This window comes from Bufo gargarizans, chromosome 2, assembly GCF_014858855.1.
Source record: "Bufo gargarizans isolate SCDJY-AF-19 chromosome 2, ASM1485885v1, whole genome shotgun sequence".
NCBI lineage: Eukaryota > Metazoa > Chordata > Amphibia > Anura > Bufonidae > Bufo > Bufo gargarizans.
The window spans coordinates 274,439,027-274,511,115 of record NC_058081.1 but is presented as its reverse complement, the minus strand read 5'-3'; positions in this window follow the sequence as shown (position 1 = coordinate 274,511,115).

Genomic DNA, 72,089 nt, shown 5'->3' with positions numbered 1-72,089 from the left:
CAGTCAGACAGATGCTTGTGAACAGAAAGAGGCACAGAAAGCACACAGCAAGCGGGCAGTATGCTCAACACAGCAACCCGCCAACACAGCATACAATGGTACACCCAAAAGTATCTGCGGCCAGTACAGAGAGGCGAATGTTCGCTTACATACCGACACATGGCCCTAGATACACATCCACACGTATTCAGCAACCAGCCCACACAGCATACAATGGAAAATGTGAACAGATTTCGTAGCAACCGGTTACTTTACAATGCCAGTGCAAAGCAGCATTACATACTTACCTTGCAGTCTTACATTTCTTGCCCCACCTGTAAACATGGACATATTTTTCTCTGTGCTAGCATTGCCTTTAATTGTTTCTAAACTTCTCTGATGTGAGGGGAAGCAATACAATATTGGAATCAATAAAATTCTTTATCTATAGGAAGACTACATTATGGATTGTTCTTATTTGTCAACTATGAGAAACTACTAATCGCTTTTCTAGAAAAAAAAAATATCTTGACTGCTTGCTATATACTGTATAATGTGAGACGCATGTTCAGACAGCACAGACAAGATACATTTCATGTGGTTTATTTTCTACACATATACTGCTTGAAGTTATATGCTACATTGAATCAACTTAAAAAAGGTATATTTTAACAAAATAAAGTACATTGCATAGTACACTATGGAATTTTCCAGGGATTAAAATCTCTGGCATAAGTCTTTTCCACTCCCCATCACTCTTTGGGGACATTTATCAAGACTGGTGTTCCTATATGCCAGTCTTAATCCACTGTGCACTGGAGTGAAATGAGCCTAATTTATTAAGAGGTAGATTAAATTGGGCATATCTCTGGCACTCTGTGCACCAGAAACCAAAATCTACACCATCTGGCATAAGTTATTGTAAATCCAATGGGTTTCAGTAGGCTCCATCCCTCCCACTAACCCCTGTTCCTTTTCTTACCACTTTTCTAAAAAAGCTCAAAGTTGCAAATTATGGCACAAATATGGTGCACCATAATTTGCAACTTTTTAATGCCACAATAGTGGCCCTCAGTGGTGGATTATAATTGGGGTGTTTTGGTCTGTAGCTCCGGGCCCGGCATAGCTGGGGGGCCCAACGCCGACCCAAGCGCTCACAAACTATGGCGGGGCACGGGAGTGCATAGTTCCCTGCCCCCGATCACCGCTATAGGCTTCAGGTAGTAAAATCCTAACGCAGGCAGGCCTGATGACATCATCGCGTGCCTGTGCCCCGACGCAGCACACTGACGTGAGTGCGCAGCGCGCCTTCCTACCATCTACAAGTGAGCGCCGACTGGGACAAAGTATTATTATTTTATTTTATTTTTTTGTGTGCCAACTTTGGGGGACATTACTGGGAGGTACAGGAAAATGGGGGGCAAACTACTACATGGGGAGCAAACTACTACGTGGGGGCAAATTACTAGTGTGGGGGAGATTAATACTGTGGGGGCAGTGTGGGGGAAAATTACTACCATGGGGGGAATAATACTGTGGGGGCAGTGTGGAGAAATTAATACTATAAGGGTAGTGTGGGGGATGTTGCTATTGGGTAGGAATAGAGTTCAGCTGACACCTGGATGTTCGGGTTCGACCGAACCTCACAAAAAGGTTCGAATTTGGGACCTGAACTTGAACCCAAACCCCATTGAAGTCAATGGGAACCCGAACCTTGTAGCACTAAAATGCCTTTAAAAAAGTCATGGAAGGGGCTAAAGGGCTGCAAAAGGCAGCAAAATGTGGTTAAGAGCATGGCAAGTGCTCTTCAAACAAATATGGATAGGGAAATAACTGTAAAAAAATAAATAAAAAATCTTGATCTAGGAGAAGGAGGTCCATATGGAGTAGGAGGTTGAGGAGGCTGTGGATGTGGCAGTGTAGGTGGAAGTGGAGGAGGTAGCCAACACAGTTTTTTTTTTGTTTTTTTTATAAAAATAATTTATTTTGTTAAAATTTGGGTAGACCGCAAAACATTGGGAAATATAAAAAATAAAACAAAGAGAAATTGTGCTGTAGTATAACAATGGCTGGGTGAGGCCGGTAAACATGTCTATTTTGCACAATGTATGGACAAGTCCTGTGGGATCCCTGCCTGGTTCATTTTAATGAACGTGAGCTTGTTCACAGTGGCTGTGGACAGGCGGCTGCACTTCTCTTTGATAACCCCCTCCTGCCATGCTAAACAAATGTTCAGACAATACACTGGCTGCAGGGCAGGTCAGCACCTCCAAGGAGTAAAGGGCAGGCTCAGGCCATGTGCCCAATTTGGAGACCCAGAAGTTTAAGGGGGCAGACCCATCAGTCAGTACGTGTAGGTGTGTGCACACATAATGCTCAACCATGTCGCACGTCCCCGTGACAGCCTTGATCCAATTGGATATCTTCCCTATCAACTTTCGATGTTCTTTTATGCACCTACCATGGTGATCACGGGTAACAGGGAATCATGTTTCCATGTCGGAGTGGGAGCCTGAGAAAGGGATACCACATCCAAGGGAGGTGTCACACCCGCAGGGGGTGGGGTAGTGACCACTGAACTCCACCCTAACCCCCGTCACTGCCTATTTGCCTCACAAGTCCTAGCAAAAACGGACAACTGGTGGACAAACCCTTAGCTAGGATAGTGCAGGGAAGACAAACAACACATAAACAGAAAGGTCAAACAAGCCGCGTAAAAACCAAGAGAGCAAAAATGGTACCGGAGGAGCAAGCAGAGAATCGTCAGGACAAGCCGAAGTAAACCAGGAGAGCACGCCAAGACCAGAGAATGAGACGGGCAGGAAATTGGAAGCCAAGCAGGAACAAACAAACCAGGTGAGTATCATGCAGGAAGGACCTCAATAACAGGCAATCTGTGGCCAGAAGATTGTCTGTTTAAATAGAGCGCTGGTGGAGTCATGTGACGTGGCCAGCGTCACATGACTCCTGAGTTCTATTGCGGTTGTCATGGGAACGGGTGACGCCAGGCGCACTAATGACACGAGTGCGCCCCCGGAAATGTGGGACAAATAATTGAAGTAGAATATTCTAAGTAAAGGAGGGGGCGCGCGGCAATTACTCACTCCGGACTCGGGGAGGTAGTGACGATAAATAACAATACAGGACTCTTAAGATGCCCTGTTATTGGAATGATTAATAAAAACTTACAGGGAATGTCACTGGGGTATGTTAGATTTAGAAACGTTAGACAGGAGAGGCCCTGCTGCCGCTTTGTTGACTCTACATAACTTCTGCCTGATCGCAGGTCCCTGTGATGTCCACGATCCAATTGGATATCTCCTCTATCAACTTTTAATGTTCTTTTATGCGCCTACCATGGTGATCACGGGTAACGGGGAATCAGGGTTCCATGCCGGAGAGGGGGCCTGAGAAAGAGAGACCACATCCAAGGGCGGTCAATAGCTTAAATGTGATTGAGCGGAAATCTGGGACAAGTTGTTAAAGCGGAAGGATCGAATGAAAGGAGGGGGCACAAGTCAATTAAAGATGAATTTTAGAAATGTAAGTCTCTGTCACCTATGCAGAGCAGGGGTTTGTATATGGCAAAAATGGTAAAATGTCACCTAAAAATGAGGTCCCTGTCACCTATGCAGAGCAGGGGTTTGTTCATGGCAAAACTGGGTTCATGTCACCCACCAATTGAACAGACGATTTTACAAAAATTTGTTTCCTGTCACCTATGCAGAGCAGGGGTTTGTATATGGCAAAAATGGTAAAATGTCACCTGAGACTGTAACAGACGATTTTTTGAAATTTAGGTCCCTGTCACCTATGCAGAGCAGGGGTTTATTCATGGCAAAAATTTTAAAATGTCAACCAAGAATTTTTACAGATGCTTTTGCACCCTGCTCCCTCTTTTGCTGTGCTGGTGCCTCTGTACGATGACCGCCTCTTCCTCCAAACTGCACATGTCACTCGCATGACCTTCCCCCACACTGCTCCATATAGTAATTTTACCCACACTGCCCCATATAGTAATTTCCCCCACACTGCTCCATATAGCAATTTCACCCACACTGCTCCATACAGTAATTTTTTACACACTGCCTCCCATGTAGTAATTCCCTCCACAAAGTAATTTGCCCCCACACTGCCCCCATCAAGTAATAACCCCCCACACTGCCCCCATTAGATAATTTGCCCTGACACTGCCATCCATTAAGTAATTTGCCCCCACACTGCCCTTCATTAGGTAATTTGCCCCCCACACTGCCCCAACAAGTAATAACCCCCCACACTGCCCCCATTAGATAATTTGCCCCGACACTGCCATCCATTAAGTAATTTGCCCCCTACACTGCCCCTACAGTATTAATTTCTCCACACTGCCCTAACAGTATTAATTCCCCCCCATGGTAGTAATTTTCCCCCACAGCATTAATTGTCCCCCACACTGCCCCCACAGTATTAATTTCCCCCACACTAGTAATTTGCCCCCACGGAGTAGTTTGCCCCCCACTGTCCCTTAAGTAATCTCCCCCAAAGTTGGCACACAAAATAAAAATAAAATAAAAGCTAATACAGTTACTTACCTGTGTCCCAGTCGGTGCTCACTTGTAGACGGTGCAGGTGCGCTGCGCACACACGTCAGTGTGCTGCGACGGGCACAGGCGCTGCGTGATGATGTGGTCATGCCTACCTGCGCCGGGATTTTACTACCTGCATAGGCTTCAGGCCGGTGATCGGCGGTGGGCCATGGAACTATGCGCTCCCGTGCCCAACCATAGTTTGTGGGCGTTTGGGTCAGTGTTGGGTCCCCCCAGCGATACCGGGCCTGGGGCTACAGACCCAAACGCCCCAATTATAATCCACCACTGGTCACCCACCAATGGAACAGACGATTTTTAAAAATTTCGGTCCCTGTCAACTGTGCAGAGCAGGGGTTTATTCACGGAAAAACTGGGTTCATGTCATCCACCAGTTGAACAGACGATTTTACAAAAATTAGTTCCCTGTCACCTATGCAGAGCAGGGGTTTGTATTTGGCAAAAATGGTAAAATGTCACCTAAAAATGTAACAGACGATTTTTTGAAATTTAGGTCCCTGTCACCTATGCAGAGCAGGGGTTTATTCATGGCAAAAATGGTAAAATGTCACCCAAGAATGTAACAGATGCTTTTGCACCCTGCTCCCTCTTTTGCTGTGCTGGTGCCTCTGTGCGATGACCGCCTCTTCCTCCAAACTGCACATGTCACTCGCATGACCTTGATTCCATGTGGGGTCTAGTACCGCATCATCCTCCACAACATCTTTCACCAACTCTTTACCCCTGCCCTCCTTGTCGGTCTGCAGACAGCAGAAAGCCGCAGCAGTTGGCACCTGTGTTTCGTCATCATCAGAGACGTGCTGCGGTGGTCTTCCCATGTCCTCATCCTGAAACATAAGTGGTCGGGCATCAGTGCACTCAATCTCTTCCACTTCTGGTGCAGGGCTATGTGGATGGCCCACGGAAACCCTGCCAGCATAAGAGACTGCTCCATGACTTGGGGCTCAGACTGCTTGCCTGATTTGCAAGGGGGTGAGGTGAAAGACTGATGGCCATGGGCTACAGGTGCCAACTCTGATCTTTTAGCAGGAGACTGGGTGGGAGACAATGTGAAGGAACTGGAGGCACTGTCAGCCACCCAATCTACTATCGCCTGTACTTGTTCTGGCCTCACCATTTGTAGAGCCGCATTAGGCCGACCAAATAACGCTGAAGGTTCTGTCGCCTACTCGCACCTGAGGAAGGTGTTTCACTTGTGCGTGTAGCTAGCACAGATCGACCATGTCCTCTCCCTGCAACAGGAGCTGCACCAACACCAGCAGCACCACGACCGGGGCCACGTCCCTTATTTGACGCTCTCCTCATTCTTTGCGTTCACCAACCAAACATAAGATGGTTTATGTCAGGTGACTATGTAACCGCCAATAGTCAACAATTAAGTTCACTGACAGTAAGGCAGTGATGGTGTCATAAAGAGGAAACATTTCTTGAGGTCACACAACAGTGTGACAGGCGAATTTTATACAATTACTTCACGGTCACAATTTGTTCTTATTTGTCAACATACAATGTAACAGCAGTATTGACTGGTTGTATTGGACTGTCACAAATGCAGCAAAGGCCCCAAATGTAGTGTCTAGGACAAAATGTTTTTGTTTTTAAACCAGAATATAACTGCAGTATTTAACGCTTGTATTGGACTGTCACAAATGCAGCAAAGGCCCCAAATGTAGTATCTAGGAAAAAAATGTTTTTTTTTTTAAACCAGAATATAACTGCAGTATTTAACGCTTGTATTGGACTGTCACAAATGCAGCAAAGGCCCCAAATGTATTATCTTGCACAAAATCAGTGTTTTTTTAAAACCAGACTATAACTGCAGTATTTAACGCTTGTATTGGACTGTCACAAATGCAGCAAAGGCCCCAAATGTAGTATCTAGGACAAAATGGGTGGTTTTTTTTAAACCAGAATATAACAGTGGTATTTAACGCTTGTATTGTACTGTTAGAAATGCAGCAAAGGCCCCAAATGTAGTGTCTTGCACAAAATGGCTGTTTTTTGAAAACCAGAATATAACTGCAGTATTTAATACTTGTATTGGACTGTCACAAATGCAGCAAAGGCCCCAGATGTATTATCTTGCACAAATGGGTGTTTTAAAAAAAACTGAATATAACTGAAATATTTAAAGCTTGTATTGGACTGTCACAAATGCAGCAAAGGCCCCAAATGTAGGGTCTTGTACAAAATGGGTATTTTTTTAAAACCAGAATATAACAGCGGTATTTAACGTTTAACTTTTTAGCCAAAAAATAATAATTTGTCCCCACAGGATTTAACTGATGGATTTACTTGGATTGTACTTTACATAAAAAATGTGAATATGTCACCCCCTGGGCCCTGAACTCACAGACCGATTCCCTATATTATTTTGCCTTCCTCTGGCACATATAGCGCTGCCCATAATTATTCATACCCCTGGCAAATTTTGACTTAAAGTTACTTTTATTCAACCAGCAAGTAATTTTTTTATGGGAAATGACATAGGTGTCTCCCAAAAGATAATGTACAAGAGGGCATTATTGTGAAAAAAAAAAAAAACATTTCTCAGCTTTTATTTACATTTGAGCAAAAGGTGTCCAGTCCAAAATTATTCATACCCTTCTCAATAATCAATAGAAAAGCCTTTATTGGCTATTACAGCAATCAAACATTTTCTATAATTGCAGACCAGCTTTTTGCATGTCTCCACAGGTATTTTTGCCCATTCATCTTTAGCAATGAGCTCCAAATCTTTCAGGTTGGAGGGTCTTCTTGCCATCACCCTGATCTTTAGCTCCCTCCACAGATTCTTCATTGGATTCAAGACTAGACTCTGGCTGGGTCACTCCAAACCGTTAATGTTGTTGTCTGCTAACCATTTCTTCACCACTTTTGCTGTGTGTTTTGGGTTATTGTCATGCTGAAATGTCCACTGGTGCCCAAGGCCAAGTTTCTCTGCAGACTGCCTGATGTTGTCGTTGAGAATCCTCATGTAGTGCTCTTTTTTCATGGTGCTGTTTACTGTGATTAGGTTCCCTGGTCCATTGGCTGAGAAACACCCTCAAAGCATTAGGTTCCCACCACCATGTTTGACAGTGGGGATGGTGTTCTTTGGGTTGAAGGCTTCTCCTTTTTTACGCCAAATGAAGTAAACATCATTGTGACCAAACAATTCAATTTTTGTTTCATCTGACTATAACACAGAAGACCAGAAGTCTTCTTCTTTGTCCAGATGAGCTTTTGCAAAGGCCAAGCGAGCTTTTGTGTGCCTTATCTGGAGAAGTGGCGTCCTCCTTGGTCTGCATCCGTGGACCCAGCAGTGTGCAGTGTCCGTTGGATTGTCTGCCTTGAGACATTGCCACCAGCAGAGCCCAGATTCACCAGGATGGCCTTGGTGGTGATCCTTGGATTCTTTTTCACCTCTCTAACTATCCTCCTGGCCAGCACAGGTGTCACTTTTGGCTTCCGACCACGTCCTCTGAGATTTTCCACAGTGCGGAACATCTTGTATTTTTTGCTCAAATATAAATAAAAGCTGAGAAATGTTTTTTTTTCCCACTATAATGCCTCTTGTACATCGTCTTATTATCTTTTGGGAGACACCTATGTCATTTCCCGTCAAAAAATTACTTGCTGGCTGAATAAAAGTAACTTTAAGTCAAAATTTGCCAGGGGTATGAATAATTATGGGCAGCACTGTATGCAGTGCAGGTGCACTTGAAAAATAGGTATATGTTGCCCACTGAACTAAAAGAACTGGGTTAAATTATTGTCCCTGGCACATATGCAGTGCTGGTGCACTGAACTTGCACAAAATGGCCGCCGAACACCTACCTAACTAACAGACGGATAAAAGTTATTTTTCTGTGTCACTGGGTTCAGGGCAGGGTAAAAAAATGTTGCACGGCACCCACAAAACAAAATCACTGTAGATCGCAGAGTTAACAACATGTTCTGAGAACAGATAGATTATTTCCTATTCTCTCCCTCACAGCAGCAGCATCCTCTAGTGACGTGCAGCGCTATGTGACTCTAGCTTATATAGAGGCTGGGTCACATGCTGCACTGGCCAATCACAGCCATGCCATTAGTAGGCATGGCTGTGATGGCTTCTAAGGGCACACGAGTTAAACGCTTGTTGGTTGGCTGCCCTGCAGCCTTTCAAAAAGCGCAGTTAAATCGCCAAACACCGAATTCGAACCCGAACTTTTACTGAAAAGTTTGGGTCCGGGGTCCAAAAATCCTAAAGTTCGGTAGGAACCCGAACTGTTCGCTCAACCCTAGGGAGGAACTATGGGGGCATTTCTATAACAAGGACATATTCTACCTGGAGCACAATATAGGATGTTATTATTACTGGGGGCACTCTAGGCAACATTATAATTGCTGTAGATACTATAGGGACATTTGGGGTCATTTATCAAACTGGTGTAATGTAGAACTGGCTTAGTTGCCCATAGCAACCAGATTCCACTTTTAATTTTAGACAGCTCCTTTTGAAAATTAAAGGTGGAATCTGATTAGTTGCTATGGGGAGTTCCAGACTTAGACCTTTTTGCCACAAAAAGCAACAGACAGACCATGAAGTTTTGCTCCCTGTCCAGACGGGAACAGCCATTATGGGTGGATGCACTTTCCCAAGCATGGCCCCAATCCCTTCTTCATGCCTTTCCTCCCTTCAGTTTGATCCTAAAAGCACTGATGAAATTAGAGGAGGAAAGGGCCAGGGTAATATTCATTGCTCCCTTCTGGCCGCGAAGATCGCAGTTTCCCCTTCTACTCAGACTGTCAGCAGGAATATTCTGGACTCTCCCGTCAACACCAGACCTTCTCCACCAAGGGCCGGTACATCATCTCAAAACAAGCCAGCTAAATTTGATGGCCTGGAGACGGAACGCCTAACCTTAAAAAAAGAAGGGCTTATCAGACACTGTAATCTCCACAATAATGTTAAGTCGAAAGCCCATAAAATCAAAGATCTACTTAAGGACCTGGAACACCTTTCTTTCCTTCTCTGGTAATGTAGCTTCCCCAGAAATTCCACAGATTCTACATTTTTTTTACGACACTTAAAGTACAGGTATCAGCCTTAGGCCTCATGCAAAAACGGGGTCCGTAGGTCCATGATCCGTGACCGTTTTTTCATCCGTGGGTCTTCCTTGTTTTTTGGAGGATCCACGGACATGAAAAATGAAAAAAAAATCTAAGTCAAGTTTGCCATTGAAATGATAGGATAAAAACGGACACGGATCACGGACACGGATCACGGACACGGATGACAATCTTGTGTGCATCCGTGATTTTCACGGACCCATTGACTTGAATGGGTCCGTGAACCGTTGGCCGTGAAAAAAATAGGACAGGTCATATTTTTTTCACGGCCAGGAAAAACGGATCACGGATGCGGCTGCCAAACGGTGCAGTTTCCGATTTTTCCACGGACCCATTGAAAGTCAATGGGTCCGCAAAAAAAAACGGAAAACGGCACAACGGCCACGGGTGCACACAACGGTCGTGTGCAGGAGGCCTATAGTGCATTTCTGGACATTAAGCTAGCAGGTGGATAAGGTAAGTTAAATTTAATTTATTTTTATTTTTTTACCCCTCCATTCCTAATTTACTTAGCATTCTGTATTAAGAATACTATTATTTTCCCTTATAACCATGTTATAAGGGAAAATAATAAAATCTACACAACACGGTCCTAACCCAAACTTTTGTGAAAAAGTGCGGGTTCGGGTCTGGGTGCCAAACATTCCGCTTCTTCTCACACGCGTGCAAAACACATTAAAACGCTTTGCATTCATGCGGAAAAGTTGCGCATTTTCCCGCGACGCACCTGCATCCTATCCAGCTCTCACACGCGACGCCCATGTGAAAGAGGCCTAACTGTTTCTAAAAGAACCATTTGTGGATTTCCTGTCTGCCCCCTTTGTCAATAGTTGCAGTTTTAGTCATTTAAAGTAGTTTTCCCATCTTAGACATTTATGACACGTCAAGAGTTGAACAGGCTGCCACATCCAACTGGAGAATTAATGGAAATGAGGCAGCAATTCTGCCCATTCAGGTCTACAGAAGTTAGAGAAAATAGCTGTTTCTATATTGCCCATAGACTCTGCTGGGATGCAACCGCCACTAAGCCTCAAAAAGCCCTTTTAATTAAAAATATATAACTATATACAAAGTCAGTCAAAATACAGAATATGAATTTTTTGCCAGGAAAAAGAAACACTATGCAACAATTTTTCCACATTGTTCAACTAGAATAATTCCCCCAAATCAGCCCAGAGTTACTGATTACCACACCACTACATCCATTTCCTAGATAAGGGGTAGTGATTAAGGAAAAGTACAAGTCTGACATTAATTGAACATAATGTAGACAGCTTCCTTTTAAAAGAATGTTAGTCACACAATTACGTTTTTTTCCACTATACTTAGTTTGACCTGAATGCAACTTTTTGGGAGAACTACAATCCTTCCCGCTGTCAGCGTATATGAACAATCGACAATTAAACTTTGAACATTTATGGAAATTTCAGTTCATTTGAGGTAATCCTTTTTATAACGCCCAAATGGCAACTAGAAGAATGAAATAAAGAGTTAACCCCTATTCTGTAAATTCTCTATACTGTATTCTGCTGCATGGTATATGTACAATAACTGAATGATGTGCCAATCCTCTAGATTGCCCTGATGACAGAGCTTCAATCATAATGTGGTATGCATTTAATAGGGCCTCAGGCAGCAGGTGTGTTTGGTGAAAGGTTATCTGGAAAGAAATTCTTTCAATGTGGAAGAATTCTTTATTCCCAGCTTAGTTTACAGACTATTAGCTGTTCTGAAAGGGAATTGCGGATGTCTCAGTAGTATGGAGATGTATACACTAGAGATGAGCAAATTGATTCATAAGAAAAATAATCAATTTGTCTTATCAACCAGGTTTCTGCTTCTGGGTAGCAGCGCCGGAACGGTTACTGCTCCAGGAGCAGAAGCAGAGCCTCTATGCTTGCACTACTATTCTCACCAGTAGCGCAGGTGCAAGATTGTCAGGGCTGGCAGAGTTGTCCGGCCAAGTGACAGAGGAACATCCTCAGCTTGAGACAAATTAATTCTTACGAATTAATATGCTCATCTCTAGTGATGGTCAGTTCGCAGTGTTCGCCAGCGAACACATGCGGGCTGACATCTTGACTCAGCCGTCCGGCGATGCACAGGTAAGCCCTTACCTGTGCCTGTGCTGGGAGCTGGTCTAAAATCAAATGCGGTCACCGGGAGCAGGCAGTTCCGAGTACAACCGCCGGGGGCCTTCATCGGGCTGTTCTCGGAACTGCCTGCTCCCGGTGAACGCATTTGATTTTAGACTGGCTCCCGACACAGGTAAGGGCTCACCTGTGCATCGCCAGATGGGTGAGTCAAGATGGCAGCCCGCATGTGTTCGTTGGCGAACACTGCGAACTGACGATCACTACTCATCTCTAATATAGGCTTGAAGTGTTGAAATTGTGTTATTAAAATTATTAGTATTACATTAATTGAAAAGGATAACCCCAAAACCTGGAGTTGGTACATTGTTGTTGTGACACAATGACTTAATTCTGGATGGATAGATAACTTTGCTAATCAAAATAGATTTTGGGATCGGACGGGGATCAAAAGTAACATTTCCTTTAAGTTGATAAAACTACAGCACCTTGGATTATGTAATCTATCTGAATGCCTGAATTCTCCTGAAAAGGGATCTTGCTAAGACGCCCCTCACATATATCAGTTGGGTCCGTCCAGCTACTTTAAGATGGTAGCTGGACACAACTGATATATGTGCATAGCAATGTAGTGCATAGATCCAGCATCTATACATTGAAAGCGCCGGACAGGAAAATGCTGCATGCAGCGTTTTTCTGTCCAGCGCTGTTTGACATCAGGCTTCATCAGTGATGTGCCGGATGAATATGAAAACTATGGGTTCAGTTCTAGCTTCAGTTCCCCTCCGGTGTTTTCTACTTTACGCTTTCGTTTTTTTTTTCCTTCCTTTGAATGGTGCCATATTTCAACAATAAATACTTACATACTAAATAATAAACACAAACCTCATATGGATGGAAAGGCTGCGGTCTTTATTAAAATCTTGGGGGTTACATAAATCAACCAACTTTAAATCCAATATAAATACCATTCTGAATAAATAATAAAGTCCATTACTGAAATAATTTAAGTCCACCCAGATTTCTTAAGGACTAACCCCCCCAAAATAAAACAAAGACCGCGACAAAATTGCAGGGAGGGCGGGCGGGACAAGCTTCTTCTCTGCTCTTGACACGGCGACTGCACTCCGCAGGTAAAATGCCTCAATAAATAGGTGAGTTTCCCACCTCTCCTCACTGCTAACCAATCCAGCCGCTAGTTAAAAATAGAAACAAGGCCCAGCAACCGGACAGCAACAGAATTTATCCAATAGTAACGCTGACCATTGAGCCAACTGACCAATCCTGAAGCTGCCCAGCAACACACCGGCTCACTTAACCTGAGGAGAAATAATAACAGGAGACAAAGAAGGGGGGGGGGGGTAGAAAACACCACAGACCAAAACCATATGTTTCAATGGCACCATGAGGTGCAAAGCCCATTCAGGCCATGCCCCTATCAGGATATCTGGCTTTCACTGTGTTAAAGACCCATAACTGGGGCTCCATAGTTATTTTGCATATTACTGTTTCCCAGGGAGCCTTGCACTTTGGATTGCTGTGTTGAGGCTCTGCAGTGTTTTCTGTAGCTGGTCTCCCTAAGATCAGCTATTGTTTTGTTTGACTTTACACTGGAGGGGAACTGAATCGGATCGCCAGATATATGTGTATCTGGTCTAAGTAGACTAGTATACTTTTGTTTTCTTCACTAGGATTTTTTGAGTACGGCACCCTTACGGGTACCCCCCTTGAGGTCTGGGGGGCATCCCGGTTCCACACTCCCTGCAAAACCCCTTGGGCTCTCCCTCCAGGGAAAGCCCAGCCTAGGAGTTGAAGCTCCGTGCCGACACCTTGGGTGGCAGACAGACTTGGCGTACCCTCGGCTTAAGCCTTCGGCTGAGGGTTGCCTGGGCGTACCCCTGGCTTCAGCTGGGGGTTGCCTGTTTTGACTCAGTCCCTTGCAGGAGCCTTCTGGCCTGGAGGTACTGGGAAAGGTTAATGGGGGGCCCTTCTTCTTTGGAAGAGGGCCTGCGATGGACCGTACCTAGTGCACATTTTGTGTCTGGCATGCTGCACGATTTTGTTGCACAGGTGTAGAGAGCTCCTCGGGCTTTAAAAAAAAAAGTATACACTGGTGTGGACTTTGTGGGGATTGATAAACCTTTCGGACTGATTTGAGTCATTCAGAATGTTGACTTAAAGAGAATCTGTCACCAGGAAATGGTTTTGTGGGAAAAGATTCAGTAAAGCCTGTAAGTTATACATTTTCTGAGCTCATTAGCCAAGTGGGTCGTCTTTACAGTGGCTAACAGCATTTCTATATACACAATAAGATGGCTCACTCAGCTATTCAGCTCAGAAAAAGCAGAGATTTAAATATATAAATGACAAGTTTTGACTCTTTTCCCACAAAACTATATAAATCTGCTCAGCTCCTCCTGCTCTATAACATGCTGCCTGCAGATTACTCTGCATTTCATGGTGACAGGTTCCCTTTAATGCGTTACTGATATGTGACAAAGTTGCAGGTGATGGTTGTGCTCACAGTGAGTTTTATAGTAGGTTAGTGACACTGACAAGTGAAGTCTATAGAGACAAAAAGATCCAACATGTGAGGCCTTATAGCACTTCCAAATGCCAAATTGCTCAATAATACTGATTTATATACAATGCCCATGATTAGAGATTAGGGAAGTTCTCTAAAATTCGCTTCAGCTTTTTAGATAATAATAAAAAATATATAATTGTACTTACCTCATCCATTTGATCACGAAGAGGTCCTGCTGCGGCCATCTTGCTTCAAGATCCAGCCTCTGCCGGATCTCAAAACCGGAATTAACAACGCAGCTGTGAAATGGGATCCATCCAGTTCAGTCGCTTTGACAAGAAGAACTGCACTGCAGGTGCATCTGGTGAGACTGATGATGGGGGCAGTGGCATAACTAGGGTCTATATGGTAAATTGCTATGGATTGTGCTGCAGATTTTCCTCAGATTTTATCCTGTACTTTATCCTACTGCTATTTTCATTTGGAATTTTTTTAACTATGTGTACAGTAGATTAGGTTTTTGAAAGCCCCTACCCATATGTATTGTATTGTACATTGCTGTGGATTTAGGGATGTGAAATCTGTACTGGAAAACTGTGGTAAATCTGAACATGGTCCTTGAATTCATGTTCGTCTTTCTCTACATCTCTTACATCCCGCAAAACGGACAAGAATAGGACATGCCTCATAATTTTTTGCGGAACCATTGAAATGAATGGTTCTGTATACGGACCATATACAGAATCAAAATACGGCCCATATACAGAACGCAAAAAAACGTTTGTGTGCATGAGCCCTAACACATACTGCTAAAACTAAGACTTTTGACAGGCTGGTAGTTTAGTGTACAATAATATAGTGATAGGTTCTCTTTAACCCGTATAGGACCCGCGCTGTACATGTATGGTGCAGATGTCGTGACTTAAGGACCAGCTCCGTACATGTACAGTGCTGTGATCGGGCAGGAGATGCGCCCGCCCAATCCGCGGCAGGGGTCTGGCAGTCACTTCAGACCTGAACTGGTCCATTAAAAAGTGGGTTTTGGAAATTTTCTGAAAACTTTCAAGATTTGCTTCTAAACTTCTAAGCCTAACGTCCCCCAAAAATAAAATGGCATTCCCAAAATGATCCAAACATGTAGTAGACATATGGGTAATGTGAAGTAATTACTATTTTTGGAGGCATTACTATGTATTATAAATTATTGCTAATTTTTCAATTTTTTTGTAAATTTGGCATTTTTTTTTATAAATAAAAAGAAAAAAAATTCACTCCATTTTACCACTGTCATGAAGTACAATATGTGACAAGAAAACAATCTCAGAATCGCTTGGATAAGTAAAAGCATTTTAAAGTTATCACCACATAAAGTGACACATAAAGTGATGCAAAAAATTGCCTGGTCCTTAAGGTGAAAAATGGCAGGGTCCTGAAGAGGTTAAATCCATGTAACGGATTGAAAATACCTCCTGTCCTTTTCTTTAATGAAGTGTGATCTCTCTCTTTATTCCCAGGGTCTGCTCCCCACACACCTGCTCTAAAAACCCAACAGCCAGCATCCATGGGTGCACAGCCATGGCACATAGTCATGTCATACTTCATACAGAACTCAAGGGCAGAACTCAAGGGCCACCCATCATCACTACCAATTGAACCGTATTGCTGTGCAGGGCAGTGCTGCGTATGTGAGAATGCTGCGGCTTGTCAAGCGTTGTGTCATGCAGAAACATGTCCCCCCACCCCCTGCCCTTCACAGCCTAGTCATGGTTGGAACCCCTTGTAACCACAGTCATTATGCTACAGATTTTTTGCTATACTGTGCCAAACTGAAATTTTGGATGACTACTTTATATTATGCTTCAGACCTTCCTTTGCAGGTGTAACGGACTGTTTCAGCAGACAAGGGGTTAAAATCCATTTAGGCGATATGCCCCTTTCTGAGAGACAGGCACAGCTACTGCAGAACACCAACCTCCCGAACTGGATACAAAATAGCACTCCAAACTGGAACCTCGCGAATAGCTGCCGGCAGACGAACAGGAAAAGCGTACCGTCAGCTTACACTCCTGGCAATCAGTCTCTAACAGCATATAGGGAATCCCCCCAATAACGAGACAAGGCTCCGTCTTGAAGGTCAGCAGTGGTCTGAAGTGCTGGCACACCCAGCCTGGTTTTTATTACAGTTTTGCAAATACAGAACAGATACAACACATCCCCACAATGCATCAAGTGAGGCCGGACTAAAAGCGGAGCTAAGGGGAGGCCAGCATGACGCTGGTTTGGTTGGCGAGGAGTCAGGCGGTGGAAGGGTTAATTAGGTTTGCAGCCGGGAGATGGAGGGGTTGCCGGGGTAACAGAAGGGGGTGTGGTGAGGGGTATATATAGTATGGGGGGAGAGGGGTTCGGGGTGCCATTTTGTTTGGGCGGTTTAGCCAACTCCCACCCACCCGCCCTTATTTGCAGGGCATCGGGGGGACGGTATTTTTTAAAGTTATAAAAAAAAAATAATAAAAAAAAAGAATAAAAGCATGGAGATAGTGAGCGAGGGTTGATGAATGGTGGCATGGAGATGGTGTGGTATTGTCGCGGCAGTCGTGGCGGTGGGAGGTCCTAGAAGTTGGTGGATATGGTGTTAGTGGAGAATGGGAGGGCCCCCACGGGTGGGGCTGGACTCTCATCGGTTATCAGGAATCGAGGATTAGGCGCCCATCACCTGGTGCCTCCGAGCTGGCGTTCATCGGCTGGGGGCAAGATGGAGTTGCCATTTGGTTTGGTAATTTATCTTATGTGGGCTTCTAGGACTTCCCTCGTCATTTACTTGGTATTGGAGTTAATGTTAAATTATTCATGTGCTGTTATGTTATGTAATAAAACGGCTGCTGTGGCCGAATTTAATCCGATTCTTGAGTCTGACTCTGATTTGGTAAACGGGGGGTTGGTAAGAGGGGTAAGGATAGGAAGACCCGAGCAGTCTAACCAATACCCTAGTCATGGTTTCCTCCTCTCTGTCCCAGAGACAACCGAAGGCAATCCAATTATCTCTCAGGACAAAGGGGAGATCGCCAATACACATGTGGAGACAACAGGACAGACATCACCATTTAAACACACAATGGCACAATGGGACAATAGAACCACACCCAGCATATTCCTCCCAAGCTGACAAGTTACACTTATTATAAGTTGTTATAACTTTGTGAGGTTACATTGTCCATACATATAACTTACATCAATTTAAACAGTATAACTTGGGGGACAAACCTATCCAAAATTCACTTGAATAGGGTCAGTGGTTCAAAAGTTAGCATGGGCCATAATCCTGAGGCAAGAGGCTTTTAAACAGTCCCCTCCAAAACACCGTGGCGAGGTTGGTTTCGCCACAGCAGGATTTACTCTGCATTAAAGGGGTTGTCTCACTTCTTTAGCAAATACCATTTATTATGTAGAGGAAGTTAATAAAAGGCACTTAATGTATTGTTGTTATCTATATAGCTTCCTTTGCTGGCAGTATTTATTTTTCCATCACATTATACAATGCTCGTTTCCATGGTTACGACTACCTTGCAATCCATCAGCAGTGGCTGTGGTTATACACTATAGGAAAAAGCACTAAGTTATGTGCACTCCCATGGTCCCGACCACTTTGGAGGCTAGCGCTTTTTCCTATAATGTGCAACCACGACCACCACTGATGGATTGCAGGGTGTTCGTGACCATAGAAACGAGCAGTGTATAATGTGATGGAAAAATGAATCAATCTAGCAGAGGAAGCAATATGGATAATAACAAGACATTAGTAAAAATGCCACTTGCTGAAGTTTAAATGCTACAATGTGTGCCTCTATCTCTACTATCAGGACCAACAGATGTAATTGCATACAGTTATATTACATATATACATTGGTATCACTATTTAAATACAGTATCATAAATTTAGAACTACAAAAGTTTTCTTAAGTAAACATTAACAAAAAAAGATTTCATATTTCCATATATATAAAAGACTACATTACCATAACAAAATGAAGGAACTGCACATTATAAAGCCAAACTGAGAATTTGATTTCTTTCCAAGTATTTATTAAATTAGAAAACTATTAAATTCTAAAACCCAACCCTTTGGCTTATGATCAGAAACCCCATCTGCTAAAAGCCACTAGAACTTGTTACTTGTTTACAACAAAAGAAGAAGCCAGGCAGATGCTGGAAGAAGACCACCTGTAGTGAAAAGTGGACATAGATGATTATGAAGTGCTTTTCCTGGAGTAAGATGTAAACACAGTCCCATTTATCTAGGTGCAAAAGGAATACAAATCTGCCTCAAGGCTCTTCTGAACTCTTGCAGTAAATGTAGCAGCACATTTTTATAGAAGACATTATAAGGTTCCCCAGGAAAGACGCTCTCTTAGCCTAAATGCACACAAACGTATTTTGTTTCCACGTCCGTTCCTTATTTTTTTTATGCTGATAGGATGCGGACCCATTCATTTTTATGGAGCCGTTGAAAATACGGATAGTCAACCGTTTGTTTTCCGTGTCCGTTGTCCGTGGTTCCATTACACAAAAAAAGTAAAGCATGTCCTATTCTTGTCCACAATAAACGGTTTGCAGACCAATTCAAGTCAATGGGTCCACAAAAAATACGGTTTACAAACGGAAGTCATCCGTGGATGGTTGCTATGAAAACCCTGTCCAAGGCCTGTGAACTTGTACACAAAGTTTAAACTGGTTTTGGCCAGAGTTTGGACATTATACTACACTGCAGAGTGTTTGCCAAGTGCTCTTGCAAAAATGCTCCGTTGGGATGTCGAAAAGCTTATTACGCTTGTCCAGGAACGCCCAGAGCTCTGGGACACCAGGACCAATGTCTACCACAACAGAATAAAAAAAGATGGGTCCTGGAATAAAGCCTTGAGAATGGGACAGAGCAGACAGCAGAGGTCGTGCAGATTTAGGTTAGTGCAAGCTATGTGGTTTTGTGTCCTTGCCCTTGTGTCCCGCCCCTGTGTTCTCCATAATTTATTTTGCAAGTAGTCACATGAGGTAATATTCGTGTCCCTTTTGTGGACATGCTTCTGGTTTGGCCTGTGCATGTTTGTCATTCATTATGTGTTTTCAAATGTGTGAAGACAAACATGTTTTCATGCATGTCCTGACCTTTGCTCCAGCACCCAGTAGTGATGTCTACACAGCGTGCGCCCTTAAGGCCTCTTTCACACGGGCGTCAGTTTTTTTGCCCGGATAAGAGCCGGGTGCGTTGCGGGAAAATGCGCGATTTTCCCGCGCAAGTGCAAAACATTGTCATGCGTTTGGTACCCAAACCCGAACTTCTTCATAGAAGTTCGGGCTTGGGATTGATGTTCTGAAGATTGTATTATTTTCCCTTATAACATGGTTATAAGGGAAAATAATAGCATTCTGAATACAGAATGCTTAGTATAATAGTGCTGGAGGGGTTAAAAATAATAAAAAAGTTAACTCACCTTCTCCTCTTGTTCGCGTAGTTCCCGGTCTGTTCTTTAGCTGTGGGATAAATGACCTGAGGTGATGTCAGATCACATGCTCCAATCACATGGTCCATCACCATGGTGATGGAGCATGTGATCTGACATCACCACAGGTCCTTCAGCCCACAGCTAAAGAACAGACCGGCATCTACGCGAACAAGAGGAGAAGGTGAGTTAAACTTTTTTATTATTTTTAACCCTTCCAGCACTATTATACTAAGCATTCTGTATTCAGAATGCTATTATTTTCCCTTATAACCATGTTATAAGGGAAAATAATACAGTGAATAGACTGTCACCTAGAACCCATGCGTAAAAATCGCACCGCATCCACACTTGCTTGCGGATGCATGCGATTTTCACGCAACCCCATTCATTTCTATAGGGCCTGCGTTACGTGAAAAACGCACAAAGAGGAGCATGCTGCGATTTTCACGCAACGCACAAGTGATGCGTGAAAATCACCGCTCGTGTGCACAGCCCCATAGAAATGAATGGGTCAGGATTCAGTGCGGGTGCAGTGCGTTCACCGCACGCATCGCACCCGCACGAAAACTCGCCCGTGTGAAAGGGGCCTTACAGTTTTGTACACATGTGGGCCAATTAGAATTGATATGGCAACATTTGTCCCCTTTCCAAACATATTATATTGTTAAAGGCCTAGTCACTAGTGATCAGCGACAGGAGACATATTTGAATTTGTGATATTTCGCGAATATTTTGAAGAATATTCATCATATATTCACAAATTCGTATATTCTTTATATTCTACGTTCTTTTTTTTTTACATGAAAATCTGCAAGATAATGATCGCGTAATATTGCGCGCTTAATACAGGCGTGGGTCAAAAACTAATATATAGCACTATAGAATATAGTGCAATATATTTGTTTTTAGAATATTTCGTCATTTTTTCCATCTGAACACATGATTCCTCCCTGCTTCTTGCTTGTGGACCAATGAGTCATTGGCCCACAAGCAATTTAAGCAATGAGGAATCATGACTTCAGATGGAAAAAAATTACGAATATTCGTCATTACCAATATATAGCGCTATATTCTAAATATTCGAGAATTCTCAAAGTGCTGATATTCAAGATTAAAATTCCCTATTTGAATATTCGCGCTCAACACTACTAGTCACAATATTCACCTCCTTCATCCATTTCTTACACATTAGTATCCAGTGCTCAACATCAGTACAACAATGTACTGTCTGACATTGCCCGGGTGTGTATTTTCATAGTCATTTGATTTTAATGTACGTTTTGAAACGCTGCTGTTAGCCAGACCTAGGCCGAAATGTTGGAAAGGACATTGTTTTGCTGCTGTGGAGTTTAGCCTGGTGAGGTGACAGTGTAAGCCGCGACCATAGTAATACCTGCTAAACGATGTGGAAATGCATTAGCTGTGTATACAGACTGGGATATGCCTGGGCCGTGTAGTTACAGTGGGCGGCCCATGGACATCTGTGACTGATATGTAGGCTGCGGCCTGTTAGTGAGCTATGCCTTACTGTACTATGTGCTGTTTATTATCCCCTTTTTAGTATGTTTTTCAAGCTATTTTCGTTTAGGGTCAATATTTGATGTTACTTTGAATGTGTATTTTTATTTTTAGACAGAACTTTTATAATGTATTGTTTAGACAGAACTTATATAATGTATTGTTCAGACAGAACTTATATAATGTATTGTTCAGACAGAACTTATATAATGTATTGTTTGAAATGTTTTCACAGTCAAAAAATTAAAACAAGATGGAACAGTTGCAGAGACCAGTTCCATCAGGAAATAACAGAGAAGAGGCGCAGTGGTGAAGGTGGATCCCGCAAAAGGCCATACATGTATACCGAACAGTTATGGTTCCTTAAACCAGTTATGGATTTGAGGCTGTAAGTTTTGTTAATAAATTATAAAGCATGTTTGTAACTGTATGTCATTGCTATTTGTATATGTAAAGACCTTTCATCCGGATTTGGTCTGAAATATATGATGGCTGTGGCCTACCCATCTGATTATATTCTTTTTAACAGATGATGGGTGCACAGTTTGGTTTTGTGCTGACTTCTAGTTGATGCTTGCCAGTTATTTTTTATGTTGGCTTCCAACCCACCTGAGTCAAAATCCCCAAAATCACTGTTTAGCAAAGTATGCCAAGCAATGTTTTTTGCCCTATCCCTTTATATACAGTCATGTGAAAAAATTAGGACACCCTTTGAAAGCATGTGGTTTTTTGTAACATTTTTAATAAAAGGTTATTTCATCTCCGTTTCAACAATACAGAGAGATTAAAGTAATCCAACTAAACAAAGAAAACTGAAGAAAAGTCTTTTCAAGATCTTCTGTAAATGTCATTCTACAAAAATGCCTATTCTAACTGAGGAAAAAGATAGGACACCCTCACATGTATTCCCTCTTAAATTGGCTCAGATCTCACACAGGTATATCACACCAGGTGCACATAATTAGTAGATCGTTACTCTGCATGTTGAATGAGGCTTGCCCTATTTAAACCTCAGACATTTAGTTTGGTGTGCTCCTGACTGTTGAAGTGAGAGTGAGCACCATGGTGAGAGCAAAAGAGCTGTCAGAGGACTTCAGAAAAAAGATTGTAGCAGCCTATGAGTCTGGGAAGGGATTTAAAAAGATCTCAAAAGATTTTGAAATCAGCCATTCCACTGTCCGGAAGATAGTCTACAAGTGGAGGGCTTTCAAAACAACTGCCAACATGCCCAGGACTGGTCGCCCCAGCAAGTTCACCCCAAGAGCAGACCGCAAGATGCTAAAAGAGGTCTCCAAAAACCCTAAAGTGTCATCTCGAGAACTACAGCAGGCTCTGGCTACTGTTGATGTAGAAGTACATGCCTCTACAATCAGAAAGAGACTGTACAAGTTTAACTTGCATGGGAGGTGTGCAAGGAGGAAACCTTTGCTTTCCAAGAGAAACATCGAGGCCAGACTGACATTTGCCAGAGATAAAGTTGACAAAGACCAGGACTTCTGGAATAATGTTCTTTGGACAGATGAGTCCAAAATTGAATTATTTGGACACAACAGCAGAGGACATGTTTGGCGTAAACCAAACACAGCATTCCAAGAAAAGAACCTCATACCAACTGTGAAGCATGGAGGTGGAAGTGTCATGGTTTGGGGCTGCTTTGCTGCAGCAGGACCTGGTCAGCTCACCATCATAGAATCCACGATGAATTCTACTGTGTATCAGAAGGTGCTTGAAGAACATGTGAGACCATCAGTTAGAAAATTAAAGCTGAAGCGGAACTGGACCATGCAACATGACAATGACCCAAAACATACTAGTAAATCAACCAAAGATTGGCTGAAAAAGAAGAAATGGAGAGTCCTGGAATGGCCAAGTCAAAGTCCAGATTTGAATCCCATTGAGATGCTGTGGGGTGACTTGAAAAGGGCTGTACGTGCAAGAAACCCCTCAAACATCTCACAGCTGAAAAAGTTCTGCATTGAGGAGTGGGGTAAAATTTCCTCAGACCGATGTCGAAGACTGGTAGATGGCTACAAGAACCGTCTCACTGCAGTTATTTCAGCCAAAGGAGGTAACACTCGCTATTAGGGGCAAGGGTGTCCTATCTTTTTCCTCAGTTAGAATAGGCATTTTTGTAGAATGACATTTACAGAAGATCTTGAAAAGACTTTTCTTCAGTTTTCTTTGTTTAGTTGGATTACTTTAATCTCTCTGTATTGTTGAAACGGAGATGAAATAACCTTTTATTAAAAATGTTACAAAAAACCACATGCTTTCAAAGGGTGTCCTAATTTTTTCACATGACTGTATACAGACTGACCAAATTTTCACACTTGGTTAGCTCAGGAATGTGTTGACATTTTTAAAACTTGGACAGCTCTAAAGACCCATTAACCTATATAATGTTCTTAGGCTATTTGAACAATATTCAAAGCAACAGTCCGCCAATTGCTTGATTATGTAATGTGCCAACAAATGTTTAGGGCGAACATTTGTAACCCTTGTTGGTTCTGTGCCGGCTCACCTTATATTTAGGACATGCAGCACTATTTTGCTAAGAATTGCATTATATTCAGAATGTTAGTTGTGGCTAATGTCCTATATATTTTTTATCTGATTTGCCCTACAGTACTGTGGACAGCCTGGATGATTCGGAGGCAGAGGAATCTCAGCTTTCCAATCTTGGAGGTGCTTAAACTCCAGCTGTCCTCTCGCCAGCGTCCACTCCAACCCAGACCACGGCTGAAGATCCACAACCCTAGGCAAGGGAAATGTCAAGACCTGCAGAAGGGAGCCCAGCACCAGCCCAATGACCACAGATGAGGCGAAGGAGGGGTGGCACTCAGCCTTCTTTGGGGCTAGCTACTCGGGAAATAATGGATTCACAATTTATTGACTACCTAGCCCGGAAGAGGGATGCTGTTCAGGAGCAAATAATGATGAGGGGGTGGCACCATTGCTAGGGCATGTGCCTCCAGAGAGGCAGAGTAGTTGCATGTCATCTATAGCAAGTGTCCTAGGGATGTATGCCTCCCCATACCAAGGGGACATACATTCCCTAATAGATACAGTGCGACGCTAGGTGATCTTGGCCCCAAATCAAATACCCACCACCTATCCACCTTGCCACACATACGACACCGCGGATCTGCAAAACACAACCCCCCTTTTCCCAGGCAAATTATCCAGCCCATTACACATCAGGGGCCCCGGATCAGGGGAATGTTCAGCATGAACCCTCTTATGGGGCAACCAGTTTTACCAGGGATTTGTTAAATTTGTGAAAAACTTTTTTATTTTTTATTTATGTATTCTGTAACATTACTGACATGGTTTGTCTTTATTTGTTTGATTGAGGTTTATAGGATAAGTAAAAAACATAGTTTAACCTTCTCAGGACCGCCGCACGCAGGATTGCGTCCTGGCGGCGGCCCTGTTGTTCCTCCTTGACGCGCCGATGCGTCCTCTCGCGAGAGGCGAGATTTCCTGTGAACGCTTGCACACAGGATCGTGCGTTCACAGGATCGGACGGTTAACCAGTGGATCTACAGCCTGCCAGCAGCGAATCATTTTTTACCCTTGAAAGATATATCAGACGCTGTTTTGTTAACAGCGTCTGATATACCTGCTACCTGGTCCTCTTGTGGTCCCTTTTGCTTGGATCGACCACCAGAGGACACAGGCAGCTCTGTAATAAGTAGCACCTAGCACCACACTTCACTACACTACACCCCCCCTCCTGTCACTTATTAACCCCTTTTTAACCCCTGATCACCCCCCTGTCATTGATCACCCCCCTGTAAGGCTCCATTCAGACATCCGTATGTGTTTTGCGGATCCGCGGGCCCGTGGATCCACGGATCCGCAAAACACGACACCGCGGATCTGCAAAACACGGACACCGGCAATGTGAATTCCGCATTTTGCGGATCCGCACATTGCCAGAACTATGTAGAAAATGCCTTTTCTTGTCCGCAAGTTGCGGACAAGAATAGAACATGTTTTATAGGCTCTACAAAAAACGCAGTGTTCGCCCGATCAAGCCTAATCTTGTGCGCACACTTGCGTTCAGTCCGCCCACCGCAGTGACCGAATTTTTTTTTTCCTGATCACTGCAAAAACACCGTAAAATCGCTGCAGCGCTATAAAGATCACTTTTGAGGGGAATGGCGAGTTCATAGATTTTTTTTGGGCACAAGTTAGCAGAATTTATTTATTTTTTAATTTTTTTTACAAAGTCTCATATTCCACTAACTTGTGACAAAAAATAAAATCTCACATGAACTCACCATACCCCTCACGGAATCCAAATGCGTATTTTTTTTTAGACATTTATATTCCAGACTTCTTCTCACGCTTTAGGGCCCCTAAAATGCCAAGGCAGTATAAATACCCCATAAGTGACCCCATTTTGGAAAGAAGACACCCCAAGGTATTCCGTGAGTGGCATGGCGAGTTCCTAGAATATATATTTTTTTTGGCACAAGTTAGCGGAAAATGTTTTTTTTTTTCTCTTACAAAATCATTTTCCGCTAACTTGTGCCAAAAAATATATATTCTAGGAACTAGCCACTCAGGAGAAGTAGGGCAATGTGTTTTGTATTTTTACATATACCCATACTGTGTGTGAGAAATATCTCTGTAAATGACAACTTTTAAAAACATTTTATACAAAGTTGTCAATTTACAGAGATATTTCTCTCACCCAGCATGGGTATATGTAAAAATACACCCCAAAACACATTGCCCTACTTCTCCTGAGTACGGCGATACCACATGTGTGACACTTTTTTGGCCGAAAGTCCAATGAGTACCTTTAGGCTTTACAGGGTTGCTCACAATTTAGCCCCGCCCAAAATGCCAGAACAGTAAACACACCCCACAAATGACCCCATTTCGGAAAGTAGACACCCCAAGGTATTCGCTGAGGGGCATATTGAGTCCATGAAAGATTGAACTTTTTGTCCCAAGTTAGCAGAAAGGGAGACTTTGTGAGAAAAAACCCCAAAAAATCAATTTCCGCTAACTTGTGCCAAAAAAATAAAATTCTATGAACTCGCCATGCCCCTCACGGAATACCTTGGGGTGTCTTCTTTCCAAAATGGGGTCACATGTGTGGTATTTACACTGCCCTGGCATTTTAGGGGCCCTAAAGTGTGAGAATCCAAATGCCTAAAAATGCCCTCCTAAAAGATACTCATTGGAATTTGGGCCCCTTTGCGCACCTAGGCTGCAAAAAAGTGTCACATATGTGGTATCGCCGTACTCAGGAGAAGTAGAGCAATGTGTTTTGGGGTGTATTTTTACATATAGTGAGATAAATATCTCTGTAAAATGACAACTTTGTATAAAAAAAATGGGAAAAGTTGTCTTTTACAGATATATTTATCTCACCCAGCATGGGTATATGTAAAAATACACCCCAAAACACATTGCCCTTCTTCTTCTGAGTATGGCGATACCACATGTGTGACACTTTTTTGCAGCCTAGGTGCACAAAGGGGCCCAAATTCTAAAGAGCACCTTTAGGATTTCACAGGGCATTTTTTACGCATTTGGATTCCAAACTACTTCTCACGCTTTAGGTCCCCTAAAATGCCCGGGCAGTATAAATACCCCACAAGTGACCCCATTTTAGAAAGAAGACACCCAAGGTATTCCATGAGGGGTATGGTGAGTTCATGTAAAATTTTATTTTTGGTCACAAGTTAGTGGAATATGAGACTTTGTAAGGAAAAAAAAATAAAAAATAACATTTTCCGCGAACTTGTGACAAAAAATGAAAACTTCCATGAACTCACTATGCCCATCAACGAATACCTTAGGGTGTCTACTTTCCGAAATGGGGTCATTTGTGGGGTGTTTCTACTGTCTGGGCATTGTAGAACCTCAGGAAACATGACAGGTGCTCAGAAAGTCAAAGTTCGTAATTCACATTTTTTATATAGAAATGTAGTTTTAATTGAAAAATTTCGATATAATATAAAAAAAAGTTAAAATGTCAGCAGCAATGAAATACAACCAAATGAAAGCTCTATTAGTGAGAAGAAAAGGAGGCAAAATTCATTTGGGTGGTAAGTTGTATGACCGAGCAATAAACCGTGAAAGTTTACTGAGGATAGTATGTAGAGATGACAGAAGGTAATCAAAGGTAGACACTGACATCCGACAGAACGACCAGAACTTTTCAGGATGCTGACGTCCTCACACTGTGCGCAGTTACAGCACAGCGAGCAGCCAAGGAAAACCAAGAAGGGGTGAATACAGAGCCCAGGGAGCGCTGCAGTCAACACTTTCTGCTGTATTAATGAGCGTTTCTATAATGGAAGCGCTCATTAGTATTCGCCCCATAATACGTACTGACATTTCTCCCTCCCCCATAGTTTTGGGGGGGAAAAGTGCATCTTAAAGGTTGAAAAATATAGTAAGTAATCCTTCCTTTACAGGTCCAGCCCAATGGGGGGTTTGCCAAAACAGCCCATTCTTGCACAACCCCATAGATCCTTATCAGACCTATGTGTCTCCATGGTAATAGGCTATAGACAAACTCTGTGTAGTATTATACTGCAGTCATACTCCCTTCCAACTCTCCCCTCCTTTTTGTCCACTACTAAAGTAATGTATACAAACGTGAAATAGGAGACAGAAGGAAAGCAGTACAGCGCAGAGTTTTCTTGTAGTATATTACCAAAGACACATATAGCATTAAGTACTTGGTTCCCAAGGTGCACATATATTGTATGGATAATTGGCATTTCAAGTATTTTTGCATAGCTGATGACAGCGCAGTTCGAGATCTTGAGCTATCCCATGAAAGTCAAGGGAGACACACTTTTTTGCATTTCAGAGTATTAAAATATCAAATGGAATATGCCTGGACCTTCATACCAACAATCCAAGTTCTGGTTGACAACTGCAAATCTGCATAATCTTATGTGGTGTCCTCACCTATGAGCAGGAGCGTTGCTAGGTTAAAAAATTCGGAACTTGGGCCCCTGATGTTTTGTCCCAGGCCCCGAATGTACTGCCTTCCAGATAGGTCCAACTGTATTGCCATCCTCAGGACGGCAATACAATTGAATCTAATGCCTTGCAAGAGCTGAAGGACCTGTGATGACATCACAGAACATGTGATCAGTTCTAAATGCAGTAGCTGAAAAGGACCTGCCATGATGTCACTATCATGTGACCAGTGCAGGATAGGACAGCTCAGCAGTGAAGAGAAGTCCTGGGAAGAAGCTCTGGTTAGGTCTGCTACATGATGAGAGGTAAGTAAAGGAGTAATTACCCAGTGTAAGAGGCAGAGCAATGTTTGGAGTTGTAGTTATTTAACTGGGACTGTATGTTAGGGCTGAAGTTATTTACATGGGACAGTGGGGTGGAGTGAGGTTATTTACATGGGACTGTATGTTAAAGGTGGCTGGGGAAGGGGTGTTGTTATTTACATGGGACTATATTTTGGAGGGGGCTGTAGATAGAGAGGGATGTTATTTACATGTACATTGGAGGGGTCGGGAGAGATGGTGTGTTGGTATTTACATGGGAATCTATGGCAGAGGAGGGAAATAATATTATTTACATGGGACTGTATGGTGGAGGGGATGAGGAATATATATATATATATAAAATTATATTTCTGAGGACAGTAAACTGAGGAATATAACTACAGGGGGAACTGCAGGGGGCATTATAAATACTGGGGAACTTCAGGGTGAGCATTATAACAGTAGAGGGTATTATAAATACTGGGGGCACTGTGGGGACATTTTAAATCCAGGGGACATTAAGCGTTCTTATTACTACTGGGGGCTCTATAGGAGGGACTTATAGATCCACATTAAGAACATTAAGGGAGGCCTTATTACTACTGAATTGGGCAATATTCATTGGGTCTTGGGCCCCGGATCTTTTGAGACCCTAGAAACGCCTCTGCCTATGAGACATTTATGGACTCTCTTGTGGACTGTACGCTCTCAGCATTCTCTCAAACAACATTATGAGGAAGCCACCTGGAATGTTTCTCAACAGTTTTTATACTGTTCACATGATGGCAGCTTCTTCATTACTCTCTGGCTACTCCATTTGTGTAGGGTTTGGATTAGGTGACTGTGGCATTCACCATTATAAAATATTCTTACATGATTTAAAGTGCTGAGTTGGGTCACTGCAAATTAAAAATGCATCTGTTTATCATTGTACATTGCAGAGTATCTTTATTGTCTTTTCAATAGCTTTCCCTTGGCACCAGACGTTCTTTGCTTAGGACAGTTGAGTTTTCTTTTTTTCTTTTGTACATCCTTCCTCCTCTTTTCCCTGACTGCCAAATTAATCCAGTAATTTTAGGAATGGGAGGGAGTGTTGAATAGAGCCACTGACTGCAAGATCTGCTGTCCAGTGCTCCACTTGTCCTTGCTCATTTGTGAGGGTATTCAAGAAAATCTACAAAGGGCAGGGGCGGATTGTCGATAGACCTTACAGGGAAATTTCCTGGTGGGCCAATGCCCAGGGGACTGCCTGAGCCCTCCTCACAGCCGGACAGTGGAAGTTTTTAGGGATGTATCTTGTGCTTTGGGCAGTATTTTGTGATGGACTGTGGTATTTTACTCTGTTGGGGTGGTATAACTTGCAACAATATGGTATTGCTGGCCCTGCCTTCCATCCATTTGGACCCAACTCCAAAATGGGGCCACTTTTAGTATTTTTTCCAGGGCCACTTTAAGTTCCCAGTCCACCCCTGACAGAGGGTATTTATTCATAAATCTTCATCCCCTTGTGGAGAGGGCTTTTCTTTTTGAAGAAAAAGGGTGGGTCTTTGAGACCCTAAATAGATTATAGAGGACTAGACAAGATAATTATGAAGGGTCGCTATCTTTTTCCTCTCATCTACCTGGTGTATGACCAGTTAGGGGGAGCTACTATCGTTACAAAATTGGATTTTCAGTTAGCCTATACCCTGCTCTATATCAAGGGCATTATAAATCTCTCATAATTTTATCTTCTAGCATTTCATCAACAAGTTGATACTAGAGATGTGCAAATTATTCAAAATTAAATTTGGCTGAATCCGATGACCGATTCAATTCAGGTCTTAATCAATTTTATACAAATCAAAACTGCTCCAATTAGCCTGAGAATGTGTATGTCACGGGTGAAGTTGCAGATAGCTAGAACTTATAAATAAACGACCAACTGGCTTGATCCCAAACTAAGGAGCATATAGGTGAGCCCTTTAAAACCCTAAGAGCTCTGGTAGACGATTGCATGCCCACATACCTAAGACTGTGTGACACCTGAAAACCCTATAATAGTGAGGGGACACGACCACCGGCTCCCTGCACTTAATACGGACGGAGTCAGGGTCAACTAGAATCAAGCCAGCAAGGAAGCACAATAAAGGAAAAGACTTATCTGGGAAAACAGCAGCAGCAGCCTCCAGCAGTGAACACTTCATCCATCCAGGAAGTAGTATAAATCGCAAAGTGAGGCAGTATGGGAGGGAATATAAAGAAAGAAAATTAGTTTAAATAAGTGACACCTGGCAGAAGGAAAGGAGATGACAAAGTGAAACCAAAACAAAGAACGTCATACAAGAGGTAGAGAAGAACGTCTGTCACATAAGGTCCCTGCCATTCTTCGTTGGCCTTGTTTTACTGGTCTAAAAGAGCTTTAATACTTTTGGGATTTTTAAACTATTGGAATTTTTTTCACAAGTAGTTCCTCCTACCATTCTGACATGTAAAGGGGACAATTGTTCATGCACTAACGGCACATTTAGCACCTTTGATCAACTCAAAGCTTGCTATATGTCTGCGTCTGTCCTCCCTCACCTGGACAGTCTCAGGCCTTTGCCTATGTGTCTTCTCCAAATGTTTCTCTTCAGGAGAACATAAATATTCCATTGAAGATCATAAACTTCTTTTGATGGTCAACTATCGAGGAATAGCGACATTTCGTGGTTTGTAAACATCCTATTCCTAACAGCACCTATAAAGACTACTGCAACCTAACCCAGATTTAAATTTCTTTGTGCAATCCTTCTAATGGACTAATCTTCATGCCACCTGTCCTGTGACTGGGTTTTTGCCAAGTCACCCAGGCATATTATGCACTATACATTTACTTGAGTGGTACTTTTTTTGGCCTCATTGGAGAAAAGATGTTACAGACGTTTCATTAGTCCTGCTCCAACTTTGCCCAAGTCGAATCTTCACATCAGACTCCATCTTGTCTCCTGTAGCCACTACCTGTTTCCACACTGCCTTGGTCAGAGACATTCATAGAATTTATGAATGATTTACTGGAGGCTCAGGATAATTCAGTTATATAGGTAGTGGTGGACAGTTTTTAAAAGATGGCATATTAGTTTCACTGCAGGGATAATTATCTACTCTTCCTCCTTCTACGAGCATTGTTCGTTTAGAATAACCAGATCTCAGCTTCAGGTAAGTCTCCATTTGAAATGGTTCTAGGAATCTAAACAGGTTATCCTCTGATCTATCAGTCAGCTGTACCCATAGTCAACATTCTCTGAGAAGATGTAAGCTCCATCTGGTGCTATATTTATGTAATATGCTTTTGGTGCTGTATTGGTGTAATGAGCATAGTTCTGGTGCTGTAATTATGTCATGAAATGCTTCAATCTGGTGACATAATTATATACTGAGATTAGTTCTGGGGTTGCATTTGTGTTATCAGCTTGGTTATGTATTTACAGTATCTTATGAGATTGGCTTTGATACTGTACTTATAAACTTAGGCAGGGGTGCACCTAGCTTTTCTGGTGCCTGTGGCGAAAACTGAAATGCCCCCACCACCACAACCACCAATTTCTTAAACTAACCCCTTCCTTCCAGCCCTACTGTTAAAGACCTACTTGGAAAGCATTACATACAGAGTTACAACACATACATGGTAATACCGCGCCACATACCTCTTACATCCAGTGAGGTGTCCTTTGATGTAGACATTCTCTTTCCTCATCTTCTCCATTCAGACCAGACCTCTATGATGATTTCTTTTAGCCATTTCTTGTCTCTGCAGAGTTTGACAAACAGACATCTTAGTTTGCTACTTTTTCATCCTCCTCCACACCTTCTAAACACTCCATCCTGCCACCTCTAATATTGTGCCCATTGTGCTTCCTAATACTATACTACAGAAACAGTCCCCCTGAAAGTACTATTGCCACACAGATAGTTCCCCTTTAATAATTATTGGCACACAATGCCCTAAAAAATAAGCGTGCCCAAAAATAGTGTTCTTGAAACTTATAGTGCCGAAAACATAGTGTTCTCCAAAAATAATTATGCTAAGCTGATACTGTGCCAGGGTGCCTCCCAAAGTAACAGTCCTCCCAAAAGTCCCACTAATGGTAATAATTCTCTGCCAGAATGCAGTATGTGGTAACAGTGCACCCAATAGTAATAATGTTCCTCATTTTGTCCCCAAAAGTAATAATGCCACCATAATGCCCCCAGTAGTAATAATTCCCTCTAAATGTGTGCTGGTACAAAAAATAACCCTTATAATGTGCGCCAGTACAAAAAAATGACCCCTTATAATGTTTGCAAGTAAAATAATTCCCCCATGCAATGTGTGCCAGTACAAAAATGCTCCCTGATAATGTGTGCCAGTACAAAATAAAAACCCTATTAGTGCCCCCTGTAGAACTAGTGTCCCCATAGTGGCCACCTTAGAATGTGTGTCACTACAAAAATGCTCCCTTAGGGACCCTTGTCCGTAGTGTAATTGCGGATCCGCAATACACCGGGCCGCACATGGCCGGCACTAAATAGCGAAGTCCTATTTTTGTCCACAGCTGCGGACAATAATAGGACATGCTCTATTTTCTCGAGGAGAACCCGGAAGTTCGGGGCCGTGCTCCGGAAATGCGGATGCAGAGCGCTTTAATAATAAATAATAATAATAGAGAATGAATGGGTCCACAACCGTTCCGCAAAATTGTGGAACGGATCAGACCACACTTGCAGACGTGTTAATGGAGCCTTATAATGTGTATCAGTACAAAAAACTACCTACTTTTAGTGCCCCTAGTAGAATGGATGTCTCCATATTGGCCCCCTTATTATGTGTGCAAGTACAAAAAATGCCCCCTTATGTGCCATTACACAAGAAAATGCTCCCTTCTAACATGCCCCCAGAAGAACAGATGCCCCCATAGTGGCACCCTTATAATGTGTGCCGGTACAAAAATGCTCCTTTATACAGCCACATGTCCCCATAGTGCTTCCCCCAGTTACAGAATAATGCCCCCAGCCCATTATGGTCCAAGAGCATGCTGCCAAATAAAAATAGTAAACTCAAATACTTCCATTCTGCTGTCAGCGATACAGTGTAAGACACAGACCCCTTCTAGCCTGTGCCCTGAGCTCTATACAGCCCAGGTCAGGCAGCGCTATAATGATGACACTGACCTCTGATAGGCTACAGGAACTAGGATTAAAGCCTACTAGAGAAAACAGTGGGCCAGGGAGACATCGCTCCGGTGCCCCGTCGAGGCATTCAACTGTATTGCTGTCCTGAGTACAATGATGCAGTTGAATATGTAGAGATGAGGGTTCCCACAATGGAAGATCTCTCTGCCCATGGCCCTTCTGCTGCCCCCCTCTTGCCCCTACCTGGTGCTGCCTGAAGAAATCGTCTCACCTCGCCTCAGTGGCGGAGGACTTCTGCACTGAGGTGACTTCTGCTGTTGTATTTATGTACTGTGTTGAGCTCTGCTAGTTAATTTATATACTGATGTTAGTTCAGGTGCAGTATTTATGTACTTGGGTTAGTTCTGGTACTGTATATACTGTTGACAATCCATATCCATTGAAAGGGTTGTTTCACATAAAATATCCCCTGATGTGATCACCAGCCATCACCTGTAATTTTTGGGATAACCTGCAGTAGATATGTCATGTGACTGCTGCAATCAATCACTGTCCTCAGCAGTTTAAAACTGAGGTCAGTGCTTGGCTGCAGTGGTGGCATTCCGTACACCATTTAACTGTGCACACCACGGTGTTGGTGACATGCGCAGTGATGTGATGACTTGCGCAGTGACTGCTGCTGCCAATCACTGTCCTCAGCAGTAGTCCACTATATACTGCCATGTCCCCACCGCAACTTGTAAACAGGCAGCAGGAACAGACCAGTGCTGCAGAGAATGGTGCTGAAGTATTACTTTTATTTCAGACGGCTTATCTAAAAAAAAAAAAAATTGTCAGACAACCCTTCAGGTTTTTTTTTTTTTTGTAAGTACCACCGCCAGATCTAAAGTGTTATAAAGCATCAATTTAAATCAATGGTTTGCTTGTGTTATGTAGGACAGGACAGGTCTTCAAGTATAACCACTCTTCATTCTGAACAAGAGAAGAGGATTCTGCACAGGGGACCACCTCTATTCTCTAATAGGGTATATTGAACAACCCCTTTAAAAAACATCATGTACCGTAACTCATCTAAATGAGGTGGCCCTGTTTCTTCAATAAGGCTACTTTCACACCTGTCGGCAGGTGTTCCAGCTGGCAGGTCTTGCAGACAATGCAGGGAATCGGCGGGATAAAAACCACTGCATGCAGAAGTTTTTGTCCTGCTGATTCTTGGCATATTTGCCGGGTAGGGGCTGAATCTCTGTCGGATCTCATTATAGTCAATGAGGTCCAGCGGAAAAGTGGTAGTATCCGCCACTGCTGGATCCGTAGAACTCTGGAAGGCTTATCTCTACCTGCCGGAGATCTCTGCCGCAGATGTGAACCTAGCCTAAACTGAAAATAATTATATCTGGAACTTTCTCAAACAAAAAAACGGCTAAGAATCAAAAGCTTGAATATGGGAGTTAATAAAAAAAATATTTAACAAATGACTTGTCCAGGCGGATGCCTAGATGAAGAAGGAATGCTGTACTGGCTCCAAGGACAGAGTCTTATGGACTGAGTCACAAAAATAATCCAAGCACACAGGCAAGAGATGACATTCTGTGCTATTTTTCAATCCTACTTTTCATTAAAGGAAAATGACAAAAATTAGTGCAATGTGCACTGTACTCTATAATTTTTGCAGCTCTAGAAATACACCTATAAAACTAATGTCACAGATAGTCACATAAAAAGTAAGGGCACCAGATGGGAAGATTTTTATTATATTTTTAACATGTTGGTATATCAACATTTGATCATTAAAAAGTCTAGAAAGGTAATTGTGATATAACTAAACAAAAATCATACTGCACAAACACATGGACTGCAATACATTACTGTAAAAATGTAGTTACCAAAACCTTCACAGATATGTAATTTCCTTCTGTGAAAATGAATTTCATTACATCAGCAGGTTTGTGTTTGATAATTATTTGCTAGCTCCTGCCTGGAGGAAAACTTTGCCTACTCCACCATGGAGAACGTTTCATCTGTGTGATACCTGTACACATATTCAAATCTTATAAAATAAATAAAAATGTCAACACACCTTTGACTTGACCATTCAAGCTACCATTTCTACTTTTATGCCACTACTTGGTGTATTTTCTGACAGATGGTCTCACATTATCCTCAAGCTACAACTTGCTCAATGAGGAATTTATAGGGTACTCTATGATGGTGATATACCCATTCACTGATGCAGCAATGCAGCCCCGAACTATAGCATTGCCACCACCATTCTTTACAGTTGGTATGATCTTCTGGTGAAAAGCTGTCTTTTTACCAAACAGGTACTCTTGTAGTATTGCCAAGCAACTCACTACATTTGTCGAAGCACATTTTCCACAAATGTATGAGTCCTTGATATCCCCCTGCAACACTGTAGGATGCGCTTATATGATGACAAGGCGCACACCTCTTCATAAATTAAGCACATCCTCCAGTGGTCTGAGGATCTAGATTGAAATCTACGCCAGCTGGTGTAGATTTAATTTGTCATTAAAGCCTGAACACTAATATGGCCGAAGTCTATTTCCTCCCTTTTCTGAAAGTGGCAACAGCAGTGTAGAAATGGCACCTGCGCCTAAATTTAGATGTAGTGGCGTTTTAAAAGTTGCTAACTCACAGTTTGCTACCTTTTTTTATACAAATTTCTGGTGTAGAACAGCAAATGTTTTCTCTCTGCGCACTTCCCATGTAGGTATTAAAGGGGCATTCCCATCTGAGATATGCTAGCAATATGCCCCCATTGTCTGATAAGTGCCGGTCCCACCTCCGGGACCCGCACCTATATTGAAAATAGGGCGGGGAAGGTGGTGGCTGGAGGACCCCAGGCCATCACCAAGCACTCTCCCCACAGCAGTGAATTGGAGCATAGGGTGCTTGCACGGCCACCGCTCCCATTCATTTCTATGAGGGTGATGGAAATAGCTGAGACGTTGGCCCCATAGAAATGAATGGACGGTGGCTGCGCAGTGCTCCCTCCACAACTGTCATGGCTCTGTTCTCAGTTTAGGTACAGGTTTGGTGAATGAGAAAATTACAGCCCTTTTGGCGTGTATTAGTGGCAAAAAATATATATATTTTCCGTGCAGCGGTGCAGTTACAGTGGATATAAAACGTCTACACACCCCTGTTAAAATGTCAGGTTTCTGTTGTAAAAAAAAAATTAGACAACGATAAATCATTTCAAAACTTTTTCCACCTTTAATGTGACCTATAAACTGTACCACTCAATTGAAAAACAAACTGAAAACTTTTAGGTAAACTAATACTTTGTTGAAGCACCTTTTGATTTTATTACAGCACTCAGTCTTTTTGAGTATGAGTCTATCAGCATGGCACATTTTGACCTGGCAAGATTTGCCCACTCTTCTTTGAAAAAATACTCCAAATCTGTCAGATTGCGAGGGCATCTCCTGTGCACAGCCCTCTTCAGATCACCCCACAGATTTTCAATGATATTCAGGTGTGGGCTCTGGCTGGGCCATTTCAAAACTTTAATCTTCTTCTGGTAAAGCCATTCCTTTGCTGATTTGGATGTATACTTTGGGTCGTTGTCATGCTGAAAGATGAAGTTCTTCTTTATGTTCAGCTTTCTAGCGCGAAGCCTGAAGGTTTTGTGCCAATATTGACTGGTATTTGAAACTGTTCATAATTCCCTCTTGCTGAACTAAGGCCCCAGTTCCAGGTGAAGAAAAACAGCCCCAAAGCATGATGCTGCCACCACCATGCTTCACTGTGGGTCTAGTGTTCATTTGGAAATATGGCCAAAAAGTTCAACCTTGGTTTCATCAGACCATAACACCTTTTCCCACATGCTTTTGGGAGACTTCAGATGTGTTTTGCAAAATGTAGCCTGACTGGCTTTTTCGTCTTGCCCATAGCCCAGACATCTGAAGAATACAGGAGATTGTTGTCACATGTACCACACAGCCAGTACTTACCAGATAATCCTGCAGCTCCTTTAATGTTGCTGTAGGCCTCTTAGTAGCCTCCCAGACCAGGTTTCTTATCGTCTTTTCATCAATTTTGGAGGGACGTCCAGTTCTTGGTAATGTCACTGTTGTGCCTTATTTTCTCCACTTTTCTCCATTTTCTTCACTGTGTTCCATGGTATATCTAATGCCTTTAGAAATTCTTTCGTACCCTTCTCCTGACTGATACCTTTTAACAATGAGATCCCTCTGATGCTTTGGAAGCTCTCTGTGGACCATGGCTTTTGCTGTGGGATGCGACTAAGAAAATTTCAGGAAAGACCAACTAGAGCAGCTGAACTTTATTTGGGGTTAATCAGAGGCACTTTATATGATGGCAGGTGTATGCTGACTCCTATTTAACATGATTTTGAATGTAATTGCTTAATTCTGAACACAGCTACATCCCCAGTTATAAGAAGGTGTGCACACTTATGCAACCACATTATTTTAGTTTTGTTTTCCTTTCTTCCCTCCACCTAAAATATTTCAGTTTGTTTTTCAATTGAGTGGTAGAGTTTATAGGTCACATTAAAGGTGGAAAAAGTTCTGAAATGATATATCTTTGTCTCATTTTTTTACATCACAGAAACCTGACATTTTAACAGGGGTGTGCAGACTTTTTATATCCACTGTATATGTTCTAAATCCCTTTTTGGCGTGTATTAGTGGCAAAACAATATATATTTTCCATTCAGCGGTGCAGTTAAATGTTCTAAATCCCTTTTTGACGTGTATTAGTGGCAGAAATATATATATATGCCTTTCAGCGGTGCAGTTATATGTTCTTAAGCCCTTTTTGGCGTGTATTAGTGGCAAAAAAATATATATTTGCTGTTCAGCGGTGCAGTTATATGTTCTAAAGCTCTTTTTGGGGTGTATTAGTGGCAAAAAATATATATTTGCCGTTCAGCGGTGCAGTAATATGTTCAAAAGACCTTTTTGGCGTGTATTAGTGACAAAAATATATATATTTGCCGTTCAGCAGTGCAGTAATATGTTCTAAAGCCCTTTTTTGCCTGTATTAGAGGCAAAAAAATATATATTTGCTTTTCAGTGGTGCAGTTATATGTTCTAAAGATATCCTCCGTACATATATCTGTGGAATCCGATTTTTTGCCTATATGTACGCAGCTGGATGGTTCTGACATAGAGTGGTTATCTCCTGAACTTGAAGGAATCACGCGGTCCTATAAAACGCACTTGACTGACTAAATTGAGCCCATTTCACTCTCAGGACCTGCAGCGGCAAACGATGCAGGCAAAGTATTGGGTATTTATATTTTATAATATGTTCTAAGAACCTTTTTGGTGTTTATTAGTGGCAAAAAAATATATATATTATTTGCCGTTTAGCGGTGCAGTTATATGTTCTAAAGCAGGGGTGGCCAACCCGTGGCTCTTGGGCCGCATGCGGCTCTTTGCTTCTTCAAGTCCAGCTCTAGCTGTGGAGCCGGGAAACAGTCAGGCCGGCTCACTCTCCAATCCATGCTCAGATCTCTTTTCCTGATCAGGCACTGTTGCTACTTTCAGTGGCGTACCAAGGGGGGGGGGGGGGGGGGCGGGCCGCCCCGGGTGCCACTCACAAGGGGGGTGCCATGACGGAGTCACCCGGTCCCCGGCTCCATCGACTGCTGCACCGCGACCGCGACGCAGGGGCAGGCTGGGCCTATATAAACGGCCGCTGGGCCGCCTTTTAAAAAAAATAATTATATTTTTTATTCTTCAGGGCCGCACCGCCGATCGCCACAGGCGGCGCGGCCCTGGATGTAATTGCGGCCGTGCTGTGTGCTGTGGGGCAGGGGAGGGAGAGGCGTGTCCCTCCCCTGTTCTTCTGATAGGCCGGCTCAGGCAGCGCGATGATGTCATTATCATCGCGACGCCTGAGCCCGGCAGCACACAGCAGGGACACAGGCCGGAAAAGGCTTGCATCGCTGCTGAGCTGATGGAGGTAAGTATTAGTTTTTTTGTTTTTTTTTCCTCTTTGTGGGGGGGGGGCCTGGCACTATGGGGGAGGGGGGGAGCTGGCACTATGGGGGAACTAGCACTATGGAGGGGCACTATGGGAGAACTAGCACTATGGGGGGGCACTATAGGGGGAGCTGGCACTATAGAGGGAGCTGGCACTATAGGGGGGCTGGCACTATAGGGGGGAGATCTGGCACTGGGAGAGATCTGGCACTATGGGGGGAGATCTGGCACTATGGGGGAGCTGGCACTATGGGGCAGCTGGCACTATAGGGGGAGCTGACACTATAGAGGGAGCTGGCACTATAGAGGGGGCTGGCACTATGGGGGGGAGCTGGCACTATGGGGGGGAGCTGGCACTATGGGTGGAGGTCTGGCACTATGGGGGAACTAGCACTATGGGGGGGCACTATAGGGACAGCTGGCACTATAGGGGGAGCTGACACTATAGAGGGAGCTGGCACTATAGGGGGGGCTGGCACTATGGGGGAGATCTGGCACTGGGGGGGCTGGCACTATGGGGGAACTAGCACTAGGGGGAGCTGGCACTATAGGGGGAGCTGGCACTATAGGGGGGCTGGCACTATGGGGGGGGGGAGCTGGCACTATGGGGGGGAGCTGGCACTATGGGGGGGAGCTGGCACTATGGGGGGGAGCTGGCACTATGGGGGGGAGCTGGCACTATGGGGGCATTTCTTACTGGCACATTATGGGGGGGAACCATGGGGTAGAGGAGCACTATGGGGGTATCTGGGGGCTCTAAAGGGGCTTTTTTTTAATTATTGGCACATTCTGGGGGGCACTATAGGGGAGAGCAGCACTATGGGGCATCTGGTGTTACTATAGGGGCATTATTTGGGGGCACTATGGGGAAGTGGGGGCTCTAAAGTGGTCTTTTGTATTGGAACATTATGGGGGGCACTATGGCATTTGGTGGCACTAAGGGGGCATTTTTTACTGGCACATTATGGGAGGCACTATAGGGGAGAGCGGCACTATGGGGGAGTGGAGCACTATTGAGGCATATGGTGGCACTAAGAAGGGGCATTTTTTTACTGGCACATTGTGGGGGAGGAGCACTATAGGGGCATCTGCTGGGGGCACTAAGGGGCATTTTTTTACTGGCATATTATGGGGGACACTATGGGGAAGGGGGAGAGGAGCAGTATGAGGGCATTTACTGGGGCACTTTATAGGGGTATTTTATACTGGCATACATTATGGGGACATTAGCTCAACTGCGGGCACTAAGCAGGGGTATTTCATGTACTGTCATATTATAGGGAAAATTAGTACTACTAGGGGTATTATGGGGAGCTTTACTACTACTGGGGGCTATGAGGAACATGATTACTAGGGCACTATAGGGGCATTATTACTACTAAGTGTGCTCTGGCAGAGAATTATTTCTATTGGTGGGATTTTGGGGAGCACTGTTACTTTGGGGGCACACTGGCATAGTATCAGCTTAGAACAATTATTTTTGGGGGACATTATCTTTATACTATTAGTGTCTGGGCGCAGTTATTTTTATTTTTTAGAGCACTGTGTGCCAATATTTGTTTAAGGGGCACTATCTGTGTGGTAGCAGTATTCCCAGGGGTACTGTTTCTGCAGTATAGTATTGGGGGCATAGCGGGTACAGTATTGGGGGTACTATCTGTGTGGTAGTAGTATTTCCAGGGGGACTGTTTCTGCAGTATAGTATTGGGGGTGGCAGGAAACTAATGTCTGTTTCTCAATCTCTGCAGAGACAGGAGATGGCAGAAAATGATCATGGCGGTCTGGTCTGAATGGAGAAGATGAGGAAAGAGAACGTCTACATCAAAGGTGACATCACTGGATGTAAGAGGTATGTGGCGCTATGTAGGAGAGGAGATGCCCCTTATGAACCACTGATCACCCCTGATCACCCCATATAGACTCCCTGATCACCCCCCTGTCATTGATCACCCCCCTGTAAGGCTCCATTCAGAGGTCCGTATGATTTTTACGGATCCACTGATACATGGATCGGATCCGCAAAACACATGCGGATGTCTGAATGGAGCCTTACAGGGGGGTGATCAATGACAGAGGGGGTGATCACCCATATAGACTCCCTGATCACCTCCGTCATTGATCACCCCCCTGTAAGGCTCCATTCAGACGTCCGTATGATTTTTACAGATCCACTGATACATGGATCGGATCCGCAAAACACATGCGGATGTCTGAATGTTTTGTAATAAATATTATTGAAAACATTGAAAAAAGTGCCAAATAAAGGGTTCGCCCCGGGTGCCAAATGCTCTAGGTACGCCCCTGGCTACTTTGCAGCTCCAGCTTACTCTCCACTAGGTCCTAATGCACACAGTGGAGAGCGTGTCAGACCTGCAGAGTAGCAGGTGCCCTAGCAAAAGCCCAGTGCCTAATCAGGAGAGGGAAGAGATTTTTTTAAATTATAGAACTGAGCATGGGGGTCTGATCTAAGCATGGGAGGTTCTGATCTGAGCATGGAGGGGGGGGGGGTCTGATCTGGGCAATGGGGGTCTGATGTGAGCATGGAGGGGTCCTGATTTGAGCAACAGGGGTCTGATCTGAGCATAGAGGTCAGATCTGAACATGGTGGAAAGATCTGAGCATGGGGGTTCAAATTTGAGCATGGGGGGTCTTGTTTGAGCATGGGTTGGTCAGGTCTGAGCATGGGGGGTCAAATCTGAGCAGGGGGAGATCTGAGCATGGGAGGGAGATCTGAGCAAGGGGGGAGATCTGAGAATGGGGGGGTCTGAGCATTGGGGGGGGGGGATCTGAACACTGAGGGTCTGACACTGGGAGTCTGATTTGTGTTGTCTGATCCGAGCATTGGGGATCTTATTTTGGGGGTCTGATTTGGATGTCTGATGAGGTTTGGGGATCTTATTTTAGGTCAGATGAGGATTGGGGATCTGATTTAGGAGTCTGATCTGAGGTCTGATGAAAAATATATTTTTTATTTTTTCTCTGCTAATGAAGATCAATAAAAAATTATTTTGAACAGACCTCAGATCAGATGAAAAATCTTTTTTTTCTCTTATTTTTCTTTGTTAAAACCTAGGTGCATCTTGTAGGGCAGAAAATACAGTGACTCGTGTGTAAATGTATAGCTTGTGGCTCCTGGTGGTCATGAGTGTTTTTTTTGGGGGGCTTTTTGTATCTGTAAGGTTGGCCACCCCTGTTCTAAAGCCTTTTTTGGAGTGTATTAGTGTAAACAAATATATATATTTGCCATTCAGCTGTGCAGTCATATGTTTTAAAGCCTTTTTGGCGTGTATTAGTTGCAAAAATATATATAATATTTGCCATTCAGCGGTGCAGTTATATGTTCTAAAGCCTTTTGTGGTGTGTATTAGTGACAAAAAAATATATTATTTGCCTTTCAGCGGTGTAGTTTTATGTTCTAAAGCCTTTTGTGGCATGTATAAGTGGAAAAAAATAAGGGCCTATTTGCTGTTTAGCAATGCATATGTTTGAAAGCCCTTTTTGGCATGTATTAGTGGCAAGGATATATATATTATTTGCCATTAAGCGGTGTAGTTTTATGTTCTAAAGCCTTTTGTGGCGTGTATAAGTGGAAAAAAGATAAGGGCCTATTTGCCATTCAGCGGAGCAGTTATATGTTCGAAAGCCCTTTCTGGCGTGTATCAGTGGCAAAAAATACGGTATTTTTCACCGTATAAGACGCACTTTTTCTCCCCCCAAAATGGGGGGAAAATGCCCCTGCGTCTTAAACGGCGAATGCTGTCAGTTTTACATCGCAAGCTGCGAAGTAAAGCGAGCGGGGACTCGGGGAGGGACTGGGAGGAGGAGCTGGGGGCCGGCAATAGCGGCGGTGCGGTGCAGTCACTGTACTATAGCCCCGCCCCGCCGCTCCGGTATACTAATATAATATGTCTTATTTAATTAATAGTTATTAAATATGCCCCTTTATTCCTAATAGTACCTTAAATCCTAAGCGCTCTAGTACAATGCAGGCCGGGCGGGCGGCAGCGTAACTCCCTGATGTCACGTGCCTGCGCCGCTACTTTATGAATGAAGCAGGCGGCGCAGGCAAGTGACGTCAGTGAGTGACGCGCCGGCCGCCCGGCCTGTCTGCCTCCATTGTACTGAAGCGGTTAGGATGTAAGGTACTATTAGGAGTTGGGGGGCATGTTTAATAACTATTAATTGAATAAGACATCTTATATTTGTATACTGGAGCGGCGGGGGATCTGTGGATGGCACAGTTATGGGCTGGGAGGGTCTGTGGATGACACATATATAACAGTGCCATCCACAGATCCCCCCCTGTAACAGTGCCAGCCACAGATCCCCCTGTAACAGTGCAAGCCACAGATCCCCCCATAACAGTGTCCATCACAGATCCCCCCATAACAGTGTCAGTCATCCACAGATCCCCCCATAACAGTGTCCGTCATCCACATATCCCCCCCATAACAGTGTCCATCATCCACAGATCCCCAGTAATAGTGCCACCCACAGACCACCATTAGTTCCAAACCCACCAAACACACAGCACACCTTTTGGTTAAAAATATTTTTTTTCTTATTTTCCTCCCCAAAAACCTAGGTGCGTCTTATACGGTGAAAAATACGGTATATATTATTTGCCGTTTAGGGGTGAAGTTATATGTTCTAAAGCCCTTTTTGGCATGTATTAGTGGCAACAAATATATATTATTTGCCATTCAGAGGTGTAGTTTTATGTTCTAAAGCCTTTTGTGGCGTGTATAAATGGAAAAAAATATATATTATTTGCTGTTCAGTGGGGAAATTATATGTTCTAAAGACCTTTTTGGCATGTATTAGTGGCACAAAAAAAAGTATTTGCCGTGGTGAAGTGAGAAAATTACAGCCCTTTATGGCATGTATTAGTGGTAGAAAAATATATACTGTGGCCTCCTCCTGATGCTGCTGCTGTTGATGCTGCTGCTGTCACCTCTACACTGTCATTGTGCCACCCTGTGGCCTCCTGATGCTGCTGCCACCTCCACACTATGTCACCTTGCCACTCTGTGGTCTCCGGATGCTGCTGCCACCTCCACACATTGTGCCACTCTGTGGTATCCTCATGCTGCTGCTGTTGCCACCTCCACACTGTCATTGTGCCACCCTGTGGCCTCCTCCTGATGCTGCTGCTGCCGCCACCTCCACACTCTGTCATTGCCACTCTGTGGCCTCCTGATGCTGCTGCCACCTCCACACTATGTCACCTTGCCACTCTGTGGTCTCCGGATGCTGCTGCCACCTCCACACTATGTCACCTTGCCACTCTGTGGTCTCCGGATGCTGCTGCCACCTCCACACTATGTCACCTTGCCACTCTGTGGCCTCCTGATGCTGCTGCTGCCACCTCCATATTGTTATTGTGCCACCCTGTGGCCTCCTCTGGATACTGCTGCCGCCACCTCCACACTCTGTCATTGTGCAACTCTGTGACCTCCTAATGATGATACTGCCACCTCCACACTTTGTCACTGTGCCACCCTGTGGCCTCTTCCTGATGCTGCTGCTACTGCCACCTCCACACTCTGTTATTGTGCCACTCTGTGGTCTCTTCATGCTGCTGCCACCTTCACACTGTCATTGTGCCACCCTGTAGCCTCCTCCTGATGCTGCCGCCACCTCCACACTCTGTCATTGTGCCACTCTGTGGCCTCCTGATGCTGCCGCCACAGCAACACTGTCATGTGCCACCCTGTGGCCTCCTCCTGATGCTGCTGCAGCCACCACCTCCACACTCTGTACTTGTGCTACTCTGTGGCCTCTTGATGCTGCTGCTGTCACCTCCACACTGTCATTGTGCCACTCTGTGGCCTCCTCCTGATGCTGCTGCTTCCGCCACCTCCACACTGTAATTGTGCCACTCTGTGGCTTCCTGATGCTGCTGCCACCTCCACACTGTCACTGTGCCACTATGTGGCCTCCTCCTGATGCTGCTGCCACCTCCACACTCTCTCATTGGGCCACTCTGTGGTCTCCTCATGCTGCTTCCACCTCACACCTATGTCATTGTGCCACTCTGTGGACTTCTCATGCTGTTCCCACCCTCCCCACTTTATGACTGGGCCACTATTTTGCCTTTCGGCCTGGCTGACATCATTTATTTGACCCTTCTTCTGATCTGTCAGAAGGAAGGAAAAATGAAACGCACAACGTATCTTGTCTATGTAACAGCTGTAGGGCCTGCATGACATGGTCCCCATTTTGCATCAGAATTGGCTTATGACTTGGTAGCCAAAAGCAGGAGTGGGTACAAAACACAGAAGACATGCAAATATTCCATTCATGTGTCATCTATGTTTTGGATCCACTCCTGTTTTTTTTTTACTTTAGCAATACTGATGGATTACTGACCAAAGGCTGATCAAGTAATGGCGGATGCTCCACAGACAGGATCCGTTTTTTGGGGGTTATTGTTCTGACGGATCTGAGGAAGGGCAAAATAATCAGTGACGTTGACACAAACTTAATACTGACACCCACTCCACTCTGTCGGGGGGGCTCTACTTGTATAAGCATTTAATAGAACAGGTTCTGTAGACATCTATGTGGAATCAGCTGCCGAATTAATATTTTTAACCAAAAGGTGTGCTGTGTGTTTGGTGGGTTTGGAACTAATGGTGGTCTGTGGGTGGCACTATTACTGGGGATCTGCCTCAATCGTCCGTTTGCACAGTTGCAATTAGATTTTTTTTTGGAGGGTTCAATTCACTTAAGCTCTATATACATATATATATATAATCGGAAACGGACAGCAACTCCAATGATACCAAAAATATTTATTGGGCCACAGTGGCACAGTGAGGCGACGTTTCGGCTCCAAATCCCGAGCCTTTCTCAAGCAACAAAACACAAGTGATAGTGCACAATATAAATAGGTGTACATAATTAAAAAATAACAATGATCAATAATCGTAAATAGTGTACAATACAATAAAAAAATCAATATATCATGATTATAAAAAGTGACAGTATAACGAAACGGATCCAATGATACATAATTGTGTTTGTGATATACAATAAAATAATGTGAATCAACATAATATGAAATATAAGTATAAGTGGCTCCAATATATATCATCTGTTTCGAATCCCTTTAATTACATTAAATAAAAACAAGGAGGAGCAAAGAGGGGGCCGATGACAACATACCACAGAGTTAGCGTGTCTTCACATCTCCGCAATGGCCACAGTTGGCGTCTACCTCGATAGAATGCGCAGGCGTCAAGGTCCGTCCCGGCAAGATCGCATCATGTGACGCCTAACTTCGGCGTCCCACGTCACAACCTGCGCCGCGAATTGCACAATGTCCATTGCTCTCCAGTGCGCATGCTCACACAACTGTGACAGCAAACACGCCATATTGAGTACTGGACAACGGGCCCACAATTGATTAATATACACATTCCGTGGCTAACCGAAGGCAAATAAGGAAACCATGTATCCCTGTCAAGAGATCATGGTAATCCTACAATGGGCATGCAGTATGCGCCAGATCGACACCCCCATATCGATCGTGCAGCAAATGCCGCCCCAATCACGCCTCCAGAAATTGCCACAAACAGGGTTCTCCTTATAAATATATATATGTAGACACATTTGCGGGATCTGTCGGAACATAGCCCGACTCCCAAGCATATATCTTCTAAGTATAACCAAATTATGGACCAAGTTGGATGTGGGACACGGTATATCTCAATGTGGTAATACTGCATTATCCTCCCATCGCTCCTCTTCTTATGTGGACTAATCATCTAAAATATAAGATGAAAAAATTATGAGAAAGAAATGCATAAAAATGCATAAAAATGTAGATTCGATTTTATAATAACATTTGTGTTTTGTTCATACCTACACACAAAAAAGAGCCGAATAACAGACAGTACATGACATCAAAGGGCAAACCACCCTTCTATACACAAACCCCTAAGTTAAAGTCCACATTGAGGCCATTAGGTCTCAATGTATTCAACGTGTGTATCCAAAACAGCTCCTTCTTTTTCAATAGTAAATTCCTATTGCCTCCTCGTCTAGGTAGAGGAATATGATCTATTATCCAGCATTTTAATTGATGTTCTGTATGATTCATCTCCACAAAATGTTTGGGGACAGGTAGATCCCGACGTTTTTTTCTAATCGTGGAGCGATGATTATTTAATCTAGTTTTTAGATCAGTAGATGTCTCGCCTACATACAGTAGTTTACAGGGGCAACTTAAAACATAGATCACAAAATTTGAGTTACAAGTGAGATAAAAAGAAATAGAATATCTCACATTAGTAAACGGATGAATAAAGGTTTTACCTTTACAAATGTGTTTACAATTGACACAACTAAGACATGGGAAACATCCCATGCTCCGTTGTGTCAATGTTGTCTGAGTCAAACCAGGTCCAGGACCTATATCAGCATGAACCAGCTGATCACGTAGATTTCTAGATCTTTTGTAAGAAAACAATGGAGGAGATTTAAATTCCGGTACCTGGCTAAGGCATCCCCCTAAGATACCCCAATGTTTAATAATAATGCGATTGATTGTACCACTATGTTCTGTATATTTTGTGATAAAGGGGATCCTATTGTGGGGACCCTTTCTCTCCCTTCTAGCTAATGTGTCCTCTCTATCCATATCTTGGACACGGTCTACTTGAGACACTAATAGTTCCGGAGGATAGCCTCTATGTCTGAATTTTTCAACCATATTTTTCAATGATTTCTCCAATGCACCAGGGTCAGATATAATCCTTTTGGCCCTGAGGAATTGGGAAAAAGGAAGGTGCTTCACCATATTTCGCGGATGGCTACTCTGAAAATGTAAGAGGGTATTTTTATCTGTGGATTTAGTAAATAGCCTAGTTTCCAACCGACCATTCTGATATATGACAGTGGTGTCCAAGAATTGGATTTCAGTGTTGGAATATATCAGAGTAAATTGTAGCTCTTCATTAATACCATTCAGGTAACCTTGAAACTCTAATAATTCAGAGCCATCACCAGTCCATATGAGGAAGATGTCGTCGATGTATCTCCACCACCTCAGAATGTTTCTGCTGTGGTGGGACACATGGACGACATCTTCCTCAAAACACCTCATAAAAATGTTGGCGTATGTAGGTGCCACATGGGACCCCATCGCCACACCCCTAATTTGTTTATAGAATATATCCTGGAACAGAAAATAATTCTGTCTCAGGATAATATTCAAAAGGTCAACAACAAAATCACATGCTTCTCCAGTCAAGGATGACAGATCCAACATACGTCTCACCGCTCTGATACCAAGATCATGGTTGATTGACGTATATAAAGATGTCACATCAAATGACGCCAGAATGATATTCTCCCTAACCCCGCAGTCAACATCCCTCAGTTTACACAGAAAGTCAGTAGTGTCCTGAATATAGGACTCGGCCCCACTAGCATAATTGTGTAGGAGTTTATCCAAAAAAATTGAGATGTTATTAAAAATAGAATCTGAACCCGAAACTATTGGATGACCAGGAGGGTCGACCAATGATTTATGCACTTTAGGGAGTACATAAAGTACCGGTGTGACCGGATGATTCACAGTACAGAATTCAGCGAGATCATTGTCAATGATGCCAGCCATAACTGCATTATTTAAACATTTTTGAATAGATCTAGCAATATCAAATTTTGGATCAGTCTGGAGTGCAAGATATACTTCAGTATCGCCTAATTGGCGTCTAATCTCCGCAATGTATTTGGCGGTATCCAAAATTACAATTCCACCCCCCTTATCTGCGGGTTTCACAGTAAGGAGGGGGTCATTTCTCAATTGTTCAATCGCCTCAATCTCAACTCGAGTGAGATTGGGTTTCTTGAACATTTTAGTGTTGCACGATTGTTTATATTGCAACACTTCAGATTTTACAGCAGTTATGTAGGCATCAATGGCAGATTCGCTAACCACAGGAGTGAAATTACTTTTAAGATGTAAACCAAGGCCACCCAGCGTAAGCTCACTCTGCTGGGAAGCATTCGTTCGCATCCTATCACAGAACCATGCTTTCAATTTGATCCTGCGAAAAAAAGCAGATAAATCCACATCTAAATCAAATGTATTAAGTGCGGTCGAAGGACAAAAGGTAAGTCCCTTACTCAGGACACTTACTTGTATGGGCGTAAGTACTTTAGATGATAAATTAATAACAGTTATTTCTTCTTCTGTGTCTGTACTTTGTTGACCTGCATACGGTTTCTGTTGTTGCGCAATTTTGGAGGTTCGTCGGTGTCTGCGGCCACCACGTCTGGTACGGCCTCTCTTTTCTGCTGGTTGTTGCTTCTGTATCCTAAAAAAGGCGTTGCATCCTCTGTTCCTGATGGTTGTATGTTCCTCTTTTTCTTTCTGTCTTTCTGATTAGATGTATTACTATCAAACTGCCATGTATAGATAGAACCCCTTTTATAATCCTCTAGATCTCGGATCCATTTTGAACGTTTCCCCTCTTCCAGTTCACCTTTCAGTTTAGCTACATGGGATGACACATTATCAACAAACAAAGTAAATTCATCCGGAGTTAAAGAAGTCTGAAGCGCCCGTTCAACATCACCAATCTCAACAGCTGTAGAGGTTAATTCTTCTTGTATAAACTGAATATTTAAAAGAATAAAGTCCAAGGAATATCTGTTTGACAACATTTCTAGCTTCTTGCAATAACTTTGGTTATGAATAGAGTTGAGCGAACACCTGGATGTTCGGGTTCGAGAAGTTCGGCCGAACATCCCGGAAATGTTCGGGTTCGGGATCCGAACCCGATCCGAACTTCGTCCCGAACCCGAACCCCATTGAAGTCAATGGGGACCCGAACTTTTCGGCACTAAAAAGGCTGTAAAACAGCCCAGGAAAGAGCTAGAGGGCTGCAAAAGGCAGCAACATGTAGGTAAATCCCCTGCAAACAAATGTGGATAGGGAAATGAATTAAAATAAAAATTAAATAAATAAAAATTAACCAAAATTAATTGGAGAGAGGTTCCATAGCAGAGAATCTGGCTTCCCGTCACCCACCACTGGAACAGTCCATTCTCAGATATTTAGGCCCCGGCACCCAGGCAGAGGAGAGAGGTCCCGTAACAGAGAATCTGTCTTCATGTCAGCAGAGAATTAGTCTGCATGTCATAGCAGAGAATGAGGCTTCACGTCAGCCACCACTGCAACAGTCCATTGGCATATATTTAGGCCCAGCACCCAGGCAGAGGAGGGAGGTCCCGTAACAGAGAATCTGTCTTCATGTCAGCAGAGAATTAGTCTGCATGTCATAGCAGAGAATGAGGCTTCACGTCAGCCACCACTGCAACAGTCCATTGGCATATATTTAGGCCCAGCACCCAGGCAGAGGAGGGAGGTCCCGTAACAGAGAATCTGTCTTCATGTCAGCAGAGAATTAGTCTGCATGTCATAGCAGAGAATGAGGCTTCACGTCAGCCACCACTGCAACAGTCCATTGGCATATATTTAGGCCCAGCACACACACAGGCAGAGGAGAGAGGTCCCGTAACAGAGGATCTGGCTTCATGTCAGCAGAGAATCAGTCTGCATGTCATAGCAGAGAATCAGGCTTCACGTCAGCCACCACTGCAACAGTCCATTGTCATAAATTTAGGCCCAGCACCCAGGCAGAGGAGAGAGGTCCCGTAACAGACAATCTGGCTTCATGTCAGCAGAGAATTAGTCTGCATGTCATAGCAGAGAATGAGGCTTCACGTCAGCCACCACTGCAACAGTCCATTGGCATATATTTAGGCCTAGCACACAGGCAGAGGAGAGAGGTCCCGTAACAGACAATCTGGCTTCATGTCAGCAGAGAATCAGTCTGCATGTCATAGCAGAGAATGAGGCTTCACGTCACCCACCACTGCAACAGTCCATTGGCATATATTTAGGCCTAGCACACAGGCAGAGCAGAGAGGTCCCGTAACAGACAATCTGGCTTCATGACAGCAGAGAATCAGTCTGCATGTCATAGCAGAGAATGAGGCTTCACGTCACCCACCACTGCAACAGTCCATTGGCATATATTTAGGCCTAGCACACAGGCAGAGCAGAGAGGTCCCGTAACAGACGATCTGGCTTCATGTCAGCAGAGAATCAGTCTGCATGTCATAGCAGAGAATGAGGCTTCACGTCAGCCACCACTGCAACAGTCCATTGGCATATATTTAGGCCTAGCACACAGGCAGAGGAGAGAGGTCCCGTAACAGACAATCTGGCTTCATGTCAGCAGAGAATCAGTCTGCATGTCATAGCAGAGAATGAGGCTTCACGTCACCCACCACTGCAACAGTCCATTGGCATATATTTAGGCCCAGCACCCAGGCAGAGGAGGGAGGTCCCGTAACAGAGAATCTGTCTTCATGTCAGCAGAGAATTAGTCTGCATGTCATAGCAGAGAATGAGGCTTCACGTCAGCCACCACTGCAACAGTCCATTGGCATATATTTAGGCCCAGCACCCAGGCAGAGGAGGGAGGTCCCGTAACAGAGAATCTGTCTTCATGTCAGCAGAGAATTAGTCTGCATGTCATAGCAGAGAATGAGGCTTCACGTCAGCCACCACTGCAACAGTCCATTGGCATATATTTAGGCCCAGCACCCAGGCAGAGGAGGGAGGTCCCGTAACAGACAATCTGGCTTCATGTCAGCAGAGAATCAGTCTGCATGTCATAGCAGAGAATGAGGCTTCACGTCACCCACCACTGCAACAGTCCATTGGCATATATTTAGGCCCAGCACCCAGGCAGAGGAGGGAGGTCCCGTAACAGAGAATCTGTCTTCATGTCAGCAGAGAATTAGTCTGCATGTCATAGCAGAGAATGAGGCTTCACGTCAGCCACCACTGCAACAGTCCATTGGCATATATTTAGGCCCAGCACCCAGGCAGAGGAGGGAGGTCCCGTAACAGAGAATCTGTCTTCATGTCAGCAGAGAATTAGTCTGCATGTCATAGCAGAGAATGAGGCTTCACGTCAGCCACCACTGCAACAGTCCATTGGCATATATTTAGGCCCAGCACCCAGGCAGAGGAGGGAGGTCCCGTAACAGAGAATCTGTCTTCATGTCAGCAGAGAATTAGTCTGCATGTCATAGCAGAGAATGAGGCTTCACGTCAGCCACCACTGCAACAGTCCATTGGCATATATTTAGGCCCAGCACACACACAGGCAGAGGAGAGAGGTCCCGTAACAGAGAATCTGGCTTCATGTCAGCAGAGAATCAGTCTGCATGTCATAGCAGAGAATGAGGCTTCACGTCAGCCACCACTGCAACAGTCCATTGGCATATATTTAGGCCCAGCACACACACAGGCAGAGGAGAGAGGTCCCGTAACAGAGAATCTGTCTTCATGTCAGCAGAGAATTAGTCTGCATGTCATAGCAGAGAATGAGGCTTCACGTCAGCCACCACTGCAACAGTCCATTGGCATATATTTAGGCCCAGCACACACACAGGCAGAGGAGAGAGGTCCCGTAACAGACAATCTGGCTTCATGTCAGCAGAGAATTAGTCTGCATGTCATAGCAGAGAATGAGGCTTCACGTCAGCCACCACTGCAACAGTCCATTGGCATATATTTAGGCCCAGCACACACAGGCAGAGGAGAGAGGTCCCGTAACAGAGAATCTGTCTTCATGTCAGCAGAGAATTAGTCTGCATGTCATAGCAGAGAATCAGGCTTCACGTCACCCACCACTGCAACAGTCCATTGGCATATATTTAGGCCCAGCACCCAGGCAGAGGAGGGAGGTCCCGTAACAGAGAATCTGTCTTCATGTCAGCAGAGAATTAGTCTGCATGTCATAGCAGAGAATGAGGCTTCACGTCACCCACCACTGCAACAGTCCATTGGCATATATTTAGGCCTAGCACACAGGCAGAGGAGAGGTTCATTCAACTTTGGGTAGCCTCGCAATATAATGGTAAAATGAAAATAAAAATAGGATTGAATGAGGAAGTGCCCTGGAGTCCAATAATATATGGTTATGGGGAGGTAGTTAATGTCTAATCTGGACAAGGGACGGACAGGTCCTGTGGGATCCATGCCTGGTTCATTTTTATGAACGTCAGCTTGTCCACATTGGCTGTAGACAGGCGGCTGCGTTTGTCTGTAATGACGCCCCCTGCCGTGCTGAATACACGTTCAGACAAAACGCTGGCTGCCGGGCAGGCCAGCACCTCCAAGGCATAAAAGGCTAGCTCTGGCCACGTGGACAATTTAGAGACCCAGAAGTTGAATGGGGCCGAACCATCAGTCAGTACGTGGAGGGGTGTGCACACGTACTGTTCCACCATGTTAGTGAAATGTTGCCTCCTGCTAACACGTTGCGTATCAGGTGGTGGTGCAGTTAGCTGTGGCGTGTTGACAAAAGTTTTCCACATCTCTGCCATGCTAACCCTGCCCTCAGAGGAGCTGGCCGTGACACAGCTGCCTTGGCGACCTCTTGCTCCTCCTCTGCCTTGGCCTTGGGCTTCCACTTGTTCCCCTGTGACATTTGGGAATGCTCTCAGTAGCGCGTCTACCAACGTGCGCTTGTACTCGCGCATCTTCCTATCACGCTCCAGTGCAGGAAGTAAGGTGGGCACATTGTCTTTGTAGCGTGGATCCAGCAGGGTGGCAACCCAGTAGTCCGCACAGGTTAAAATGTGGGCAACTCTGCTGTCGTTGCGCAGGCACTGCAGCATGTAGTCGCTCATGTGTGCCAGGCTGCCCAGGGGTAAGGACAAGCTGTCCTCTGTGGGAGGCGTATCGTCATCGTCCTGCCTTTCCCCCCAGCCACGCACCAGTGATGGACCCGAGCTGCGTTGGGTGCCACCCCGCTGTGACCATGCTTCATCCTCATCCTCCTCCACCTCCTCCTCATCCTCGTCCTCCTCGTCCTCCAGTAGTGGGCCCTGGCTGGCCACATTTGTACCTGGCCTCTGCTGTTGCCAAAAACCTCCCTCTGAGTCACTTCGAAGAGACTGGCCTGAAAGTGCTAAAAATGACCCCTCTTCCTCCTCCTCCTCCTCCTCCTGGGCCACCTCCTCTTCCATCATCGCCCTAAGTGTTTTCTCAAGGAGACATAGAAGTGGTATTGTAACGCTGATAACGGTGTCATCGCCACTGGCCATGTTGGTGGAGTACTCGAAACAGCGCAACAGGGCACACAGGTCTCGCATGGAGGCCCAGTCATTGGTGGTGAAGTGGTGCTGTTCTGTAGTGCGACTGACCCGTGCGTGCTGCAGCTGAAACTCCACTATGGCCTGCTGCTGCTCGCACAGTCTGTCCAGCATGTGCAAGGTGGAGTTCCACCTGGTGGGCACGTCGCATATGAGGCGGTGAGCGGGAAGGCCGAAGTTACGCTGTAGCGCAGACAGGCGAGCAGCAGCAGGATGTGAACGCCGGAAGCGCGAACAGACGGCCCGCACTTTATGCAGCAGCTCTGACATGTCGGGGTAGTTGTGAATGAACTTCTGCACCACCAAATTCAGCACATGCGCCAAGCAAGGGATGTGCGTCAAATTGGCTAGTCCCAGAGCTGCAACGAGATTTCGCCCATTATCACACACCACCAGGCCGGGCTTGAGGCTCACCGGCAGCAACCACTCGTCGGTCTGTTGTTCTATACCCCGCCACAACTCCTGTGCGGTGTGGGGCCTGTCCCCCAAACATATGAGTTTCAGAATGGCCTGCTGACGTTTACCCCGGGCTGTGCTGAAGTTGGTGGTGAAGGTGTGTGGCTGACTGGATGAGCAGGTGGAAGAAGAGGAGGAGGAAGCCGAGAAGGAGGAGGTGGCAACAGGAGGCAAAGAATGTTGCCCTGCGATCCTTGGCGGCGGAAGGACGTGCGCCAAACAGCTCTCCGCCTGGGGCCCAGCTGCCACTACATTTACCCAGTGTGCAGTTAGGGAGATATAGCGTCCCTGGCCGTGCTTACTGGTCCACGTATCTGTGGTTAGGTGGACCTTGCCACAGATGGCGTTGCGCAGTGCACACTTGATTTTATCGGATACTTGGTTGTGCAGGGAAGGCACGGCTCTCTTGGAGAAGTAGTGCCGGCTGGGAACAACATACTGTGGGACAGCAAGCGACATGAGCTGTTTGAAGCTGTCTGTGTCCACCAGCCTAAATGACAGCATTTCATAGGCCAGTAGTTTAGAAATGCTGGCATTCAGGGCCAGGGATCGAGGGTGGCTAGGTGGGAATTTATGCTTTCTATCAAATGTTTGTGAGATGGAGAGCTGAACGCTGGCGTGTGACATGGTTGAGACGCTTGGTGACGGAGGTGGTGGTGGTGGTGTTGGTGGTACATCCCCTGTTTGCTGGGCGGCAGGTGCCAACGTTCCTCCAGAGGCGGAGGAAGAGGCCGAGGCGGCAGCAGCAGAATAGGCCGAGGCGGCAGCAGCAGAAGAGGTAGCAGGGGGAGCCTGAGTGACTTCCTTGGTTTTAAGGTGTTTACTCCACTGCAGTTCATGCTTTGCATGCAGGTGCCTGGTCATGCAGGTTGTGCTCAGGTTCAGAACGTTAATGCCTCGCTTCAGGCTCTGATGGCACAGCGTGCAAACCACTCGGGTCTTGTCGTCAGCACATTGTTTGAAGAAGTGCCATGCCAGGGAACTCCTTGAAGCTGCCTTTGGGGTGCTCGGTCCCAGATGGCGGCGGTCAGTAGCAGGCGGAGTCTCTTGGCGGCGGGTGTTCTGCTTTTGCCCACTGCTCCCTCTTTTGCTACGCTGTTGGCTCGGTCTCACCACTGCCTCTTCCTCCGAACTGTGAAAGTCAGTGGCACGACCTTCATTCCATGTGGGGTCTAGGACCTCATCGTCCCCTGCATCGTCTTCCACCCAGTCTTGATCCCTGACCTCCTGTTCAGTCTGCACACTGCAGAAAGACGCAGCAGTTGGCACCTGTGTTTCGTCATCATCAGAGACATGCTGAGGTGGTATTCCCATGTCCTCATCATCAGGAAACATAAGTGGTTGTGCGTCAGTGCATTCTATGTCTTTCACCGCTGGGGAAGGGCTAGGTGGATGCCCTTGGGAAACCCTGCCAGCGGAGTCTTCAAACAGCATAAGAGACTGCTGCATAACTTGAGGCTGAGACAGTTTCCCTGGTATGCATGGGGGTGATGTGACAGACTGATGGGGTTGGTTTTCAGGCGCCATCTGTGCGCTTTCTGCAGAAGACTGGGTGGGAGATAATGTGAACGTGCTGGATCCACTGTCGGCCACCCAATTGACTAATGCCTGTACCTGCTCAGGCCTTACCATCCTTAGAACGGCATTGGGCCCCACCATATATCGCTGTAAATTCTGGCGGCTACTGGGACCTGAGGTAGTTGGTACACTAGGACGTGTGGATGTGGCAGAACGGCCACGTCCTCTCCCAGCACCAGAGGGTCCACTAACACCACCACGACCATGTCCACGTCCGCGTCCCTTACTAGATGTTTTTCTCATTGTTATGGTTCACCACAACAACAAATATATTATTTGGCCCAATGTATTGTATTCAAATTCAGCGGGATATAAATTTGAGGCCTAGTATTTAGGCGCTGGGTGACCGGTATGGATTTAGTGACAGAATTAGACTTGGAAATGCACAGAAGCGTGTGTGTGAAGTTATTCTGAATGACCCTATGTGCACCTTCAATATGATCTACCCTTTTAGGGATAGATTTCAAATAGCTCTGATATAGCAGAAACGACTAAATTATGAAATTGCTAAATTGGGAATTGTATTTCAACCCAGAACAAAAAATGTGCTTTGACGGACACTAAATAACTTTCCCAGCCACAACAGGACAGCGGTAACGAGAGATTTAGCGGGATATAAATTTGAGGCCTAGTATTTAGGCGCTGGGTGACAGGTATGGGTTTAGTGACAGAATTAGATTTGGAAATGCACAGTAGCGGGTGTGTGAAGTTATTCTGAATGACCCTATGTGCACCTTGAATATTATATACCCTTTTAGGGATAGATTTCAAATAGCTCTGATATAGCAGAAACCACTAAATTATGAAATTGCTAAATTGGGAATTGTATTTCAACCCAGAACAAGAAATGTGCTTGAACGGACACTAAATAACTCGCCCAGCTACAGCACTAGGGACAGATTTAGCGGGATATAAATTTGAGGCCTAGTATTTAGGCGCTGGGTGACAGGTATGGGTTTAGTGCCAGAATTAGACTTGGAAATACACAGTAGCGGGTGTGTGTGAAGTTATTCTGAATGACCCAATGTGCACCTTGAATATTATATACCCTTTTAGGGATAGATTTCAAATAGCTCTGATATAGCAGAAACCACTAAATTATGAAATTGCTAAATTGGGAATTGTATTTCAACCCAGAACAAGAAATGTGCTTGAACGGACACTAAATAACTCGCCCAGCTACAGCACTAGGGACAGATTTAGCGGGATATAAATTTGAGGCCTAGTATTTAGGCGCTGGGTGACAGGTATGGGTTTAGTGCCAGAATTAGACTTGGAAATACACAGTAGCGGGTGTGTGTGAAGTTATTCTGAATGACCCAATGTGCACCTTGAATATTATATACCCTTTTAGGGATAGATTTCAAATAGCTCTGATATAGCAGAAACCACTAAATTATGAAATTGCTAAATTGGGAATTGTATTTCAACCCAGAACAAGAAATGTGCTTGAACGGACACTAAATAACTCGCCCAGCTACAGCACTAGGGACAGATTTAGCGGGATATAAATTTGAGGCCTAGTATTTAGGCGCTGGGTGACAGGTATGGGTTTAGTGCCAGAATTAGACTTGGAAATACACAGTAGCGGGTGTGTGTGAAGTTATTCTGAATGACCCAATGTGCACCTTGAATATTATATACCCTTTTAGGGATAGATTTCAAATAGCTCTGATATAGCAGAAACCACTAAATTATGAAATTGCTAAATTGGGAATTGTATTTCAACCCAGAACAAGAAATGTGCTTGAACGGACACTAAATAACTCGCCCAGCTACAGCACTAAGGACAGATTTAGCGGGATATAAATTTGAGGCCTAGTATTTAGGCGCTGGGTGACAGGTATGGGTTTAGTGCCAGAATTAGACTTGGAAATACACAGTAGCGGGTGTGTGTGAAGTTATTCTGAATGACCCAATGTGCACCTTGAATATTATATACCCTTTTAGGGATAGATTTCAAATAGCTCTGATATAGCAGAAACCACTAAATTATGAAATTGCTAAATTGGGAATTGTATTTCAACCCAGAACAAGAAATGTGCTTGAACGGACACTAAATAACTCGCCCAGCTACAGCACTAGGGACAGATTTAGCTGGATATAAATTTGAGGCCTAGTATTTAGGCGCTGGGTGACAGGTATGGGTTTAGTGCCAGAATTAGACTTGGAAATACACAGTAGCGGGTGTGTGTGAAGTTATTCTGAATGACCCAATGTGCACCTTGAATATTATATACCCTTTTAGGGATAGATTTCAAATAGCTCTGATATAGCAGAAACCACTAAATTATGAAATTGCTAAATTGGGAATTGTATTTCAACCCAGAACAAGAAATGTGCTTGAACGGACACTAAATAACTCGCCCAGCTACAGCACTAAGGACAGATTTAGCGGGATATAAATTTGAGGCCTAGTATTTAGGCGCTGGGTGACCGGTATGGATTTAGTGACAGAATTAGACTGGGATATGGCCAAAAAATAAACAGACTATTGCTGGTTAAATGCACTTGGTGTGACAGCTTCACCCTGATGTAGGCTTTAGCCAAAAAACAACCACACCATTGAGGGTTAAATGCACTTGGTGACAGGCGCAGCTTGCCCCTGATTTAGTATATGGCCAAAAAATGAACAGACTATTGCTGGTTAAATGCACTTGGTGTGACAGCTTCACCCTGATGTAGGCTTTAGCCAAAAAACAACCACACCATTGAGGGTTAAATGCACTTGGTGACAGGCGCAGCTTGCCCCTGATTTTGTATATGGCCAAAAAATGAACAGACTATTGCTGGTTAAATGCACTTGGTGTGACAGCTTCACCCTGATGTAGGCTTTAGCCAAAAAACAACCACACCATTGAGGGTTAAATGCACTTGGTCGCAGCTTGTGCTGGCGCACCACAAGACACAAAATGGCCGCCGATCACCCCAGAAAAATGTGACTGACAAACGGTCTGGGCAGCCTAAAAACAGTGAGCAATTGAGGATCAGCAGCTCAATGATCCACAGCTGCAGATCGATCAGTTAATCAAGTCCTTTGGAGGAGTTAATCTGCCTAATCTCGCCCTACTGTCGCAGCCGCAACCTCTCCCTACGCTAATCAGAGCAGAGTGACGGGCGGCGCTATGTGACTCCAGCTTAAATAGAGGCTGGGTCACATGGTGCTCTGGCCAATCACAGCCATGCCAATAGTAGGCATGGCTGTGATGGCCTCTTGGGGCAAGTAGTATGACGCTTGTTGATTGGCTGCTTTGCAGCCTTTCAAAAAGCGCCAAGAAAGCGTCACAAAAGCGCGAAGAAAGCGACGAACACCGAACCCGAACCCGGACTTTTACGAAAATGTCCGGGTTCGGGTCCGTGTCACGGACACCCCAAAATTCGGTACGAACCCGAACTATACAGTTCGAGTTCGCTCATCCCTAGTTATGAAAAAACAAGTTAGGTCGTAAATTGGATCTCATACCACGTGGAATTCTTTGGGCCTTGTAATATTCCCCCAGAGTAGTCATGTGTAGACCTAGGGACGCTGTTTTTTTGGACAGGAATTCAAGTTGTTTTTTCAATTCCTTTGTCGATGGGGTGTTTAAAAAGGTGGCATCTCCCCCAATGCCAAGTATAATCTGCTCCGCTTCCTCCTGTGAGTAAGTAGGGCCACGTGGAAACTCAGTATCCATGATTAGAGAAAACAATAGTCTATTTGAAAAAATTGTGCTAAGCCAACAAGTGAAAAATACAAAAAGAAACGTATGGCAGCACCAATTCACACCATTTAGACCGGGTGCTATGTCCAGGGAATTCACTGCTTACCCTTGCATATAATCGGAAACGGACAGCAACTCCAATGATACCAAAAATATTTATTGGGCCACAGTGGCACAGTGAGGCGACGTTTCGGCTCCAAATCCCGAGCCTTTCTCAAGCAACAAAACACAAGTGATAGTGCACAATATAAATAGGTGTACATAATTAAAAAATAACAATGATCAATAATCGTAAATAGTGTACAGGTTGTGACGTGGGACGCCGAAGTTAGGCGTCACATGATGCGATCTTGCCGGGACGGACCTTGACGCCTGCGCATTCTATCGAGGTAGACGCCAACTGTGGCCATTGCGGAGATGTGAAGACACGCTAACTCTGTGGTATGTTGTCATCGGCCCCCTCTTTGCTCCTCCTTGTTTTTATTTAATGTAATTAAAGGGATTCGAAACAGATGATATATATTGGAGCCACTTATACTTATATTTCATATTATGTTGATTCACATTATTTTATTGTATATCACAAACACAATTATGTATCATTGGATCCGTTTCGTTATACTGTCACTTTTTATAATCATGATATATTGATTTTTTGATTGTATTGTACACTATTTACGATTATTGATCATTGTTATTTTTTAATTATGTACACCTATTTATATTGTGCACTATCACTTGTGTTTTGTTGCTTGAGAAAGGCTCGGGATTTGGAGCCGAAACGTCGCCTCACTGTGCCACTGTGGCCCAATAAATATTTTTGGTATCATTGGAGTTGCTGTCCGTTTCCGATTATATGCAAGGGTAAGCAGTGAATTCCCTGGACATAGCACCCGGTCTAAATGGTGTGAATTGGTGCTGCCATACGTTTCTTTTTACATATATATATATATATATATATATATACACGTGATTACTGCATCAATACGAAAGGCACGGCAGCAATCTACATGCGTATATTAAGGTGTAATATAGCGTCAAGCCTCAATCACCCATTTATGTATAGTCAGTTTCCACACAGTTAAAATTAAAAATATTTTTTTGGGGGGGTCAATTTAATTAAGCTGCATATATTTGTGATTACTGCATCAGTACTGTCATTTTCACAGTCCTCCGTCTGATTCCAGTGAATTGACCCCTCGTCTTGCTAGTGGTGCCCCTTCTTGTCACTTTTGCTGTCTGTCTGCATAATTACCCAAGGTGTGGTAGCAATCTACCTGTGTGTATTATACCTGTGTATTCCAGTTTGTAAAAGTTATCCCCTATCCACCAAAAAATTCATAAAATATAAATGAAAATAGATAACAAGTTTTCATTAAAATTCTGAGTTCTAGGAGGCTAGAGGGGTTATATACCATCTTTCAGGGCAATTGGAGCAACTTCAATTTGGCCCAAACCAGTTTGGGTACAAGCCAAACTTTTTCAATAATTCATCTCTAGCATATACAGTACATCGTTTTTGTATATTTGTGTGTGGCATATACTGTACTTTGAGGCTTCTGCACCTGATCTTTTAACAGTGCCCTAGAAAGGGCTAGAGATCAGCTCCACAGCTCTGTCCACACACCTCCTCCAGAATTAACTGAATGTGACTGTATTGTCAGGGCAATGTCTCAGCCTTTGTGGGTCCCACTTTTCATTTTGCCCAGGGTATAACTTGTCTAAAACTGGCCCTGCCAAGATAAGGGGTGATTAGGACATCATGCAAGAGCCGCTATGTTACGTTGCCAAGGTAGGGAAGCTGTTGTTAAAAATGTAAATCCTACCCCTGTGTCATGGTCTTACCTTCTTGCTGTTCTCCTTCGTTTGACATGTGCTGGCGGCCATCTTGGTTTCTGGGTTTCTTGTAGCCTCCCACCCTGCGGCTTCTCCTTCCCACTGGGAGGAGCTGGATGCCTAGCTCATATATATAGGAGGTCTGTGGCTTCAGTTCCTTGCTTGGTCCTCCTGTGTTCACATGCTTCTAAGACTGCTGCTGCTTCTGGTTCCTGATCCTGGCTTCGTCTGACTACCCTGCTGGTTCCTGATCCAGGCTTCGTCTGACTACCCTGCTGGTTCCTGATCCAGGCTTCGTCTGACTACCCTGCTGGTTCCTGATCCAGGCTTCGTCTGACTACCCTTCTGGTTCCTGACCTCTGGCTTCGCAAAACACCCTGCTTCGGTTTAGCCATCCGTTTGGACTTTTGCCTTACAGCTTGATTTTCAATAAAGCCTTCTTATTTCCACTTATCTCTTGTTGTACGTCTGGTTCATGGTTCCATGACATTAGGACCAAGCCATGAATTCTGACGGTACAGGGCCATCCTCGCTACCTACGCTGGTTGCCAGACTTGATCAGCAGGATCACCTGTTGGGTCGGTTCGCTGTGGCGTTGCAAACCCTGCTTGAACGCACGGCTCATTTAGCTTCCGTTGCCGATGGGTCGGTTGTCGCTCCTGGGCCCGCTCCTACTGCCGCTCCGGTTGTTGCGCCAGAGTCTACCCCGACACCTGTTGCTGCGCCTGCGGTGTTTCGGGGTATGACCGGTTCTGCCCCCCTTCCACAGCGCTTTGGGGGAGAGCCAACTCAGTGCCGAGGTTTCCTTAACCAGGTGGGCATTTATTTCGAGTTGCTGCCACATGCCTTTCCTACTGAGAGATCAAAGGTGGGCTTCTTGATCTCGCTGCTCTCGGACAAGGCCTTGGCCTGGGCCAGCCCTTTATGGGAGAACAACAATCCGGTGGTTGCCGAGTTTTCCGGTTTTGTTGCTTCTCTTCGGAAGGTATTCGATGTGCCGGCTCGTGCTGCCTCTGCTGCGAAGCTCCTTATGTCCATCAGACAGGGTTCACGATCCGTAGCTGAATACGCCATTGAGTTTCGTACCCTGGCAGCAGAGGTGGGCTGGAATAATGAGGCTCTGGTCGCTGCTTTCTCTCATGGTCTCTCGGATGCCTTGAAGGATGAGGTTGCAGCTAAGGACCTACCAGTGGAGCTCGAGTCCCTTATTTCTTTCCTGATTTTGATTGACACCAGACTCAGGGAGAGACCTTCCTTTAAGGAGAGCCTGCGGAGGTCTTCTAACAGATTGGCGCCTACGTTTGCTGTCCCACCCGTGCCTCCCTCTCCTCCCACGCCTCCTGGGGATGACTTGTCTGGGGGTGAACCCATGCAGCTGGGGTTTGCTCGCCTGTCCGAGGGGGAGAGGGTACTCCGGAGACGCGAGGGCCGATGCATGTACTGTGGTCTCGGTGGGCATTTTCGGTTGGCATGCCCGAACCGTCCGGGAAACGCTCGCACCTGAGATCCTGTCGGGGGCAGATCTTGGGTGGAGTCTCCTCGTCCCCGGTTTCCCGTGTTGACAAACCACTGATTACTGTTGTCCTCTCCTGGGTCGGGGGCTCGGTGACGACCCAGGCGTTGGTGGACTCTGGTGCTGGTGGTTTGTTCATTGATAGTGTGTTCGCTGCCGCCAATTCCATTCCTCTGCAGCCTCGAGGTTCCCCACTGGCTCTTGAGGCGATAGACGGCAGACCCCTTCTGCCGCCACACGTGACTCAGGAGACCCTTCCAGTGGGGATGGCCATTGGTGCCGTTCACAGAGAGTCGGTCTGTCTCCAGGTTATTTCGTCTCCACACTACTCGGTGGTCTTGGGGTACCCCTGGCTCCAGAAGCATAATCCGACTTTCGATTGGAGATCGGCCGAGATCCTCTCGTGGTCACCGCAGTGTGGGGCTAGTTGCATCCATGGGCCTGTCAAGTTGCTGTGTACTTCCTCGGACTCTCTGTTGCCTCCTGAATACGAGGAGTACCGGGATGTATTCGATAAGGTGCGTGCGGTTGCCCTACCTCCGCACCGCCCATACGATTGTGCCATAGAGTTACAATCTGGTGCCGTTCCTCCTCGTGGCAAAGTCTATCCACTGTCGGTAGCGGAGAATGAGGCCATGGAGGAGTACGTGAGGGAGGCGCTTTCACGCGGACACATTCGCAAATCCTCGTCCCCGGCAGGGGCTGGATTTTTCTTTGTGAAAAAGAAGGGCGGTGAGTTGAGGCCTTGCATCGATTACAGGGGTCTCAATCGCATCACGATCAAGAACGCTTACCCGATACCCTTGATTTCCGAGCTGTTCGATCGCCTCAAAGGGGCCACGGTCTTTACCAAACTCGACCTGAGGGCGGCATATAACCTGGTAAGGATCAAGGCGGGCGATGAGTGGAAGACCGCGTTTAACACCAGGACCGGTCATTATGAATCCTTGGTTATGCCCTTTGGGTTGTGCAATGCGCCCGCAGTCTTCCAGGAATTCATCAACGATGTTTTCCTGTGACCTGTTGCAGCAGTGTGTGGTGGTCTATTTGGATGACATCTTGGTATATTCTGAATCCATGGAGGCCCACATTCTGGATGTCAGACGAGTGTTGCAACGGTTACGAGAGAACAAGCTGTTCGGTAAGCTTGAGAAATGCGAATTTCACCGATCCCAGGTAACCTTCTTAGGTTACATCATTTCCGCTGAGGGGTTCTCCATGGATCCTGAGAAGGTTTCGGCTGTCTTACAGTGGCCCCAGCCCAGTGGTCTTCGTGCCCTGCAGCGCTTTTTGGGCTTCGCCAATTATTATCGGAAGTTCATCAGGGACTTTTCCATGCTAGCCAAGCCTCTCACGGATCTGACCAGGAAGGGCAGTAATCCCCAGGTCTGGCCGCTCGAGGCCATCCGAGCTTTTGAGGCTCTAAAGTCCGCCTTTGTGTCGGCTCCGATTCTGTCGCATCCCAACCCTGGGTTGCCTTTTGTCCTCGAGGTGGACGCGTCTGAGACGGGAGTAGGCGCCCTTCTGTCTCAGCGTAGAACACCAGAGGGTCCTCTGCTTCCTTGTGGGTTTTACTCCCGGAAACTGTCTTCCGCGGAGTGCAACTATCAGATTGGTGACAGGGAGTTATTGGCCATCGTGCAGGCCCTTAAAGAATGGAGGCACTTGCTCGAGGGCTCGGTGGTTCCGGTTCTCATCCTGACGGACCACAAGAATCTGACCTACCTCTCTGAGGCCAAGAGATTGACACCACGTCAGGCCAGATGGGCTCTGTTCTTGTCACGTTTTAATTACGTGGTCTCCTACCTACCCGGTTCCAAGAACATCAGAGCGGATGCCTTATCACGGCAGTACTCCGAGCTGTCCGGGGAGGAGTCTATTCCGACTTCGGTCATACCTCCGAATCAGATCCTGGCCGCTATTCGCACCAGCCTGACCTCTCCCCTGAGTGAGCAGATTTTGGCGGCTCAATCTGGTGCTCCCTCTGGGAGCCCCATGGCAGATGTTTTGTGCCTGAGGAGTTGCGCACTCGGTTGTTGCGAACCTACCATAACTCCAAGGCCGCGGGGCATCCTGGAAAGAATCAGCTGTCCTGGGCTGTTTCACGTCTGTTCTGGTGGCCTTCTCTACGTTCCGACATCGCCGCATATGTAGCGGCATGCTCCGTTTGTGCCCAGAGTAAGTCCCCTCGGCACCTTCCGTTGGGCCTTTTGCAACCCATAGCCACCGGGGAGCGTCCATGGTCACACCTGGGGATGGATTTCATTGTGGACCTCCCTGCATCCTGAGGCCATACGGTCATTCTCATGATTGTGGATCGGTTTTCCAAAATGTGCCACTGTGTTCCTCTCAAGAAGTTACCCTCTGCACAAGAGTTGGCCTCGATTTTTGCCAGGGAGGTCTTCCGGTTGCACGGTTTGCCCAAGGAGATTGTGTCGGATCGGGGGAGTCAGTTTGTGTCCAGGTTCTGGCGCGCCTTTTGCTCCCAGTTGGGGATTCATCTCTCTTTCTCCTCGGCCTACCACCCTCAGTCCAATGGGGCCGCAGAACGATCCAATCAGGCCTTGGAGCAATTCCTTCGTTGCTATGTCTCCGATCACCAAGACAATTGGGTTGACCTCCTGCCTTGGGCTGAGTTTGCCAGGAACACGGCGGTGAACTCTTCCTCTGGGACGTCTCCCTTCATGGCCAATTATGGGTTCCAACCTGCCGTGTTACCGGAGGTATTCTCTCCCCAGGATATTCCGGCTGTGGAGGATCACCTTTCCGTCCTACGTGCTTCTTGGGTACAGATCCAGAGGTCCCTTGAGGTCTCTGCGCAGCGCCAGAGACTCCAGGCTGATCGCAGATGAGCGCCCGCTCCTTCCTACCAGGTCGGAGACCGCGTATGGTTGTTTACCCGCAACCTCAACCTTCGTGTCCCCACTCCCAAGCTGGCGCCTCGCTTTGTTGGTCCCTTCCGAGTGCTTCGCAGGGTAAACCCGGTAGCCTATGCCCTTGCGCTTCCTCCTGGCATGCGGATCTCCAACATGTTTCATGTCTCCCTGTTGAAGCCACTGGTGTGTAATCGTTTCACTTCCTCGGTTCCTCGGCCTCGTCCGGTCCAAGTGGGCAATCGTGAGGAGTATGAGGTGAGCAATATCCTGGACTCACGCCTGGTCCGCGGTCGGGTGCAGTTTTTGGTCCATTGGCGTGGTTATGGTCCAGAGTAGCGTTCCTGGGTTCCCTCCGCAGATGTCCATGCTCCTGCCTTGCTCCGAGCCTTCCACGCACGCTTCCCTCAGAAACCGTTCTTTACTCCGCGGAGGAGGGGCCCTTGAGGGGGAGGTACTGTCATGGTCTTACCTTCTTGCTGTTCTCCTTCGTTTGACATGTGCTGGCGGCCATCTTGGTTTCTGGGTTTCTTGTAGCCTCCCACCCTGCGGCTTCTCCTTCCCACTGGGAGGAGCTGGATGCCTAGCTCATATATATAGGAGGTCTGTGGCTTCAGTTCCTTGCTTGGTCCTCCTGTGTTCACATGCTTCTAAGACTGCTGCTGCTTCTGGTTCCTGATCCTGGCTTCGTCTGACTACCCTGCTGGTTCCTGATCCAGGCTTCGTCTGACTACCCTGCTGGTTCCTGATCCAGGCTTCGTCTGACTACCCTGCTGGTTCCTGATCCAGGCTTCGTCTGACTACCCTTCTGGTTCCTGACTTCTGGCTTCGCAAGACCCTGCTTCGGTTTAGCCATCCGTTTGGACTTTTGCCTTACAGCTTGATTTTCAATAAAGCCTTCTTATTTCCACTTATCTCTTGTTGTACGTCTGGTTCATGGTTCCATGACACCCTGTTATTCACTGGATGGTACAGAATTTCTAAATCTGGCTAACCCAATCAACAGATAAGTATCCTGACAATGTTCCAAATATACCCATTCTCATGTAACCTCACAATTCTATGATATGTATAAAGAAAATATATTTTACCCATTGTATTATAACCACGGCTTAGGATATTTACATTATACCACTATTAATTTTTTTCCAGGACTCTCAGTTTATTCTACATGTCACTCGTGTATCTAAGGAAAAGGAAGGGCAGCACCACAACCATTCCATTGAGTACAAGTCACATCAACAAAGTCATTTCACTGACCTATCTACAAACAAGGGGAAACTGATATCTTTATCATGTTGTCTTTACAGACTATAATCCTGAAGTCACACTAAATTACAGAGACTGACCTCTGTTTCTACATTACAGTAACAAACACATTGAAATTAGTATGCAAATGAATCCATACCAGTCGACCAGAGATCTGTAGATAGCAAGGTTTTGGATCTGTGAAGGGTGAGATCTGTGGCAAAACTCCATCAAATCTACACCAAAAAAACACAAGTAACAGATGCTGGTTTTGGTGTGGTTTGAGTGTGGAAATGCACAGAAATCCACACAGAAATGTGTGCAGATCTTCTGCATGTTTACCTGTGCTGGTAGAATCCCCCACCAGGGCAGGACACTAGATGAGATGCCTTAGGCTAGTGGTGGACATCCCATGGCCCATGGGCTGCACATGGCTTACACTGCCACGATTTGTGGCACCCACATCAGTTGTTTGTACCTTTTTCACACTTGTGCTAGTAATTTCCATTGTTCTGCTCTGTTAGAGTACATAACTTAATAGAGCCAAACAGAGCCCTATATGGCAATAAGGCTACCTGCACATATTGTGGATTACATGCAGTTTTTCAATGCGGATTCTCGTGCGGAAAAACCACAGCGTACTATAATACCAGCATAGTGTATGAGATTAGACAAATACCATGTATACTTAGCTTTTTTCTTCAGCAGATTTTTTTCTTCTGCAGAAATTGATCTACTGTGCCAATATAGAAATCCACAGCACGTCAGTTATTATATTTGCGATTTTTGGATGAATTTCACCATTTACAATGAAAGAGTGAGATAGCGGCAAAACAGCATCAAATCTACACCAAAAAGCGCAAGTAACACATGCTGTTTTTGGTGTGGTTTACGTGTGGAAATGCACAGAATTCCACACAGAAATGTGTGCAGATCTTCTGCATGTTTACCTGTGCTGGAAGCCTAATAGGATTGTTTGGTTTCTGGTCAGGTACCCCAAACGGAGCCTCCAACGCAGGTGTGAATTAGCTTTGTTCTATTTTAGTAGAAGGGTATAACGAGAGATAAGGGAATTTAAAAAAAATTTGATTCAGCTGGTTCACAGAATTTTCTTCAATTTGCTTTGATCATAATTTATTTGCGGAGAATCGCATTAAAAAACTGTTATTTCCTGGCTGCAGAGAGCCTTTATAGTGATGTAGAACACGGTGCCTTGCTGTAACATGCATAGGGAGTCTGCTGTGGTAGTGAAATAATACTGTGAGTCAGTATGACATGAAGATGACAGGCATCGCTCATAGAATCACTGCACTGCACTGACACTTATTTGGGCAGTCACGTGGCCAAAACTGACCAAATAACTCAAGTATGAACTCAGCTTTACTAGGCGATGTTAGTGCCAAGAAGAACCTCACTCCTTTTTGACCGACGCCAGCGGATTCCACATAGATGTCTACAGAACCCGTTCAATTAAAAGCTTATACAAGTAGAGCCCCATGACAGAGTGGAGAGGGTGTCAGCAGTAAGTTTGTGTTGATGTCACTGATTATTTTGCCCTTCCTCTGATCTGTCAGAACAATAACCCAAAAAACGGATCCTGTCTGTGGAGCATCCGCCTTCCCTCAGTCAGCATTTGGTCAGTAATCCATCAGTATTGCCAAAAAAAACAGGAGTGGATCCAAAACAGAGATCACACATGAATGGAATATTTGCATGTCTTCTGTGTTTTGCACCCACTCCTGCTTTTGACTACCAAATCACAAATCAGTTCTGATGTGACCATACAGGCCTTACAGCTGCTACACAGACAGGATCCTTTGTGCGTCTAATTTTTCCTTCCTTCTGACAGATCAGAAGAAGGATCAAATAAATGGGGATGTCAGCCAGGCTGAAAGGCAAAATAGTAGCCCAGCCTTGAAGTGGGGAGGGTGGAAGCAGCATGAGGAGGCCACAGAGTGGCACAATGACAGTGTGGAGGTGGCAGCAGCAGCTTTAGGAGGCCACAGAGTGGCACAATGACAGTGTGGAGGTCTCAGCAGCATCAGGAGGCCGCATAGTGGCAAGGTGACAGAGTAGGGAGGTGGGTGGCAATAACAGTACCCGCAGACGATAGTGGGTGTAAGAAGGAGCACTTGGCATCAGATGTGTGGCATCAGGATGGTGGCAGCATCGGAATAGTAGCTGAGGCAGGTAGCCAGAAGAAACCAGTCTCTTTTGTCAAAGTGTTGGTGTGGCACCATGGATGATCTAGTCTGATCTATCAGGTATTGTTGGGTGGAAATCCTAGCTGATCCACTCCTGATTCATCTTGACAAAGGTCAGTCTCTCCACATTTTGGATGGACAGGCGAGTTCTTCTTGGGGTAACTATGGGCCCCCGCTACACTAAACACCCGCTCTGATGCCACACTACTGGCCGGGCAAGACAGCTTTTCCAGGGAAAACTTGGCCACAAATCCAGTTTAGCTGCCCACTAGTCCAGCGGATCCTCAATGACAGCTGGCAGGGTGCACTCCAAGGTTCAGGTTCTGCTCTATGCTGGTTCAGGTTCTGCTCTATGTCTAGCTGCTGGTGAGTAGTTTCTTCACTATGCGGGTGAAGAAAGCTACTCATCAGCAACTGTAAACTCAGGCTGCTGCTGATGGAGCTGGTACTGCTCCTGCCACCCCACCCCTCCCCAGCAGCCATGGCAGTGAGCGCAGAGGGCCCCCCAGACAGACTTGTGAGAGAATGGACGATGGTGCAGATAGGCAGCGGCCAACTAACTACATACGATGTCTCTATAGTAGTTCAGTTTGTCCTCCCTCTCAGCGGGTGTAAAAAAAGCCCCAATTTTGGACCGGTGGTGAGGGTCCAACAAGGTGGAGAGCCAGAAGTCATCCCTCTGCTGAATGGTGACAATTCAGCTGTCAATACACACGCAAGTGAGCATGCATCGGGCCATTTATGCAAGTGACTCGGAGGGACTCCCTGCCTCCATCTCCACTGCATACTGCCAAGATGTGTCTGGGTCCTCTGCCTCCTCGTCCTCATTGCCCTGTAGCTCCTCTGGCTGCTCCTGCTTCTCCTCTCCTGTCACCTGTGTATAAAAACCACCCATTTTGCTACACATTGCTTGTGCTCCAATGTCCTCCTCCTCCTCAGCCCCCACAGGGCTCATGTGGCCGTGAGCTCTAGGTGCCACGTCTCCAATGCCCTGACCTGCCAGATTTACCAGCATCTGTTCCAGGACATGAAGCAGTGGAATGACATTGTTCATCCCGTAGCCCTGGCAACTGACAAATAATGTGGTGTCACACTTTGGTGTGGGAGTGAAACACCACACCAAGCATAAGAGGGAAGGGGGAGGCACTTTTCATTTTACTAAAGCGTTCAACTACCACCAGAATAAGTGTCTTTCCTGAAGAATTAGGTAGATCAGTGATAAAATCCATGGATAAGTGAGTCCATGGTCTGGACGGGATGGGAAATCAACGGAAGTAGAGATCCGGAAGGCCGAGTATCTGTCACCTTAACACGTGCACAGGTACTATAGGCTGACACATGATCCTCAACACACTTACACAACCCTGGCCACCAGAATCTACAAGAGATGAGGTCGGCAGTGGATCTACTCCCAGGGTGTCCCATAAGAACAGTGATGTTCCTCAAACACCTTGTGATGCAATTCCGATGGCACAAACTGTTTCCCAAAGGGACAAGAATCTCGTGCGTCTCCCTGGGCTTCTAACACCCTCACCTCTAGGTCAGGGTAAAGAGTGGATATCACCACCCCTTCCGACAGTATAGGACTCAGGTTTTCAAAATCACCACCTCCAGGAAAACTATATCACAAGGCATCTGCCTTGATGTTCTTAACCCCAGGACGATAGGTGACAATGAAATTGAATCTGGTGAAAAACAAAGACGATCTGGCTTGTCTCGGGTTCAGTCATTTAGCCGACTCCAGGTAAGCCAGGTTTTTGTGATCTGTGAACACCGTGATCGGATGAATCGCCCCTTCCAACCTATAATGCCATTCC